This window comes from Beta vulgaris, chromosome 9 (genome assembly GCF_026745355.1).
Source record: "Beta vulgaris subsp. vulgaris cultivar EL10 chromosome 9, EL10.2, whole genome shotgun sequence".
Lineage (NCBI taxonomy): Eukaryota > Viridiplantae > Streptophyta > Magnoliopsida > Caryophyllales > Amaranthaceae > Beta > Beta vulgaris.
This window is the reverse complement of record NC_079210.1, coordinates 4,462,058-4,534,146: the sequence shown is the minus strand read 5'-3', so window position 1 is coordinate 4,534,146 and position 72,089 is coordinate 4,462,058. Positions and strand designations below refer to the sequence as shown.

Here is a 72,089-nt window from a genome sequence, read left to right as displayed (position 1 = left end):
TAACCGGTGATGGGTGATTTCAACTTGGGTTATGCATACTACTTGATCCTGGAAGGGGAAGAGTGACATTTAACGGACCTGACGTGGAACGAAGTGAAACCCATAATTATGAATCCATACCCAGCCTAGAAATTTTCAACAACATGATTCTCTATGTCAACTCCGACCTAGCACCAGTACACCTTCCTCAACTATAAGATGTGTGTCACCTTCCCAAAACACTGTTCACATTTTTGAAGTGGCTTTTAGAGAGAGAGAGAGAGAGAGGGGGGGGAGGAGTAGAGAAAGAAGAGAAAGGTATTTTTCAAAACATGGGCCAATAATGGGTCGATCCGGCACCGGTCCTACCTCCAACCCGCACCATGATCATGATGATGAACACCTCGGTGAGGCTCCAAGCCATGAGCAACACCGATGCGTGACTCTTAGCCCGAGCACACAGACCCGTAAGGAAGGTGGGAGCGATAGTGACATGGGTCGAGAGGGTTAAAATACCGTCGAGAAGTAGAGGCTTGTCTTCAACCCCACATGAGAAAGATAATCGACATCAAAAAGGGGGAAGAAGTTCTATCATGGACACCCGAAAACGAAGAGGTTCTAGCCAAGTTCCTCAACAACCCCTTGTCCCTCATAATATGACTAACCTATTTTGGAATGTGCGAGGGATGAGAATACTCTCCTTAAAACCCAACCTACGAATGCTAATCTCCCAACACCATCCGGAAATGATCATTCTTTTGGAAACAAGGGTGTGCCGCCAAACCACCATTAACATTATTAAAACCGTGGGCTTTGACTCTTGGCATTTAGTGGAACCGAGGGGATTCACGGGGGGCCTAGTCCTCCTTTGGAACACCACAATCCTCAAGTTACATACTATTGCAGGAAATGCTCAAGGGGTGCATGCAGTGGTTGAGGTTTGTTCTTTACACAAATCTTTCGTATTATCCGCAATTTATGCAAGTCCTAAATATGTTAATATATAGGAAAGTTTTGTGGCAAGATTTATGTGCTATGTCAGACTCTATTACTTGTTCATGGCTAGCTATTGGGACTTTAAGATTATTAGCCAAAATGATAAATATGGAGGTCAAAAAATAAACACTAACTAAGCCAACTTATATGCTTCTTCTATGAACTCTTGTAACTTGTTAGATATGGGTTATCAAGGTCAAAAGTTTATATGGTCTAACAAGTTGAAAAGAAACCTAATTTTGAACGATTAGATAGGGGTTGGGTAAACCGGAATGGATAACTATGTTCCCGAACTCAAACCTTTGGCATCTCCCACGTGCAACTTCCGGCCATTGCCCTCTTCTAATGCATTTAGATAATCCTTCACCGAGACTAGGAAGTAAGCCTTTTAGATTCGCACCCATGTGGTTTTTAGATGACTTTTTTAAGGAAAAAATTGAACAAGCATGGCCTTTTTGGGTGGGGGGGGGGGAATATTGTATCTACTTTAAAAAATTTACAAAATAACCTCAGAGATTGGAATGTGAACAATTTTGGTAATGTCTATAAACGGAAGCATTGGGCTTTAGCGAGACTTGAGGGCACCCAAAAAGCCTTACAATTGAAATCTTACTCAAAGTTCCTTCAACACCTTGAAATTGAGATACGCGAGGAAACTGTTAACATTCTAATGCAAGAGGAATCTCTCTGGGCCACGAAAAATAAAATGGATAGATTGAAAGAGGGGGAAAGAAACACTAGTTACTTTCATAGAAGTGTGATATGCTAATTCAACACCTTGAAATTGAGATACTCATGACCTCGGTTTGATATGCTAATTCACTAACCTACTACACTATAATGCTCATGTCGGTCTTTGGGGGGGGGGGAAATCATGATTTAACGAGATATATTTATATTTTTGAAGATTTCAAATGCACATCGGTAAATAATTTGGGGCGTATGCTTTGGGACAATAACTAGTTTTATTATAATTGATCCAACAAGTGTGTGCTCTTGTAGTGGGAGAAAACACGCATTGTAGCCTTGTGGGCCCTCGCATTGGTAGGATTCTTAACTTTTCAAACGTTTGATTTGCAACTTGGTCCCTTCCATAGCTGGATCGACATTTGTGCTTTTATATTGTGGCCACAATATTTTGTTATCCAGTGGTGGTTGTGTGGAAAATGCGTTGATTAATATTACAATACAAGGAAAGATGCCTAGAGAGTGGGGATACTCTTTTTCTCTCTAACCCACACCGCCCCCACGGCACAAAGTGAGAGCAACTAGCCCACCCCACTCGCAGAGAACTCCGTCTCCATTGAAGATACCAAGAGTCAACCCCAACCTCAACCCCCATCCCAACCACCACCCTCCCACCACCCGCAACCCCCACCCAAAGGACTCCCTTCTGACACCAACACATTACAAACCCATCCGCTCATCCTAAGCCCCCCTCACAATCCTTAGCCCATATAACACCTCAAACCCCCAGCCCAAACATCAACCTTAGGTAACTGAAAAATCCTTTAGAGAGGCAATAACACTAGCCTCTGCTAGTAAGGTAATATCCATGTTTGAAATTGCTTGCCTTCCCCCAATAAGGCTGCCCTTTGTAACAATGCATGAAAATCTTAAGGAGGGGGAAGAAATTTTCATTCCCATAACGGAGGAAGAATACAAAAGTATAGCTCAACCTTGGGAGGCTGCACTAATCGTGAAAATTCTGGAAAGATCTTTCTCTAAAGATTTCCTAAAGAAAGAGCTCCAAAGGTTGTGAGCCTAGAAGGAAAACCTAGATCTGGTAACCATGGGGAGGGGTTTCTACAACATTCAATGCCCTAGTCAGACCAGAATGTCGGAGATCCTGACGGAAGGACCATGAACCTTATTAGGGAGTAACATTTGGGTTCAAAGATGGAAGGCAGGTTTCCGACCATCAAAGGCGCAGATTTCTGAGTTCCTAAGGTGGGTGGCATTACCGGAACTCCCTGTCGAGTTTTTTAACAAACCACTACTGGAAAAGATAAGGAATTTATTAGGTCAAATCTTGAAGATTGACGCCCATTTTTTAAAAGGAGAGATCAAGAGGTACGCAATAATTTGTGTTTTAATGGAGAAAGACAAAACCTTACCAAAAGGAGCATGGATTGGAGGAAATTTCTAACCTCTTGTATTTTGCGAGGGGCCTTGGTTTTGTGCTTACTCTAAAAAATTCGGACGCCAAGCAAAAAATTATGGGCAGTCAAAAATTCGTTCGAATATTCCTAAATAAAAAATCGGGGATAAGACGAATGAAGAAGAAGGCAGCCATGGTAATATGGGAGAAAGTCAATCGAAAAGAAAAAGGAATAAGAACAAAGTTAATGGCGGATCAGCAGCGTGTCATTACGCATTGGACCCCCAAGGAAACTCTGGACCTAGTAGATCTGGAGGGGACCAATAAAAGGGCGGCTAGATAGTCCGAAAAAAGAAGAGAGAGAAAGATCAAAGGCCCTTGACCTGAGGAAAAGTGATTGCATTTTAAACAATTCTTTTGACACTCTACAGAAACTGGGAGATTTGGAAAGATTTCAACTTTCTGAAAACTCAGAGATACAAACCCCTCTGATAACGAAAAGTGAGAAGGCTTCCGCTGCGATCACCCGGTCCACTTCAACCAACGAGTCTGACCGGTGATGGCTGATTTCAACTTGGGTTATGTAGACTAATTGATCACGGAAGGGGAGGAGTGACATTTCACGGACCTGACGTGGAACGAAGTCAAAGCCATAATTATGAATCCATACCCAGTCTAGAAATTTTCAACAATATGATTCTCTATGTCAACTCCGACCTAGCACCAGTACACCTTCCTCAACTATAAGATGCGTGTCACCTCCCAAAAAAAAAAAAACATTGTTCACATTTTTGAAGTGGCTTCTAGAGAGAGAGGGGGAGGACTAGAGAAAGAAGAGAGAGATATTTTTCAAAACATGGGCCAATAATGGCACGATCCGGCACCGGTCTACCTCCAACCTGCACCATGATCATGATGATGAACACCTCGGTGAGGCTGCAAGCCATGCGCAACACCGATGCGTGACTCTTAGCCCGAGCACACAGACCCGTAAGGAAGGTGGGAGTGATAGTGACATGGGTCGAGAGGGTTAAGATACCGTCGAGAAGCCAAGGCTTGTCTTCAACCCTACATGAGAAAGATAATCGACGTCAAAAAGGGGGAAGAAGTTATGTCATGGACACTCGAAAACGAAGAGGTTCTAGCCAAGTTCCTCAACAACCCCTTGTCCCTCATAATATGACTAACCTATTTTGGAATGTGCGAGGGCTGGGAATACTCTCCTTAAAACCCAAACTACGAATGCTGATCTCTCAACACCATCCGGAAATGATCATTCTTGTGGAAACAAGGGTGTGCCGCCAAACCACCATTAACATTATTAAAACCGTGGGCTTTGACTCTTGGCATATAGTGGAACCGAGGGGATTCGCGGGGGGCCTAGTCCTCCTTTGGAACGCCACAATCCTCAAGTTACATACTATTAGAGGAAATGCTCAAGGGGTGCATGCAATGGTTGATGTATGTTCTTTACATAAATCTTTCGTATTATCCGCAATTTATGCAAGTCCTAAATATATTAATATATAGGAAAGTTTTGTGGCAAGATTTATGTGCAATGTCAGACTCTATTACTTGTTCATGGCTAGCTATTGGGGACTTTAAGATTATTAGCCAAAATGATAAATTTGGAGGTCACAAAATAAACACTAACTAAGCCAACTTATATGCATCTTCTATGAACTCTTGTAACTTGTTAGATATGGGTTATCAAGGTCGAAAGTCTGTATGGTCTAACAAGTTGAAAAGAAACCTAATTTTGAACGATTAGATAGGTGTTGGGTAAACCGGAATGGATAACTATGTTCCCGAACTCAAACCTTTGGCATCTCCCACGTGCAACTTTCGGCCATTGCCCTCTTCTAATGCTTTCGATAATCCTTCACCGAGACTAGGAAGTAAGTCTTTTAGATTCGCACCCATGTGGCTTTTAAATGACACTTTTAAGGAAAAAATTGAACAAACGTGGCCTTGGGGGGGGGGGGAATATTGTATCTACTTTAAAAAATTTACAAAATAACCTCACGGGTTGGAATGTGAACAATTTTGGTAATATCTATAAACGGAAGCGATGGGCTTTAGCGAGACTTGAGGGCACCCAAAAAGCCTTACAATTGAAATCTTACTCAAAGTTCCTTCAACACCTTGAAATTGAGATAAGCGAGGAAACTGTTAACATTCTAATGCAAGAGGAATCTCTCTGGGCCAGAAAAAATAAAATGGATAAATTAAAAGAGGGGGAAAGAAACACTAGTTACTTTCATAGAAGTGTGATGATCAAAAGAAATGCTAGCAGAATCTTATCCTTAAGAAATGAAGTAGGGCAAGACACTAGGGACTCGAATCAAGTTATGGAGCATATTTTAGAGTTTTTCCTCAACCTATATTTCATGGAAACATTCTTGAGCCTATCCACCTTCTAACGAGGAAATAAAAAAGGCCCTAACACAAATGAAACCCGTTAAAGCTCTAGGCTCTGATGGGTATCATCCTATATTTTTCCAGAGAATGTGGGAGATTGTTGGGGAGGATGCGTGTCAAAATGTTAGATCTTCGTTTGAACAAAGGAGGGTCCCTAAAGACATGTGTCAAGCTATCATTTGTCTCATACCTAAGCAACACCCCCCGAAAACGGCAATACACTAAAGACCTATCAGCTTGAGCAATACGGTCTATAAACTTGCAACTAAAGTCATCGTTAACCGCCTAAAGCCCTTGATTCCCTACTGGATCTCACCAAACCAAAACCACTTTATTAAAGGTAGGGGACCGAATGTGAATATTGTGGTGGCTTCGGAAGTCCTCTACTTAGTGAACAAAAAGAAAGGGAAAACGGAGTGGTTCGCTCTAAAAGTTTGATTTAAAAAAGCTTACGATCGAATTGAGTGGAGTTTTGCTATGTCTTGCCTCCAGAACTTGAACCTAATTGATTCCTCAGTAAATCTGATTATGAGTTGTGTCTCCCAATCTTCCTCCCCAGTCCTAATCAATGGTAGTAAAACTGAAGCTTTTAACGAGGCTTAAGACAAGGAGATCCCATGTCACCATACATTTTTATTGTTTGCCTTGAATATATATATCTATTTCATACGATCAATCAAGCAACTTTAGAGAAGAAATGGACCCCCTTTTGGGTTGGAAAAGACAAAGTTCCTATATTGCACCTAATGTTTGCAGATGATCTACTGTTATTTGGGAGGGTAGACAAAGCCACAACCTTTGAAGTGAGGGAAATTTTAAAGAATTTATTCCTGATGTCGGGACAAAAAATAAATGAAAGTAAGAGTCGCCTTATCTTCTCCGCTAACACATCATTAGATATTAGAAACCTATTCCAACAAATCTTTGAGTTAGAGGGAAATGATGACCTAGGTACCTACTTAGGACTTCCCTTATGCCACAAAAGACTCTCAAAGAATCAAGTTCAATTTGTGGTTGATAAGATGAAAAGTAAACTCGCAAACTCGAAAATAAAATATCTCTTGAGGGCATGGAGATTATGCTTGATATCATCTACTCTGGCCACTATCCCACCTTATTATATGCAAGCCACCTTTGTCCCAGTGAAAATCTTAAAAGATCTAGATCGAGTGTGTAACAATTTTTTGTGGAGAGAGTAGGATGGGAAGAACAAAATACACTTAGTTGGGAAACAAAGAACCTTCACACCCAAGGGTTATGGCGAGTTAGGCATCCAAAACCAAATTTTAATGAATGCAACATCCATGGCTAAACTAGGTTGGAAATTATCCAAAGGTCCTGAAAACTTAGCTAAAAAATGTATAGAGTCCAAGTATGTCCACCGAAATTATGTCACCTAATTTAGAAAAGGATCTCCAGTATGGCAAATTTTGGGAAAAGGTTGGCACTTTCTTGCCAATAATAGTCAATGGATTTTAGGAAAAGGGGATAATATCAAATTTTGGCATGATGATTGCCAATTATAGTCAATGGAAAGGGATAGGATCCCTTAGAAACTTTTGTGTAGGCCCCCTAAATGAGTATGAGAGTGAGCTTAAGGTGAGAGATGAAGTAAGAGGAGGGGAGTGGAACGTCGAGTGTCTATCCATAAACTTATCGGATGTTATCATAAGTAAAATATATGACTTGGACCCGGCTACCCCATGAGGAAGCTTAAGAGGACTCGCTTCTTCCCCTTTTTCTAACACAATAAGATTTTTCCTTACCTGCAGCTTATAAGATCCAACTATCTTGGGATGAAAGTCCGGCCATCGACTGGGTGTGGAAGATGAACACATATGGAAAGATCCAGTTCTTCCTTTGGTTAGTATGTCAAGATCGCCTTCCCTATAACAAGCTGTTACATGATCGAAAAACCTCCCTAACCGCACATTGTGCAAATGTACAAGAAGTGGAAAACACCCATCACATTATGAGAACATGCTCTTGGACGAAGGAAATTTGGGATATGGCTATACCTCTATACATACCTAGGAACAGTGACACCACCCAGTGGCTTTATTCAAACCTGAACCTTGATAAAGATATTCTCCACATACACTGGCCAACCTTCTTCCCTTTCATATGTTTCAAAATTTGAAAAAGTAGGAATCATGTTGTCTTCAATCCCACAAAAGACCCCATGAAAGTTTAGGTTGTGCTTGCTTAAGCATGGCGAAAGGCCCAAGACTTTATCCAAGCAAAATCTGGAAGTAACAGTCACAAAAACCTTACCCGACCCTAAATTTATTAGATTAACCCCCCCCCCTCTAAGGCCTTGCTCATTGTAGATGCGGCCTTCCAAAACCATTCACAAACAGCGGGGGTGGCGGGAGTTATTCGAAATAACGAGGGGAAATGGATCCTTGGATTCGCAAAAACCACCTTTGTAGAAGACGCTTTATTAGCAAAACTTAGGGGAATCCAGGAAGGGTTAGCCGTAGCCCTAGATCATGGTTTCAAGAAATTGGCACTTTTTTTGGATGGTAAAATGGTCACCCAACTCTTGACCAGGAGACAACCCATACTAACATATACTCTAATGTTGTATACAGTATATAAATGCAGAGAGTAAGGCATGAAATTTGAAAGTTTCAAGATTCTAGATTGCAGTAGGGAGTACAACAAGCTTGGGGACATGATGGCCAAGCAGTGGAGAAAGACCAACAACTCGCAATTTGTAATAGGATAAGCTAAAATTTTCAATTCCCCACCTAGCTATCGCATCGATTGCTCTCTGGAGATTTTTGGCACCACTAATTAATAGTTAATCTGCTTTACCCTTTTTCACCAAAAATAAAATAAATATTACAATACAATTTGTACAACATTACTCAGATTAAAGTCTTACAACATATATGTTGAGTTAGATTTTATCCTTTAATCAAGTATTATCGTACGTAGCGCATGAGACGTTTAGCTTTCTGAATAACCTTAGTGGCTAACTTTTGATATATCTATTTGTGACTTTTACAACTTTTCTTACCCTTGGGGGTAATTTGCCTTAAAATATAGCTAACTCCCTCTAATTTGCTTGTTTCATTAATTGCTACTTCCTTCGTTCTTTTTTATATGTAAGAGCAGCTCCAATGGCAAGCAATAAAGAAAGCTAAACGTTTCGTGCCACATCATCTTTTCAAGCTACAATAAATTTAAGCATCATACTACTCCAATGGCAAGCAACAACTAGTTCTAGCTTGAATGTGACTCACCTTGCCAACTAAGCTCTTATTATTGCATATCATTAGTAATTTAACAAATGGGTCCCACCACAAATCATTTTTTGTAGTCAAGCAACCTGCTTGGGCAAGCAACAATTGCTCTCTAGCAGACCTATATATTATACTCCACTCTAATGATTGAGCAATTTGCTCACTATTTTAAAATATTGCAAGCAAGTCCAAAAAGCCTACCATTGGAGTTGCTCTAATACGTTGAATTTGGGTATTTTTCATGCACCTCCCTTTGACCATCAATAGTTATTTATATATAAAGAAAATATAATCATGTGTGATGTTGTTGGATTATTTGTTTTGATATATATAGACTTTTCAAATATGTATTTCTTAAAAAAATTTATATCCATAAAAATAGAGATGTTGTGGTCAAAGTTGTGTCTCGATAAATGTAAAAAGTCAAATGTTACCTCTATTAAAAAACGAAGGAAGTACTATTTAACCCTAAGGGCAATTTTCATACCATCTTGGGGATTACATCCCGCTTACATATGTGTGAAGTCTGGTAAGTGTTAACCCTAGAGGATAGGGTTCGAGTCCATAGTCGAGCAACACCATACATAATGAAGAATTTCGGAATTAGAATAGTTGCTTGCCATTACAACTATTTTTGTCCAGTCATGCACATACATGACAATCGGCTCAAACATATATTTGATTATATCATATATTTTTGTTTGGTAAAATATTTTAGTTATCTTAAAAGATAAGTTGCTAACATATTTTAGGTATTAAAATAATCACTACTATTTGATGAGTATCTAAAATAAAATTTCAAGTGATTAAAAAAACTTAAGTGATAAGTTAAAATTTTTAGCTTTTTAAAATCATGGTGACTGAAATTTTGAAAAATATTTTTGAAATTTTATAATAACTAATTTTGCCAAAATAATTTATTAACTTAATCAATTAATTTTGTCAGATAGCTAATCTAATCAGCTACCTTATCAATTCAAGCACCTTATCAATTTCAGCTTTATCTTATCAGTTTCAATTAACTTATCAATTGCAATTTATTTTCAGCTAATATTGTCAAATAGCAGCTACTTTAGCTCAAAAAGAAGAACAAAGAATAGCCAGTTACAAGCATATGATAGTACGTGAATTACCAGAGATAAACGGGAAGGTGACCCATCCTCCTTTCTTCTTGTTGTTGAAGCATTTTTGCCCATTATAATTCGCTTCATCATCTTTTGATAATTCTTCTTGCAGCTCCGTATTACAGGCCTGCATCTTTTACATTTACTATTAAAAAAAGATGGTAGCAATAGCTTCATTTGGCTCATTCATATACTTCCCATTTATATAAAGGTATACAATTATTGATTTTTTTTAAAGAAATGATTGTGCATAGACCATAGTGGTGTATTTAAAAATTCATATCATTTATAATTTTCTAAATATTTACTTTGGCTTTTAGTAGCTAATTATATAATAGATTTTCGGCTAGGTAGAATCCTTCTGGTGTACATCTGATGGGACTGATCACCAAAACTAATTGATTACATTTTTATCTATTTTAAAAAATTTGCAAGCAAGTTTGTATATTAGTTAGTTATGCCAGCCAATTTTATAGTCCAACATGTACATGGTTAAGTAGTACTTACTACTTAGTAGAGTATAGAGGCATGTTATGGGTGTAGAGAGTGTCGGAGAAAATTTTTAAAATGAATTGGAAAGATTCTGTTTATCCACACGGGTTTCAAGTTTTTCCTTTTTGTCTTATTTTTGCTAGTCTTATTACGTTCAATGAGTTTTTTTGTGCAACACGCCACACGGAATCCAAACCGTGTGGCCACAAAATTGTAGCTCTTCTTCCTTCCCCGCCTAATTTCTCTTCTCCTCACATTTTTTATTTTATCTCTCCTCCCACCCCAATTCCTCTTCGATCCTCCCTCCTCATATCTTCCACTTTTTCATCATCGCAAACTCAACCTTCGACTTCATCTGCGTCAACAACCACGTCATCCACGTTTCTCTCTCACCATTTTCCATTTTCTCTCTCCAGTTTCTTCTGCCATTAAAGCTGCAATGTCGAACAGACGAAGATGGAGTTTGACGCAAAAATAACCCCATATTGCATTCTTTGTAGTCTGTACACAGAGATCGTGCTTTGCATATTGCATTCCCCGCCAGCCCCGACCAGTACTCAGTGCGCACTAATTTTTCTCTCTCCTCAAACTAAACCCTGATCCAATTCTCAGATTCTTCTCTTCAATCTCATCGTCTTGCTCTTGTTGTGCAATAGGAAGCAGCCACGCTTACCAACGCCGGTATTTTTTACGAGGTAAGTTTGAAGTCATGTTTGTGATAGTTTTGGTGTATTGTAATCGAAATTAGTCTATGAATAATGAGTTATTGTTGAGTTGTAGTGATTTTTGAATTGAAGCTAGTGAATTGTTGAACATTTGTGATTTTTATGATTGTTTAATGTATTGGAATCGATATCAGTCCATTAAGGAGGAGGATAAATGGTTTTAATTGTTGTGATTTGTTAATGGAACTACTGAATGTTGTGATTTATGCATATGAAAATCTATAACCAATTCACATATCACAATTGGAACTGCTAAATTTCGTGATTTGTGATTGGAACTACTGATTTTTGTGATTGTTTCGATCTTTTGGGTTGATTTTATGCATAATTGAATATTGAAACTAGAACATGGATTATTGGGTTGTTAATTTTCAATTCAATTTCAGTTCCGCCGACTGATGCTCATTCTCCGTACGATGAGAGAATTCCTGCGTCTTCGCCGACGTTGTACTTTCTCTCTCCTACTAAGTACTCGATTCCCCTAGATTCAATAAAAATAACTTCTAGTTGCAGAAAAAGTAACCCCTAGTATCAGTAAAAATAACCCCTTATAATTACAAAAGTAATCTCAATTACAAAAAGTAACCCTAGTTTCAATAAAAGTAACCATATAATAAAAAAACTACTTTCAGTAAAAGTAACCCCTAGTTATAGTAAAAGTAACCCCCTTACAGTTACAAAAAGTAACCTATACTTTCAGTAAAAGTAACCCCTAGTTATAGCAAAAGTAATCCCCTTAGAGTTACAAAAAGTAACCTATACGTTCAGTAAAAGTATCTCCTAGTTATTGTAAAAGTAACCCCTAGTTATAGCAAAAGTAACCTATACTTTCAGTAAAAGTAACCCCTATTTATGGTAAGAGTAACCCCTCTTTATAAAAAAAGTAACCCCCTTATAGTTACAAAAAGTAACCTATACTTTCAGTAAAAGTAACCCCTTAGCATTATAAAAAGTAATCACTAGTGTCAGTAAAATAACCTCTTAGCATTCGATAATGTAATCTCCAATTCACTAAAAGTAACACCTTAGCATTTAAAAGCAACACGTTTTACTTTTTATGAATAAATGAGATTACTTTAAATATATAATGGGGATACTTTTTATGAACTAATTAATGGGTTACTTATACCTTTCTTATGATTACTTTCTATAAACATTTCAAGTTATTGTATCATAATTAGAGTTACTTTTGCGAACATATGAGGTTACTCGAAAAAATAAATAAGGTTACTCAAACATGTAATTAGGGTTACTTTTGTTAACTAATGAGGTTACTTTTATAATATAATGGGTCATTTGAAAAATATATGAGGGTTACTTTTAGAATAAATAGGTTACTCGTATGATAAAATAAGGGTACAAATAATAATAGTTCCTTATTAGGAAGTAATGGGTTCCTCGTATCATAAAATAAGGTTACAAATAATAAGGGTTACACGTACATTCAGAGAGGGTTATCCGAAAACGGATTCACGCTTGGGCTTGTTTAAAAGGGAACACGAGCATCATTATAAGGCCTAGCTTGGACTTATTATTAGCTGGCCACGTCCTTATTTATCAATGTGTTAATGGTAAAATTCTAGAGGAAATGAGAGGAGAGAGAAAATAAGGCAAAAAAATAGGAAAAATGAGAGAGACATCAAAGAGAAAAAAAACAGAAGAAAAGAAAATAGAAAGAGTTAAAAAAAATGAGAGAAAGAGGGGGGGGGGGAGAAAGGGGGTGTGGCCACACCATTAGTTGAAGGTGTGGTCCGCCTCATATAAAAGTTTGTGTATTAGGTTAAGTTTCTTTAGAGATTATTTGCTTCCTACTAAATTGCAAATTGTACTAGGAAGATTAGGGCCCGTTCGGTATTACTGTGGTTTTCTATTTTTTGGTTTTTTGATTTTGAAAGTTATATGATATATGTCCTATAATGAATAAAAAATTAGCCAAATTTATTGGGAACATGATGATTTTAATAACTGACAACTGAAAAATGAAAACCACTTTTCTGGTTTTCAGTTTTTGGTTTTTAGTTTTCAAAAAAACTGAAAACTGAAAGAAAAAACGATACCGAACGATTAGTTTTGGATATCTAGTTGAATTAGGGCGGTATTAAAATAATTTATCTATTTGTAACAAGTGATGCTGAAAAAGAAAAATGTGCATTACACGCAGAAGATCAACGACTAGTTACAACTAAAGAAAAGAGAAACAATTTTATTAAAGGAAATGATATTTTCTTCATTTCAATAAGTTACAGCAAAAGGTCTTACATAAGCATAACAACAACTAACATTGGCTTAGAACTTAGAAACAGAACTAAGAAATGGAATATGAGACCGACTCTAATATTCCATATATTTTATATATAGGGAATCAACACATGTATAATATGCTAACTTAAGAAACCCATTAATTTACTGCGACTGTGATGAAATTATTTTTTTTTAGGAAAAGTTGACAATAACGGTCTGAATTTTGGGTGATAATTTTTAAAAGGTTTGAACTATTGATTAACCTGTGTAGGTCCCAATTTTAGGGGGTCTTAATTTTTAGCGGGCCTCGACGACTTAAAACTGGAGATTTTTTTTTTAAATCTCACCTAGTTCCTACACCCCTCCCTCAATTAACCCTTCTGATGTGACCCAAATTTTACAAGTGATGACCTATTCAGTCAGTTTTACGTCACTAAGGCCCGTTAAAAGTAAAGACCCCCTAAAGTTGGGACCTACACAAGTTAATCAATAGTTCAGACCTTTTAAAAATTATCACCCAAAGTTCATACCTCTATTGTCAATTTTTCCTTTTTTTTATTAATTTGAGCTACGAAGGCAATATAAAGTACAAAGAAGGGAAGGGGAATTCGAACTTGTAGCGTATCGTTCACAATAGCTCAATCTTAACCACTAGGCCAAGATATCCTTTGTTATGTTTATTAACTTAGTCAAGGACCCAGCCACAAGAAATTACCACTAAAGATGGGAAGCAATCAAACAAATTACTCTAAAATCTTAGTCTCAACAAGTTAATGATAATTGATGATTCTAAATTTGTGATGTTAATGATTCCATGTCGTTGATTAGATTCTTCATAGATTCGTAGGAAGATCCACCTTTCTGGACTGACGTCGATGCCAAATTAGCCATCTTAGTTGCATTTTCTAATAGCTCATCCTTTCTTAGATACATGATATCTCTGACCACCTTTTCAACTATGGCTCGATTGCAACTGTCTTTGATGTCAACTCCAAGTTTCCAGACTTCAGTCGCGAGCCTACTATTTACAAGTTGATCCACATAATGAGGCCAACAAACCATGGGCACCCCCGCGACTACACTTTCTATAACCGAGTTCCAACCACCATGAGTCAAAAATCCTCCTATAGCCGGATGGCTTAAAACCTCAACTTGTGGAACCCAACTAACTATACACCCATTTTTCTTGATGCCTTTAAGTAAGTCACCATGCATTAAAACTTGTTTTTCTAACATTTCATAATTTTCTTCCAAGCCAATAACAGATCCTGGTCTATTCATCCACAAGAACAAAGTTTCACTATCGACCAAACCATGCAAAAACTCCGTAAGTTGCTCTTTCGTAATGACTACTTGGCTTCCGAAACTACAGAAGATGACTGATCTTAGTGGTTGCTTGTCAAGCCATGCCATGCAATTTCTATCCTCTTGCCACAAACTATTTGAATGATCTGAATATACGAATGGTTGATTCGATGATAGAGCGTTTGCTTGCAATCTTTCCTTGAGACTTAAATGTAATGGTCCGATGGTGTAAATAGGATTCGGACAATGAGAGCGCATATAAGAGAGCAAATGTGAATCTAAGTCTTCAAATGTGTTGAGAATGATGCCTTGAGCGCGTTGCATCTGTTGGACCTGTTCCAGAACTCGCTGCAACATTATATCGTCGGTGGCATCACGAGCTCGACAAAAGTCTGGAAGGTCACGCCGACGCAGATAACCATCCATGCCAGGGACATTCACTAATAATGCATCTAAATCGCTGTTTTCTGTATATATGCAAATGCGCACTAAATTCATTAACTAAACTATTGAATTACTAAATTTAAGTTGAGAAAAGTTTTTAACAACTTACAAACAAATTTAATTAAGTTTTATTAAACAGGTCTGGATCGCGCCCGCCACGCACAAGTGCAAATCCACTCTAGAGACCACAGAGGTTTCACCTCAAAACTATATGGCAATAGGGGAACAACCCTCAACCGTATAAAGTGCACACAACTCATATATTTCCTCAAAGTGGACATCCCAACACTCCCCCTAATTCCAAATTGTGGGACAACACTTTGGGTTGTTCATGGGCTCAAGAAGTTTTAATAAGTTCAAATAATTAATTCTAATAAATTAGATGAGCACGTTACGTTCAAGAAAACTCGATCTTCAACTAATCGAAATTTTATAATAAGTCTACTTTAAGAAATCAACTTAAATCCAGATTCCTCCAAGTCCTTTTGTTTCTTCTTTTAAAATTCTTCCATATAGACATGTATATGGTCCGGTATTTGAGATCTGAAGTTGTGCTTTAGTATAATCACCAATTGCTGTAATAATGTTGAATAGTTTGGAGTGCTAAGTCCTCATCAGTGCAGCAAGTGGGAATTGATAAAGCTAACTTTCAAATCTTAAATCTCATGTGAGTTTGAATGATGGTTTACATACAACCAAAGATTTACACCAATATTTTTGTATTAGAAAATCAAAGATTAGCTAAAAAGCTACGCGTTAATATGGCTTAGTTCTCACAAGTGCTTCCCTCTTTCTGCTATCCTTGTTTACTATTGGCAAGCCGATTATAAACCAAAGATTAATCTAGATCTCACAAAGCATGACCTGATTTATACCATTAATAATAAAGTGGCATGATATCGGCCTGTATCAAATTCCCAAAAATGACACATTAACTTTACTGATACAATTAATACACCAATGTCGTTAAAATCTTACTAATGTTTATCGATAACCTCATTCGTAATTTGTGAGCTGTTTACTTCAGACCATTAACTAATTGTATGGCACATCGTGTAAAAGAATTTTTGATCAAATTATATAGAGAAATGTCTTCTAATAAATCACTCTTAAAACAAATGTTTTGAAAGGTATGAAAAATACAGCAAAAGGAATGACATCATGCAAAGCAATCATTCAAACTAATGAGATGTTGACGAGTTAGTGTTGTGTAGACCTGGTCCATAATAATATTATTGTGGACCAAAACCACTTATTATATTTAGTGATCCTTTTTCTCCATATAGTAACCTTTTCAAATTTTAAGTTTTTAGGCTTTGTATCAGAAATAAGAAAACATAAAGCATTATTAAGGCAGAGAGTACTAATTACAATTAGAAGATCAAAGGTAGACTCTGGTACCTGTAAATGGTACCTCTCCAGCTTCAACTAATTTTGGTAGACAAAGATAAACCCAAAGGCAGCTGGGGCTCATAGTCTCAAAATAAAAAACTGGTATTCCAACTTCATTACCAACATCCAAGGCAAAGTTGTATAATCCATCTGACACAATACATGTCACAAGGGGACTTAAAACAACCTCCAAAGTTTGATTAGTTTCACTGCTACTTGTGTGTGTATCACCTGATGATACAATTTCCCTGACTATTGGATGGCTAACAGTTTTTACGGCATCTAACATCTCTAAGAACTTATCACCACCTCGAGGGTGGTCATTGGGGAGGCCGTCTGAGAAGGTACGAAAAGAAAATCGTGGGTTCTGATCAAAGCGTTCCTTTGCACGAGCCGAGACAATGAGTTGGCGGTAGACCACATCGGTTGTGAGGAAGGTGGCATGAATGTTATCTGCGGAGAGGATGAGCAACTCCGCTAGCTTGAGCATTGAGTTCACTGGGCCTTGCATTGGTAATGGAAATATGAGGATGTGTGGTGGATTTGATGATCCAAGTAATTGAGGTTCAATCTCCATGCCTACTGATTGTTATTCAGCCTCTATCTTATTTTGGTTTTCTGGTTAGTGTTTGCCAAAAGATTGGATTGATGTCTGACTTTCAAGTAGCAGTTGTAGAACAAGCATTTGTTGCATCGGCATACCTATATATATTAGGCTACTTTAAAATATACAAAGTTAATATGATCGGTTAAATATTTTATTTGGAGTTTTTTTTAGGGTAAGATGAATATTCCTTGTATAAGTGTCGGGAAAATTGAACATCGATCTTACTTTGCAAGGAGTAAGAATTGGACGCTTGTTAAAGGGAGTAGAATGAAGACTTCCAACTAAATAGGCCAACCTTAATTCATGTAGTATATTGTGGCTCTATTTGGGAAAGTATTTTAGTTACCTTTAAGGTGCTAACATATTTTAGGTGCTAAAATGAATAGAAGTGTTTGGAGAGTACCTAAAAGAATATTTCAGGTCGTTAAAATGACTTAAATGATCAATTAGAATCTTGCAAAATCAAGTGACTGGAATTTTGGAAAATCTTTCTAAAATTTTGATAACAACTAATTTTGCCAAAATAATTTAGTAACTTAAGCAACTAATTTTGTCAAATAATTAAACTAATTAGCTACCTTATCAATTTCAACACTTTATTAGTTTCAACTTTATCGTATCAGATTCAGTTTATTTTCAAATAATATAGCTAAACATAGCATTTTGGAGTTATTTGGGGAAGGCTAAAACAACAAAAATCTATTGGTACAACCATATAAGAGTTAAAAGAATAGCTCACATATGAAAGCTCTAAACGCACAAGATTTTTTTATTGTAGAACAGATGAGTTTTATGAAACCAAGGGCCTGTTCTCTTCGGCATAAAACAGCTGAACTGAACTGAACTGAATTGAACTTATTGGAGCTGAACTGAACTGAACAGAACTGAACTGAACTGAACTGAATTGAATTGAATTGAATTAAATTAAATTATTTTAAATTGAATGTAATAAATATATAAATAATATTTTAAACAATAATAATTTGAATATTAAATAATAATTACAATGATAAGTAATAATAATGAATAATAATAATAATAATAGTATTTTGGATATTTTTAAATGATAGTTATTAATATATAATATTAATAATCATAAATTAATAATAATAATTAATGATAATTATGATAATTAATAATAATTATTTTATATTATTTATATTCATATATTAATACTTGATGATGATATATAATAGTAATAATATCTAAGAAGTAAATTAATATTACTATTTTAATAACTAGATTTAATAATATAAAAATATTTAGTAATAAAAATAATGATTGGGTTGGACCGCGAAAATTACATCATAAACCGTCTTGACGCGATTTGATTGGTTTATGGGCTAAAAAAAGTGGGTTTATTGTGCTTTGACCTAAACCATGTTCCTCCTAATTATAATAATAATAATAATAATAATAATAATAATAATAATAATAATAATAATAATAATAATAATAATAATAATGAGTAAAGCTATAATAAACAAAATAACATATAGAAACAACAATAATAATAAATAATAATAATGATAATAATAATAATAATAATAATAATAATAATAATAATAATAATAATAATAATAATAATATATAATAATAATAATATAATATAATAATAATAATAATAATAATAATAATAATAATAATAATAATAATAATAATAATAATAATAATAATAATAATAATAATAATAATAATAATAATAAGAGTAATTAGTAAAATAAATTATACCAACATAATAATAATATTTAACAAAATGGTTATAGAAGAATGGAGCTGAACTGAACTGAACTGAACTGATTGGAGCTGAACTGGACTGAACTGAACTGATTGGAGTTGAACTGAACTGAACTGAAAATAAGCTTGGGAGAACAGGCCCCATCTCCCTAAAAAGCCTCTATTCCACTCAAGTTTTTATTTTCTTAATACTACAATCTAGAAAAACAACACTCCATATTTTGGATGATTGGCACAACGCTCACGGCTAGCGGGGGATCTATGTTTCCGGACTCGGGTACCTTGTCCGACAAAGGTAAGTGTTCGAGTGTTCGACTTGGCTACTTTTAAAACTTTTCAATTTTTTAGCCCGAAATAAAATGTCTAAGTGTCCCATCCATGTTCGAGTATCGAGAATCCGATATAGGTATTTGGGTAAAATAGAGAGTCCGAACAACGTAGCGGGGGACACTCCAAACAATTTTCGCACAAGCATAACTATTTATAGTAAATCCTTCGTTTTCTTTTCATGTCACTAGTTCTGCTCTCGTGCGTGATGATTTCCAACCAGCTGAAACATTGAAAAAGAATGGAGGGACTAGTAAAGTTGATGTTCAAGTTACAACTTTCACATATGAGACATGACAATTGTTAAATCTTTCCCAGGCTCGGCTAAGGCTCTATGTAAAGTGAGCAATCACACAGGTCGTCCGAAATATAAGGGTTCAATTTTCTATGTCTGCCCAAAGTAGAAAAAAATAAAAAAAATCCAACTCCACGCATTTCTCTTTCTTGCCTGCTATTTTCACGCACTTCCTTTCCCATTTTTAAAACTCCATTAATGATACCTCTGTCACCTCCTATTCCCAAAAAAATCAATCCTTTCTCATTACAACTCTGAAAAACATAATTACAAAGATCAATTATTTTCTTGTTTGACCCGTTTAGCAAAGAAAAACAAGTATATCAAAAAAGGAGGTTAACAATTCTTACAAATCTCTTCCTTTGTTGCTCAAAGTGTAAGAGTATAGAGAACAAATTACAGCAAGAAGAAGAATGGAAGAAGAATGTCGCACCACCTGAACACCTAAGAAGTATAAGATCCCGCAGAGACAATGTTACTCTAGAGACAACATGAATGGTAACTGGTTTAACACTATGAAGATGAAATTTACGAAGTAAATCAGATACATACTTATGTTGAGACAAAAATAAACCAGAGGGAGTACGCACCACCTGAACACCTAAGAAGTAATGAATAAGATCCCTTAAATCCTTCATAGCTACTGAGAAGAAAGAACAGAGATGAATTTCGTAACAAGGGAAGAGCTACTACCAGTAAGGACAATGTCATCAACATATAATTGGAGAATTATAAGATGACCACGAATTTTGAGGGTGAACATGGAAGTGTCACAATTGCTGCATTTGAAACCAATAAATAAGAGGAAATTGCTGAACCGAGAGAACCAAGCTCTAGGAGCTTGTTTCAAACCATAAATATGATGAGGTTTAGAGGGATGAAAAAAACCCGGAGGTTGACGCATATAAACCTCTTCATGAAGAAACCCATGAAGAAAAGCATTTTTGACATCTAATGGACGAATAAACCATTTAAGATAAACAGCAATAGTAAGAACTAAGAGAACAGTATTAGGCTTAACAACAGGACTAAAGGTTTCAAAGTAATCAATACCTGCCTGCTGGTGATTTCAAAAAACGACAAACCCGGCTTTGAAACGCTCCATAGTACCATCATTATTGTATTTAATCCGATAAACCCACTTATAACCAAGTAAATTCTTATCATAGTTGCGAGGTACCAACTCCCAAGTGGCATTATTAATTAAAGCCTAATATTCATCTAACATAGCTTGACGCCAACGTGAGTCTTTAGAAGCTTGTTTAAAATTAGTGGGTTCAAACTCGACAACATCAGTTTTTAAATTCATAAAGACCTTTGGCTTAGAGACTCCGTCTTTTAAGCGAGTAACCATGGGATGATGGTTGAAAACTACAGTAGTCGATGTAAGAACGAGTGGGTTGGGTGAAACAAGACGAGACGGCGATGGAGATGAACTAGGCGTGTCATAGGAGGGGGGAAAGGACCTGCAGCACGGGGAGGCAGGCTACCCTCGTAGGCAGCAGGCAAAGCTGGACTAGCAGTCGCTGGAGAGCCAGCGGGCCAGCCAGTAGACGGGAGGGGTGTGCCACGCACTGCAGTAGGCGAGGGACGACCAGCACTCGCTGGTGCGACAGCGTGCTGGGCAGGAGACGGAAGAGGCCCTGCCATCCCATCAAGCGTTGGCTGGACAGTGGGCGACGCAGACGAGGGAGTGGGGCTGGGCGCAATATAGGGCGCGGGCTGGGCTGTGTGCGACGAGGCAGCGAAGCTGTGTGTGCGAGTGGGGTCCAACAAGGACCAAGACACAGAAACCGAGGAAGTCTCACTAGCAACGTTAGTGAGATGCCAGTCATAAGACGGGACCAGAGGAGAGGTGTGGGGCACGGGAGACGTAGGACCAACAAGAGCACGATACGAAAACTTATGTTCATGAAAAAGAACATGACGACATACTAGTAAAGACTTTGTTAGTGGAGGTGTCAAAACAACGATAACCTTTATAATTCAGGGTATATCCAATAAAAACATATGTTTTAGGCTTAGGTTGTAGTTTGTGATTTTTAGAATTCAGGAACAAAGGGAAGCATTCACAACCAAACATTTTCAAAAAATGATAGGAAGGGGGACGATGAAATAATTTTTCAAAAGGTGAAACACCCCCTAAAACCTAGCTGGACAATCTATTTATGATGTAGGTGGCAGTATATGATGCATCAACCCAAAATTCAGTAGGAAAGTCAGAATGAATTATCATAGTACGAGCCATTTTAATTATATGACGATGTTTTCGTTTTGCAACACCGTTTTGAGTTGGAGTATGGGGATAGGATTTTTGAAAAATTATACCATGATCACGAAATTGTTGCAGAAGAGGAGAATTATCGAATTCCCTACCTCCATCGCTTTGAAAAAATTTAATCTTGCAATTAAAAAGATTTTCAACCATCTTTTGAAAAACAATAAATTGAGAATAAGCATCCGATTTTCGACGTAAAGGATAAATCCATGAATAATGTGAGAAATCATCAACAAATACAACATAATAACGAAATAATTGATTTGACAAAACAGGAGATTGCCAAAGATCACTATGAATTTTATATAATGGATATGGAGAGACATGTTCAACTGAATCAAAAGGTAAACGATGTATCTTTCCTAACTTACATCCAACACAATCATAATGAAACTTAGAAGTACATGTGATAAAGTTATTGGAAAATAAAGAGCCTAAAATTCTAGAAGAGGTATGACCCAGACGAGCATGCCAAACGTCACCCGACTCCTTATAAATTAGTGGCTAGAAAAGCAGGAACTGGAGACTCAGGAGGGACAACAGTAGGCTGAAGACGATAAACACCTTGCTTACTGGATCCCTGAAGCAGAACCTCCCCCGTTGTCTGGTCCTTAACAGAAACAAAAATTTTATCAAAAATCACAACACAATCATTTTCTTGACACAATTTGTTAACTGATAATAAACTATGTTTTAAGTTAGGAACGTGACAGACAGATGACAACTGGAGGGGACGACTTGCAGTTTTTAAGGTTAAAATTCCAGTACTTTTAATTGGGAGTAAGGCACCATGCATTACCAACAACCACAGAGCTAGACCCAGTATAAGTAGTTTTAGCAGAAAACTTACCATCCTAAGGAGTCATGTGAGATGCAGCTCCCGAATCCAGGTACCAGATTGGAATTGAATTGTTGAGGGCAATAGGCATCTTGATGACCTGAAAACCAACATAAACCACAAGTATCGGAAGTAGGGGTAGAGTTTACGTTGCTACTTGATGAATTACTCCCTACGGACGACAAATCATTAGTAATATAATCTAGGCAAGGCATACTATAGGATGACAAGTTAGAATATGTACTCATACCATTGTTGCGTCCCCAATTAGCATTGTTGTTGTTGTTTCCAGAGCCACGAGCTGAGAATTATTATTACCCCCATTACCACCACCATTTCCACGATTAGTTTTATTTCGATTATTATTACCCCCACGATTTTTGTTGTTGCGTCCCCTATTCCTCCCTCCGGAATTAGACTTTAAGGAGGAACTTGATCCAGAACCAGTAGATTGAACGTCAAGTAAGGCATGATGAGAGGAGGAATCAGATCCATCCTTTGAATTTTTCAAACGTTGTTCATGACGGAACAACTTAGGCCGTAGATCATCAAAACTAAGAAGGAACAGATAATGCAGCAAAGTAGTAACAATGTGATCATATTCAGAATCACGATCCAGACCAAAAAGAGTATACTGCACTAAATCCTGGTTCGACACAAGACACTGAATGGCAGCAAGAGAATCAACAATCACCTTGATCTCACGTAAGTAACCATCCATAGACTCGGAATCTGTCTTTTTAATACGAGACAAACGTCCCTTTAATTCCATAGAACGAGCCATACTTGCATGCATAAAATGAGATTGTAATATATTTTAAATATCCAGAGAGGTGTGCAAATCATGAACATCAACAAAAACATCACGAGACAAAATAGCGAAAATCCATGATTTTACTTGTTGATCAATAAGAAGGTATTCATAAAAGTGCACATTGTGAACAGTATTACTAGAGTCATCAATTACAGTACCAGGAGGAATAATAACAGTACCACCAACAAGACCAAGTAATTGATGAGATAGCAGAAGGCAAGTAATTTGAGTTTTTCATAGAAGATAATCCTCAGGGGAAGAAAGAGTGATGGTTACCAAATTCGTAAGATTAGGGGTAGACAACTGCGAGAGGGAGAACACCGGCGCCAGGACCGTCAGGGCAACCATAGGTGAAGAAGAAGCGGTGTACTGCAGCGCCGGTTGGGCAAAAGCGGGTGGAAACCAAGGAGAACCCCTCGGTTGGGGGCTGTGTGCCGCGAGAAAGTCGACGCGGAGAAGAAGGAGCCCGAACTCGACGGAAGAGGGATGGAGAAACCAGCGCTAGCAGCCACTCCCTACAGTGTGGTAGCGGAGGACAACGTTCGAATAGGCCCGGTAAAACGGGCTGCAGCGGCGGGTCCTAGCGCCGCGTGAGTCGAGTTGGCGGTGACGTGTGGAAACAACGACGTCGAGGAGGAGGCAGCGGAAGATGATATGGCGGCAGCATTAGGGGCGTCCATGATGGGGGACTGCGGGTGGTAGGTTAGAGGAAGGAGAGAAAAAAAATTAATTTTTCTTAGGCTGTGATACCATGTACAAGTGTAGAGAATAATTGTGTTAACCTGAGTAGGTTAATCCTGACATTCAATATATATAATGTTTGTAATACAAGCCTACAACTAGTAAACGATCATTCTATCCTTTACATAGAATGTTACTCTAATAGAAGTGACTAGGGCTTTTTTGGGACATCACACAAATGAGCAGATGCGAGGGATGAAAAATGAGATGGTTGGTGGCAGTAGCACTACAACTTGGTAGAGTATGGATTAATATTATTCCTTCTCTTACTAGTTGAAGGTAATTTCTAAATTATGAAAATTTTGTTATGTAGTTTTTTTTTATGACAGTCTGGAATTTTGTTTAGTTTTACTACTATTTTATGAGATTTTGGCTATGTGAATTGTTTAATTATCAAATTTTGATTTCTATTTATTAATTGGATAATTTGATGATGATTCATGCTTAAAATTTTGTTCCTCAAATTTTTTTTATTGTGATTCATGGTTATTTAAATTTTTTTATGGGGTCTCATAATATAGTTTAGCATAGGGTTCCTAAGTTGTACAAGATGGCCCTCAACTTTCCTACTATAGCTGATAGAGAAGACGTGACAAGTGCCTTGAATAAATTTTATAGCCATAACTACTGAGCTGTTGAGCAATAAGACATTATCAATGTGACTCATGTAGGGGAGAGATGGTAGGCAGTGCTCATCTTTAAAATCACAAAAACATAGAAGATTGCGACAAATTCATCTAATCAGATTTGCAAATAATATTTGTTTTAATATATACTTTAAAAACTATATTAGAGGTTAAACTAAAAAAATCTAGATGTTTAATGAAAATTATAGTGTGTGTAGTCTAGAAAAATTAAGTATCCATAAACATCTTGTAAAAATCAAAGATATTAGACAAGTATAGATAAATTTAGAAACTAGGATGCAACAATTTTAAATATGTTGTATATATATATACATGAGTTGAAAGGTCAGCTAATTAAAAGAGCTCCCACAAAATATTTAGAAGGACAGAAACAAGAGTTCTACCAAAGAGATAAGTGAGAGATATGGGCTCTCACAAATATAGTTGTACAATTATTATGAATGTAATCAATAAATTGCAATTTATTATACTATGAAGGGTCCGTCAAAACTTTCGCGTGCAAAGAGTTGTTAGTGCTACTGGTTCTCTTTTGGTGTTCCTCTGGGATAGCGTTGAGGCTATTAAGATTTGGAATTGGAGATTATCAGAATTGTATAAACATGTTTAGATTATTTCCTACTTTAGGATTGTCCTATTTTCAAAGGAAACTATGCCGGAATTTCTATAGAACGAAACTTATAAGGATAAAGGTTGATAATCAAGGCGTTGTTGTAATAGTTAATTTAAATTGAATAGAATTGGGAATTAAGTTCCACACTCTCCGATGTAATTCAGTGAGTGTGAGGGTAATAGTCCGGAATAGCTCGACCAAGGCCTCTTCCGTTGTGCTTAATCTTCTGAAAGCTGGTCGGGGAAATCCGGGTTGTTACAGGGATGACACTATCCAATATTTGGACATATCCACCACATGAAATACCATTGACCAAATAATTAAGGTTCACAAACGAACCACGAGACATATTTTTCAAAGCAAAATACATATATAATAGGAGTTAAGCATTTGGCAATGCCAGGATAACAAGACGGTCATAACCATTAAAATTATCACTATCCAATTAGCGGCTATGACCAAAACAAATTATGGGATTGTCATTATCCAATATGTGGACATCTCCACCACGAGCAATGAATGTGAGCAAACAAGTAAGGTTCACAATTGAACAAAGAGACATACTTTTTGAAACTGAGTACAAACATATATAATAGGAGTTAAGCGTTTGACAATGGCAGAATAACACTATTTATTTGATAAGGTCATAGAAAAGACAACACTATGGGCATAGCCATAAAAAAATATCACTATCCAATTAGCGGCTATGAACAAAACAAGTTACAGGACTGTCCAATGCACCAAAACAAAAGGCAATTTGTCTTCCACCATTCATATTTGGAAAATACCAGCAATGACGGGCAACTGAACGAAAAACTCGACCATGGCACCGAAAATTTCACAATAATTCGTCTGAATGGCATGGTGCAGAAATCTTCGCAAGTCAACTTTATGAACAATAAATGTCTTTAAATTAAGTTGACACCCTAATCGTCTTAAAATTAGGTTGCTCGTCGTAATAACGGAGGTTCTGGGATTGAAGAAGACATTAATGGAATTTAAATAATATGTGCCAATGTTTTATAAAGTAATATTTTGTATGTGATGATTTTCATATATTATAATTTGTAAAGCATAATTTCGTATATAATAAGATTTAAATCTATTATTTTATACCGTGAAAAAATAAATATAATTGTCTTCCAAATTAGGTTGCTCGCGGTTAATAATGGAGGTTTTTGACTATAATGGATTTTAAATAAGGGAAAAGCTATATGAAACCCTAAGGGCAGTATATAAGAAGCTAAAAATGGAAATAAGTTGCATTAATTGATCATTTATTACATCGGTTGATGCAAAAAATTTCCATAAATTCACAACTTATTTTCATTTTAAGTAGCGTATTTATGTTTTATATGCAACCTTAAGGGCTGCATATAGCATAACCCTTTAAATAATATGTGCTAATATTTTATAAAGTAATATTTCAATTCGTATGTCATGATTTTCATATATTATAATTTTAAAGCATAATTTTATATAATATAAGATTTCATTTTGTTATTTTATACCTTGGAAAAAAACTTATAGTGAAAAGTATAATGTCATGTATTTTTTTATTGTAGTATAAGTAACAATATAAGTTAGTGGATCATATACTGAATACAGTATATAGAGAAAAGATTTTAATACATTTAAGTTTGGAATTATTTCATAACTTGCCTAAAATAAAAAGTCAAAATATCTTCAACTTCCTTAAACCACGCGGTGTAGTCAGCATAATGTGTGGATGATGTGATGAAATGTGCCGCTCACATTAATTTTTTACGGTGGCTTTTTTTTATGAGAAATCCATCATAAGAACATCCGTACATGAGTTTTAAGGTAAGCCAATTAAGAAAGCTCCGACAAAATATTTAGAAGGGTAGGAATAAGAGTTCTACTAAAGAGATAATGTTGGAACACAAGGCGACACTCAAGAAAGGGGGGGGGGATTGAATTGAGTGACGAAATCTAATCGATTTTCGCAAAACTTAGGTTATGGCACAGTGCCAGACACTGTGTGAAACGCTCGTGAATTTCTGTTTTGAGTTTTTGGCGAAAATTAAAACTAAAACTATATTAAATCAATACTCAAACTCAAGATATAACGTGGTTCAATCTCACCTCTGAGATCTACGTCCACAAGAAACAAAAACTCTTTTATTTCTTTGAATCCTAAAATATCAACCTCTTGATACAATAAGAATTTCCCTCACTACTACCCCTAGTAGTGACCCCCAATACTTAAATCTAAGTGTTGACACTCTCTATGATTGTACGATTACAGAAAGAAAAATGATCCTCAACAATGTGCTTCTTATTCAAGCAATTTCGAGGACAATTACAATCATTGAATAGTTACTTAAACCGACTCGAACAGTGCTATACTTTGTGTCTTAGGAAACTGTTTTCAGCTCTTAATATTTCCAATTTTTTCTCTCTGAAAACTTGAGTTATGAGAATGAGTTATAATCCCTTTTATAGCTTATGGAGTGTACGAAAATCCTTCTCTAAGTGATGCTTATCTTTCACTCCTAAGATTAAGGGATAAAACCTTTTCTTTTTAGAAAACAAAATTTATCCTTTTCATCGTTATCCTTATCTCCTAAGATTAAGGGATAAAACCTTTTCTTTTTAGAAAGCAAACTTTATCCTTATTTCTAAAAAGATAAGTTTTCTTTAAATCATCAATGTTTATCCATAATCTTGATAACCAATTTGATTTCCTTTTTATCTCATATTCCTCGTTTGTTTTGAAATCCTTTTTATCAAAATAGTTTATGAAAATCTTATTTTTATAAAACTATTTTATCTCAATTTTTATTAAATTCGTTTTTTTCAAAAACACTTTAAATTCGGTTTTTTATAAAATCTTTTCATAAATCAGTTTTTCCAAAACTTTATCAAACTACTTTCTAAATTCTGAATTACAATTTTCTTTTAAGATAGACATATAAAATTAACATGATTATTTATACCCTTCTCTAAGAAAATAATAATCATCCTAATTTCATATTTCTATACTTGGCACACAATATACCATATAATTCTAACATATTACATTTTGCATATAGTAACTAAACTTGAAACACCATCTTGATTATTCATTTCTTCAAAGTCTTCAATCTTTCATGAACTTCAAATCTTGATAGCTTTCTTAGATCACTCTTACATACATACATGTTATAGCACAAAGTGTTTATCATCATCAAAATAACATTGACTTAGAGTCACAACAGATAAGTGAGAGATATAGACTTTCACAAATGTAGTTGTACAATTCTTCTCGATGTAATCAATAAAATGCAATTTATTATATTATGAAGGGTCCATCAAAACTTCCGCATGTACCCCAATTCATTTCTGTCAAACTAGAGTCAATAATTTGGTTTAGAATTTTCATCAAGAAATATATTGATGTATTATTCCAACAAATTAGACATCTAAGAACATGACAAAATTCTCAATCATTAAATCTTGCTGTGAACTTGAGTTGCTTTCGACGTAAGCTCAATGAACCTTGCATCATTCTCGAGTTTAGCCATGTCGTCGCTACTCAAGTTAATATAAGCAACTATATCGTTACTTGACGGACCAGCAGGGATTAAAATGATCAAATCTTTGAAAACTAAAGTTGCACTGGTCACCCATATCGGCTTCCCCCACCCGAAATCAGCCTCATATACTGGCAAACTTCGTAGATTGCTCAAACCAAGTGAGATTATCTCGCCCTTGCTTTCTCTTTCGAAGTGTTCCATCATGAACCTCAAGTCCTCCTTACCTTCTAGAATCTCTTTAATAAACCCATCACTCATAATTTTCTCGATGGACTCTTTTGTTAGTGCTAAGAAGTTGTACAACCATCGAGACTCGTTCATGGAGTTGTTATTATCATCATTTAGCACCAGAGACGAGTTTACTATGGCATTTACGACCAAGTTACCAAAGTAGTAAGAATTCTCATCTGGTGTATTCACTCGAGGACGTAAATTAACAGCATGGTACACTTCATTAGGGATGATGTTAACACTATTATGACAAGCTACCTTGATTCTGCTCCAAATGAAAGCCGATAAAACCATGGGCCGGGAAGGAAGACTATTACTGTTGGTGTAAGAAAATAGTTTTGTTCTAATTGCATCTAACTTGGTTTCACTAAACAAAAACCATTTGCTCACTGGTCTCGTCTGTATAAGATCAGGATTTTGGTTAGAGTCTTCCTCCACGTTATTTACTATTTGAGGCGATGGGGGTGGAAATAACTTCGAAATCTCGAAGTAAGGGCGATTCAAACGCACTGTATCGTGGTTGCCGTTTGCAATAGATGCCCATGTCTTCATGAACATAAAAAATGAGAACGCATCAGAAATAGCATGGCTCATCTTCACCCCAATTGCAAGTGCACCACAAGCAAAAACATTTACTTGGATGGCTAACAACAAGCTCGTATACCCTTCTTTGCCATAGATGGGTACAAGTTTGTCGAGTTGAGACATTTCTGCCTTGTAGACAATATCCATTAATGGGCAGTCCACCACTGCTTGTACATAGGGCACGCCCTCATCGTTGCAATCGATTTGCTTAGCATTATGAACGCGCCCTGCAAGTGGATAGAATATCGATAACGTCGTCGGAAGGGATCCTTTGAGTCGATCCAAGACTTGATTAGTACCGATGTTGGTAGTATAAGTTCGGGAGTAAAAGAAGATAAGGGGCATAAGGACGGGAGTGTTTACATGATCAAACAAAGAGGCTCGTAGAAGACGAAGATGATTAGGAGTTGGGTTGTTGGGTTTGATAAAATCTTGAGTGATGTGTTTGATGTTCATCTTGCTCAAGGACATGATACCAATTCAAGAACTGTAAAAGCTTTATGTTAGGAAACTAACTTTGAGATCTACTCAAGAGTCAAGGATACAATCATGGCAATAATAATCGTAAACTACAAGTCATTGTTGAGTGCATTAGTAAACTACAAGATGTCTATTGATTCTATATATATATAAAAGGACATTATAAACGTTATCTAGCTGACAAGGAAACTTAATATTCGAATAGTACAATCAAAGTCGTCGTTTAATGCTAAAGAAAAATAAAGTCTCTTCTAAAAAAACAAGTAACATGATCTAACGCGGATATATAACTGCAATTAACTGAATAAGACAATTAATTCATTCATACAATTAATGAGTCAACTGTTAAGATGGTATCATTAAAAATTAAAAATTATATCTAAAATCTTAAGTAATTAGCGTTGACCACGATCCACATGACTACACGCAATGAGCAAATCATTATGATGTTTGAAATCTAAATCTTTTTATTAATGCGAATTTATAATCTTGACTTTTTTTGTCTTTTGATTAATTTTTTCCCTTCCTCAAATTGTTGTATATGTATCTTCTCAAAAAAAAATTGTCTATATAAATATATTGACGACTTTATGAGAAGAGAAACAATATGATTGTATTAAGGTGTGTTCAATAATGAACGATAACTACAATATATATAGGAGTACATAGAAACTCCTACCCGAACACCACCTCCAGAAGATAATAATTTCCCTAATATAATTAATATCCTAACTACTAATATATCCTAAAGATATTTATCATATCTTTAGTATCCTAATATATTTTTAACACCCTCCCGCGATCGCAACGACAGTCATACGAACGTTGCGATTGGACAAACAAAAAAATTAAGGCAAATCAAATTAAATAGATATATTGTTGGGAACGCCATTCTTTTCGAACCCACCAAATTTTTTTTCTTCTTGATGAGAACGCCAATTCTTTTCGAACTCACCAAATAATTCAATAAATCAGGAACGCCATTCTTCTCGAACCCGTAATTTTCTTTGTCTTGATGATGAAAACGTCAATCTTTTCAAATACATCACTCGCCAGTCAAACAGGGACGTATTTCTTTTCGAACCTACGATTTTTTTTTTCTTGATGAGAACGTCATTTCTTTTCGATCTCACCAAATATTTCAGCAAAACGGGAACGCCATTCTTTTCGAACCCGTTAAGTATACGAGGGACGCCATTCTTTTCGAACCTCTTATCACATATATATCAATCCACGGAATCATCGTTCTCTTTCTATCACTTTTCTTCTGTTTCCCGCCCGCGATTCAAGACCTCTCTTTGAATCGTCTGTTTTTCAATTTTATGTTTGATCGCAACGGTGGTGGGATAAAATAAAACCTCATGAAACCCTATCCATCAGTAGGAAAAAAATCTCAACTTTATGAGAATATATCCGGCCGGTGGGCTTAAAATTCTAACCCACCGCCAGGAGAGAACAATATTTAGAGTTTTGACCCAAGATCTATCTCAATTGGCTCTTGATACCATGACAAGTTTATGAGAAGAGAAACAATATGATTGTATTAAGGTGTGCTCAATAATGAACGATGACTACAATATATATATAGGAGTACATAGAAACTCCTGCCCGAAAAAAACCCACCTCCAGAAGATATATTATTCTTAATACTTATTTGAAATAAATCATAAGATAATATTCCCCTAATATAATTAATATCCTAACTACTAATATATCCTAAAGATATTTATCATATCTTTAGTATCCTAATATATCTCTAACATATAATTCTAAAAAATTGATAAACATTGTTTTCCTAAAGGGGCCCAATTTGTCGCATGGATCATCCCTGTGTTGTGGCCAGTAATAATTGTCCTCTGGATTGAGATCATCATCCAAGTCAATGGTTAGTGTTGAATGCTATCATTGCCCACTTCTTTTCGAAGAGTGAAGAATAACATAAAATTGCTCATATCATTTAACAATTTGTTACATAATATTCATAATTTTTATACACCATTTATCATTTACTCTTATTATGTAACATTTAGAGTTTTGTATATGACAATTGACATGTATTATACAACATAACTGTTCAAGAAACACAATAGAAATATGATTTATTCTTTTTTTTAAAAAAAAAAATTATTTTCCCTTTATTTGCAAACGTGCCATCATTTGTTTACAAAAAATCACATATAGGAGGAATTTAGCTAAGCATTCCTCAAGCATTAGTAAACTACAACATATAGTTTATTTACCACCCTAGTGCGAATTTATATACTTTTTCCGTTTCAATTTATTTCTGACACTTTTTATTTTAGAAACTTTCAATTTATTTGTGACACTTTCTATTTTATCAAGTTTCAATTCAATTGTGATACTTTCTATTTTATCAAGTTTCAATTTAGTTGTAACACTTTTATTTTGGGTACTAACTTCTCTCTATTTCTCTTCTATCAAATGAGACCCTTTTATTTTCTTTCTCTATCTCTCCCCTCTCAAAAAATGTCTAGGGATTCGTGATTTTCAAAGCCTTAAAACTGAATTGAAATGAAAGAAGTAAATAAGATGATAAACAAATTCAACTTGTGATTTCTTAATTTATTTAATTATTTCTATAAAAAAAAGCACCCCTTTCATATGGAGCTCCAATGGTGATCCATGTATTGAAAGTTGAGAAGCCACCAACAAATAGTCGTTGTTTCCCTAACATTAGAAGAAAAAATTACAAGCCACAGTCCCAAAACTTTTTTCCAAATAACATGGATGAGTTAAAACCCACAAGGGCAAACTCCACCCCTCTCACCCCTTTAAGCTTCTTGGAGAGAACAGCTCTTGTCTACGGTGACTGCCCCTCTATCATCTACAACACCACCACCTACACCTGGTCCGAAACTCGCCATCGATGCCTCCAAGCCGCCTCCGCCATCACTACCATCGGAATTAAAAGAAAACAAGTGGTTTCGGTGGTGGCTCCCAATGTACCCGCGGCTTATGAGCTTCACTTCGCGGTCCCTATGGCCGGAGCCATACTCAATAACATCAACACTCGTCTCAATTCAATAACAATCTCGACACTTCTACATCACAGTGAATCAAAACTTGTGTTTGTCTATCACGAACTTTGCTCCCTAGTTCTTGAAGCCGTCTCTCTTCTCCCCTCAGAACATCCCCATCCTCTTCTTATCCTCATTTCGGACAACGATGATAACTCACCAACACCTGGTGAATTCTGGGGTAGCTATGAAGACCTTCTTAAGGGAGGAGATCCTATGTTCAAGTGGATCGCACCTGAAAGCGAGTGGGACCCAATTGTCCTCAACTATACATCAGGAACAACATCTTCACCCAAAGGTGTGGTCCATTGCCATCGAGGGACCTATATCTCTGCCCTCGACGCTGTAATGGACTGGTCGGTACCGAAGCAGGCAGTTTACTTGTGGGTACTATCAATGTTCCATGTTAATGGATGGGCCTTCACCTGGGGTATGGCAGCTGTGGGTGCAACAAATATTTGCCTACGACAATTCGACGGTGCTAAAATTCATGATCTCATACGTCGCTACCAAGTGACTCACTTGTGCGCTGCACCTGTGGTCCTTAACATGCTCACTGATAAATCTAATACTGCGGCTACTCAAATCCTGGACCATCCGGTGCACGTCCTAACAGCTGGGTCACCCCCGCCAGCATCTGTAATCCTTCGAGCTGAAGCACTTGGATTTGTTGTTAGTCATGGTTATGGACTAACCGAGACTGGTGGGGTGACTGTTTCATGCGCATGGAAGCCCAAATGGAACGGTCTGCCTGCGAATGAGAGAGCGCAACTGAGAGCTCGTCAAGGGGTTCGCACCCTTGCGATGACCGCTGTTGATGTAGTAGATCCAACAACCAATAAACCTGTGAGTCGAGATGGAAAAACTAATGGGGAGATTGTGCAGCGAGGGAGTTGTATAATGCTTGGCTACTTCAAGAACCCTCAAGCGACGTTGAATTGTATGGGAGATGATGGGTGGTTTAGGACTGGAGATCTTGGAGTGATGCACGCAGATGGATATATAATGATCAAAGATAGATCGAAAGATATAATTATAAGTGGGGGTGAGAATATTAGTAGTGTAGAGGTGGAGTCAGTGCTGTATACTTTTCCGGGGGTTAATGAGGCCGCGGTGGTGGCACAGCCACATGAGTTTTGGGGCGAAACCCCATGCGCATTCGTGTGCTTCAATACAGAAGTTAAGGTACGGCCGACTGAGAAAGAGATAATTGACTTCTGTAGGGACAGATTGCCTCATTACATGGTTCCCAAGAAGGTCATTTTTAAGGATGACCTCCCCAAGACAGCAACAGGAAAGATTAAGAAATTGGTGCTAAGAGAAATAGCGAGAGCAATGATCATGGGTCCAGCAAAATCAAGTCGTCTGTAGATTTATTTTCCTGTGATTAAAGTCATTTAGCATATGCTCAAATGGAAAGATATAAAGGTTTGAATAATAGAGGTACCGCATCCTTATTTTTTTCAGTCAAATTTCCTACTGCTCAAGGCATATATATGTATGAAATTAAATGTTCAACATCGTCCAATTTCTCTGTTTGGAATTATATCGTTGAACTCGAAGGTACAACGCATATCATAATTCATAACGATGAATTTTTTTAATTTTTCTCCCGTGTCATCATAACTAGAAGCGTATATTATGCCCTGTAATGTACTTAAACTTTCTTAGCCACTACAGACTCCTAGATAGAGTAGAATACTTCCTTCGTCGCTTTGCACATTGTTTAACAAAGTAGAGAGAAGTGGGAGGTTATGTGGTACTTATACTCCGTTCTTTTTAAAGAGATGTTTCAGTTTGACTTGTATATTCACCAATGTACACAACGTTGACCATTAATAATATTTCTAATTATCAAATGCTAAAAATTTAATTGAAAAACTGATATATTACGTCGAAACACAACAACAAATTTTATGCCAACATGACAAGTAAGTTTGAGGATATCTTTTTTCCTTGCTTGTATTCAATATCAACAGACTACATATATAAGCCTAACATAGCACTGAGCCGACAACACATAACACACTTACAAATATCCCAATATATCTAAATGCGTATTCACAAAATAATCCTAATATCCCTTCCCCTCAAATTGGAGCATACATGTTACAAATTTCCCAAATTGCAAAGTAGATACAAAAATTCCGTTTGCCTAATGTTTTATTGTGATATGATTTTAAGATGGAACCTTCGTAGTTTGTGAACTGTACTCTCTCTTCTTATGATAAGTGCGGAACAAACCCATATTTCACATGGTACCAGAGGCAGGCCCATAGTTAGGACCGCAAATTTATTGTGAGCCAATTGGAAAGGGGACCTCACATGTGAGCCGGATTGTTGAAGCTATGATGTATATGAGTGTCCCATATTGATAAAATAAGAGAGATGAGTTCCCTTTATAAGACAAATGGGCTACTCCCTTTAATTCCATATGCTTTTAGGGTTGAACATCTTTAGTCTTGTGAAGGAAACTCTCTCTCACATAACATTAGGTTTTAACTTATATAGAATAAATGATCAACATTGAGTATGTGAATAGTGCAAAAATGAAAATGGATCGGAGCATTTAAACCCGAATATATATTGTAAATTCATGACCTGTGTTAATGATTATTGAAATTTCCACTTTCCTAATTTTTCGGGTGTTCATATATCCCATTTTATTGAGAGAAAGATTTCCAAATTTACTCCGTGTACCATTCAAAAAATAAAAAATTTGTTCATATACTCCATATCATTTTTAATTGTTTACACATATCGCTTTCAATGAATAAATTTCATTGTTGTTTTTTATTCTAGTTTGAAGCTAATTAATTCAATTACTCAAACTACTAAATGTGGAAATATTAACTTAAATCCATCTTTTTGCTACTTATCAAACAATCTCATTATACTAAAGATAACAATAGTAGCATAATTCAGACATTATTAAAACCACTAAGGCACAACATAAATACTTGAACTACTACAACATGAAAAATAATTTGTAAAGCTAAACAAGCAAAAAGGTTTCCTTATTTCAGGGGACTAAGAGTTAAAAACCTTACAAAAATTAAAACATGAATGATACCTATTGGAACCTTACAACTTGCTATTGATACGGGGTATCATCTTTGACACAAATGAAGTGAATTCTGTATCACTTTCGAGTTTGGCCATATCTTTGGCGCTTAAATTGATATAAGCTACAATGTCCTTGCTTGATGGACCAGCAGGAATCAAAATGACCAAATTCTTGTACATTAAGGTAGCTGAGGTTACCCAAACTGGCTTCCCCCAACCAAAATCAGCTTCATATACTGGCAAACTTCGTAGACTGCTAAACCCTAGTGATATTATTTCTCCTCTACTTTCCCTTTCAAAGTGTTCCATCACAAATCTCAGGTCCTTTGAACCCTCTTTTATCTCCCTTATAAATCCATCATTACTTAATATTTTTGCAATGGATTCATTCATCTGCTCCAAGAAGTTACGCATCAAAGACTCGTCCCGAGTCCTGTTAGCATCATTCTTTGACACCACACCTAGCTTGGCTATGGCGTTGACAAAAGTGTTACCAAAATAGTACAATCTTCCACTAGATGGACTTATTCTAGAGCGTAAATTAACTGCATGGAAGGTTTGATGGGGTACATCATTAACAAAATTATGACAAGCTACTTTGACTCTACACCAAAGGAAAGCTGATAAAACCATGCTTAAGGAACACAAGGGGAGTTTAGAATGAGGATCAATATCATTCATGTTCGTGTTGGAGAGAAGTTTTGACCTAAGATCTTCTAGCTTGGCTTCGCCAAATAAAAACCACTTGGTTATTGGTTTATCCTTTATGAGATCAGTATTTTGGTTGGCATACATATTCAACGACAATGATGGTGGAAATAGCTTCCACATCTCAAAAGAAGGGAGCACGGAACCCAAATTTGTGTGAAGGCTGTCACCATTGGCCATCGAAGCCCAAGTTTTGACAAACATCACTAATGAAAAGGCATCAGAAATGGCATGGCTCATCCTAACCCCAATGGCAAGTCCACCACACGTAAAAACATTGATTTTGATGGCTAACAACAACTTTGTAAACCCTTCCTGACCATAGAAGGGTAACAATTTGTCGAGCTGAGATACATCAATGTCACGAATGACAATGTCTAATGGCTTATCAACCTCGACATGAACATAAGGAACGCCCTCATCATTGCAATTGAAGTAGTTAGCATCATCATGAACGCGTCCTGCAAGTGGATAGAACACCGATAATGTGTTGGAAAGTGATCTTTTGAGACGATTCAAGATTTCATTTGTATCAATATTTGTAGTGATGTTTTTGGGGTAAAAGAAGACAAGAGGCATAAGGGTGGGGGAGTTTACATGATCGAATAATGATGTTTGAAGTAAACGAAGGTTCTTTGGAGTTGGGTTGGATGGTTTGATAATTTCTTCGGACATCACCTTGATGTTGATCGTTGTAACGGCCATTTTGAGATCTATGAAAACTTTTTTGTTGAACTAAAAGTATAAGCCAGGATTTGAGCGAAATATGTAGGAAAACCATGGGTGGGATGCATGATCGGTTATATTTTTATATGATAACAGCCTTTAAGCTCAATTATGATCTTCCAAATAAACTATTTACTGCATTAATTAGTATGTACTTCAACTTCATTTAAACAAGTCTTCTAAGCAAAAGAAATCTACTTAAAACATTTACAAGAAAAAAAATATTCAAATGCTCTCCTACTTGATCTGTCACAGAATATTATATATTTAGTTATTGACTCACTATTACAAAGCCATATACATTTATGTTCCTTAACTTTTGATCATATATATTTTCATTAATATATTAGAAAGTTTTGTCATATAGCTAAAAAGTTTTTTATTTTATGGGATTATATAGATTCAAGTTATGATGTCTTTTTAAAATTTGTTGAAATATTATAGTAAAGATAATAATAGACAAAGATGTTCAGCTTAAGTCCAATAGAAACAATGTAACTAGTCTGGGAGATTTGAGTTTAGTTGATACGAGTATTATATATACTTCGGAATATTGCGGTGATTCAGTTCATATAGCAGTACTTAGAGTTCGTCCCAAAAAGGAAAAAAAAAGATACACGGATTTGTTTGGTATGGTGAAGAACTGGGTTTTCATGAAAAATGTTTTCGTATGAAAAACGCAAATTATTAACGATTTTTCTTTGTTTGGTTTTTATTAAGGGCTCTACAATAATTTATCCTTATGTACTAAGCTGATGACTCACCTTCTGTAAAAGGCTACCTGGCACTGATTATTCTCTGATTGTACCGTTGCCTTGATTCCTTTTTCAGTACTTTTGTCCTATATAGTATGTAATAAGGTGACAGCTTCTTTTTGAGCTTTTCATGAATGAAATAGAAACTTCTCTCTATATTTCTGTGCACCTAAAACTTTCTCTGCAATGCTGAAATTCTTGCTGTGACTATACAAGTCATCATGGTATCAGAGCTCCCATTGCAGTGAGAAAGCTTCAAATCATCTTATCTTTTTCTTCCCTACAAAAGTCTAAAAACCTCTTTTTTCCTTCCTTCTCCTTCATCTTTCTCCCTGCTCTCCTTCTATCTGTTCTTCCTTCAAAACCTCTGTTGTTTCTCCAAAAATGGCAGCAACTGGGGGAAGAATCACCTTTCAAGATATGTTGAACCCTTTATTTCTTCATCCTTCTGATGGTGCAAACACAGTCCAGGTGGACAAGTTGCAAGGATCTGCTGATTACAGAGCTTGGAGCAGACAAATGGAAATTAGTCTTTCTTCAAAACGTAAACTTGGATTTGTGAAAGGCACAGTCACAAGATCCACTGATGATGAGACCAAAGCAGAACTATGGGATGCCTGCAGTAATATGGTAATTGCTTGGATCACTCAAAATGTTTCTCCTTCTATCAAAAAATCTGTTATGTACATGACTTCTTCTAGGGAAATATGGGTAAACCTAGAAAAACGTTTCTCTTTAACCAATGGTTCAAGAAAATATAGGTTAAATAGAGAGTTGTATGAGATTAAACAAAACTCCATGCCTATTAATGAACATTATACAGCCATGAGAGCTATTTGGGAAGAATTGGATGTTATGAATGCTTTGCCTGTCATTCAGAATCCTAGTGAAGAGGTTCAAATGATGTTGTCTGTGATTGAACAGCAAAGGGAACGAAGAAGCTAAACGTTTCCAGTTTTTAAATGGCATTGATGATGTGTATAACCCTCAAAGGAGTCAATTGCTTTTATTAGACCCATTGCCCTCAGTTGAAACTGCAACAGCTGCTTTGCAGCAAGAGGAAGCTCAGAGAGAGGTTTTGCACCTCAGTAAAACTGATAATGATGCCACAGCTATGTATAGCAAGACAATGGATAGGTCCCAAACCTGTCATGTGTGTGGAAAAAGAGGTCATAGAGGAGATAGGTGTTGGTCTGTGATTGGCTATCCAAAAACTCACCCTAAACACAACCCTTACCAAAACACACTCTCTACCTCCACATTCTCTAAGCCAAAACCATTTCAACCATCTTCCAGCTCAAAATGGACACCTAATCCCAGATATAATAACCCTAAACTGGCTGCTGTGGCTAACACTAGCAGCCCACAAACCTCACAAGACACCTTAGGAGCATTGTTCACTCCCCAACAGCTTGCACAAATAATGCCTAAACTTCTTTCACCTGGTAAAGAATCTGAGACTGATGATGAGCTTGACAACCATTTCTCAGGAATGATAACATGTTACAATGCTGTAGGGAGCAATGAAAGCTGGATCATAGACACTGGTGCCTCAGATCACATGACACCTCACCTGTGCAATCTGAGTCATCCTACCATTGATCTCAGCTCTTCTAAAATTAACTTACCTACTGGTGCAACTGCTGTTGTGTCTCATACTGGTGTTGTGTATCTAGAGACTGGTCTCATATTAAATGATGTGTTCTGTGTTCCTCACTTTAAACACAACTTGCTGTCAGTTCAAAGACTTCTCACTGACAACAATTGTCAAGTGAACTTCTATCCCACCTACTGTGTCATTATTGATAACAACACCAAAGAAGTTAGAGGAGTAGGAGAGGCCAAACAAGGGTTGTACTACCTTGTTAATCATCTTTCTGTTAATAATGCACCTTCTGTAAGCATGAATGTCATCAACAGCAACCCAGACCAACCTGAGTCTTCTACCTTAACCAGTGATCTTGACCTTTGGCATCATAGGTTAGGACATTCTTCTCTTTCTAAACTGCAACATATTCCCTGTGTCCAACCTTACTTGAAACAACATACCAAAGTGTGCATAACCTGCCCCATGTCTAAATTCACAAAACTTCCTTTCTCTCTCAGCAAATCTCATGCATCTGCACCTTTTGATCTTATCCATATGGATATTTGGGGACCTTATAGGGTCTGCTCTAAGGGCAAATACAGATACTTCATGACCATTGTGGATGATAACACCAGACACACCTGGGTGTATTTGCTTCAATATAAGTCTGACTCTCTCCAAACTTTGGAAACTTTTTTAAACTATGTCAAAACACATTTTCAGACACAGATCAAACACTTGAGATCTGACAATGCCCTAGAATTTAATGATGCTCCTTGCAAACAATTTTTTGCCACTCATGGCATCATTCATCAAACCTCTTGTGTCAAGAGACCTCAACAAAATGCTAGAGTTGCGCGCAAACATAGACATGTGTTAGAAATTGCTAAGGCATTTAGGTTTCTATCTGGCCTACCCTTGCAATATTGGGGTGACTATGTTCTGGCAGCTGTACATGTAATCAACAGACTCCCTGTTCCCACTCTTACCAACAAGACTCCATTTGAACTCCTCTTTCAAAAACCTCCTACTTATGCTCATCTGAAAGTGCTTGGTTGTCTTGCTTTTGCATCAAATCCTACTTTCCCTACTGACAAATTTTCTATTAGAGGTGTGCCTTGTGTTTTCCTAGGCTACCCTTCACTCCAAAAAGGTTACAGATTGTTGAATCTTCTCACTATGCAGACTTTTGTCTCTAGAGATGTCAGATTTCATGAGAGCATTTTCCCATTTCACAAAAAATCTCACACCTCCTATATGCAACCTATTCCATCTACTGATGTGCATCAGCAACCTCCCTCCACCTTTGATGACTATCTCATGATGTACCCTGATGCAAACCCTACCCCTACACACACCCCACCTCCTTCTCCCAGGACAACTCAACCACACTTCACAAATAACCCAAATTCCCCTCTCACCCCTCCTACAAACACTACTTCCTCTCCCACACAAACACCTGCTGCTCCTCTCAGAAAGTCCACCAGAACCCAAGCCCCACCTCTCTGGCATCAAGATTATGACATAACTACAAATTAAATACCACCACTCACATCTCCAACTTGGCTGACACCTATACTGCACCCTCATTTCATTGCTTTCAAGCCTCATTAACCACCACTGCTGATCCGACATCCTTTAAAGAAGCTGTGCAACATACTCACTGGATTCAGGCAATGAACAATGAACTGGATGCCTTAGAACACAATGACACATGGGAAGTTACTTCTCTTCCTGCCCACAAAACAGCCATAGGCTCTAAATGGTTGTACAGGACTAAATTCTACCCTGATGGTACCATTGAGAGGTACAAAGCTAGATTGGTAATTCTTGGTTGCAAACAACAATATGGTGTTGATTATTTAGAGACCTTTGCCCCTGTTGCCAAAATGACAACAGTGAGAACCTTACTAGCAGTAGCAGCAATGCAACACTGGCACACAGTACAAATGGATGTGAGTAATGCCTTTTTACATGGGGAATTATCTGAAACAGTCTATATGACTCTTCCTAAAGGCTATACCACCTTTGGCAGCAGGATAAACCCTGATACACTTCCCTTCAACAAGCCTACTTCCCAAAACACACAAGTGTGCAAGCTAAAAAAGGCTCTTTATGGCCTCAAGCAAGCTCCAAGGCAATGGTTCTCTAAACTCTCTCACACTCTCTTACAACTTGGGTTCCACCAGTCCAAAGCTGATTACAGCCTCTTTCTTAACCATTCTCACACTCACATCACATTGATTCTCATCTATGTTGATGACTTGCTCCTCTGTGGGTCATCTCTCCCTCATCTCACTGAAATTCAAAACCTCCTCTCACAAACCTTCAAAATGAAAGACCTTGGCCCTGTTAGCTACTTTCTTGGCTTGGAAATACATAGGTCTGCTGCTGGATTTTTCCTCTCTCAGCATAAATACTGCACTGACATCCTTAAGGAACATGGCCTACTTCATTGTAAACCTCTCCAACTTCCCCTGGATTCTCATCTCAAACTTACAGCAGACAAGGGGAATGCTCTTCCTAATCCTACACCTTATCAGAGGCTGCTAGGGAAATTGATTTACCTAACAATCACTAGGCCTGACATCTGCTTCACAGTGCAACTTTTAGCTCAATTCATGCAACACCCTACTACAGTTCACATGCAGGCAGCCAAGAGATTGTTAAGATACATAGATGGCAACCCCAGGCAAGGTATTCTCTTAGCCACATCTACTGCTGCAGAGCTAAAGGCTTATTGTGACAGTGATTGGGCTAGTTGTCCAATCACTAGGAGGTCAACCACTGGCTACTACATCTTCTTTGGGATCTCTCCAGTCTCTTGGAAGACCAAGAAACAGACTGTGGTAGCAAGATCTTCTGCTGAGGCTGAATATAGGGCTATGCCCTCACAACATGTGAAGTCACTTGGCTTTCAGCTCTTCTCAAGGATCTAGGTATCAGGACTCTGCCACCTACTATGCTTCACTATGACAACAAGGCTGCTCTATCAGTTGCAGCTAATCCTGTGCTACATGAAAAGACTAAGCATGTTGAATTAGACTGCCACTATGTCAGGGATCAGATTAAATATGGAAAAATCAACACTGTCCATGTCCCATCAACTGACCAAATAGCTGACATCATGACAAAAGCTCTTCCTGTCAAACATCATCTCCATCATCTTGCCAAGTTGGGAGCTTCACCAAGCTACACTCACCAACTTGAGGGGGAGTATTAAGGGCTCTACAGTAATTTATCCTTATGTACTAAGCTGATGACTCACCTTCTGTAAAAGGCTACCTGGCACTGATTATTCTCTGATTGTACCGTTGCCTTGATTCCTTTTTCAGTACTTTTGTCTTATATAGTATGTAATAAGGTGACAGCTTCTTTTTGAGCTTTTCATGAATGAAATAGAAAATTCTATCTATATTTCTGTGCACCTAAAACTTTCTCTGCAATGCTGAAATTCTTGTTGTGACTATACAAGTCATCAGTTTTATAGAAAACTATTAGGCTAAGAAAGAGAAAATTGAGATAATGGAAATGAGAGAGTGGAGAAAAATAGTTTTTCTTAAAATTTTGATTGAAAAGGGATGGTTATAATATTTTTTTTTTTGACTCGATGAATTAAAAAAAAATTAGAAAGTAGTACTAAAGGAGACTCAGGTGGAAAGATATTTCTTTGTAATCATGTGTGCACCAGCAGTCTAAGTACGAGGAACCTTGTATAACCAAACACCACTCATGGTGTTTTATAGTTTCTTTGATTTTGTTGATTGTCGAGATATTATCAACAGCTGGATGAAACAGTGCCCTCCAAAATACTAACCAAGTTAGAAGAATCTGATAATAGGATAAGGTGTGTGAAAAAGGAAAAATTAGGTCGTTACTAATCTCCAAAAGTCAAACAAAACCTCACTAAATCCCAAACCTAGGTAAAGTGATAAGTAAGGTTCGAAATCCGCAGGGAATAGCAAGAAGAACACTAATGTTGCTAATTGTTGCAAGCTTAGTGCCTAAGTCAATAATTTAGCAAGATGTTTGGTTTGCTAAACTAAGAACTAAATTAACTAAGATCTTAAGAAGAGGCTAAGTGATTAGAAAAAAAATTGATTGATAAAAACATTAGGAGAAGGGGACAAACACAATCCAATCATGATTTAGGAAATAAGAAGCGCGAAGTATAGAGGAAATAATAAAGCAACAAATTGAGATTATTGACTCTTAACTAGTTCTAATCCCTCTCTCAAGGGTGCATAAAACTACATAAGTCGCATAACTAAGCCACTCTCATGGTCTCAAATATACAACCAAGGAGATAAGCACAATGCCAATTTACCAAACCCTCACTCAAATCTAACTTTCATGAGAAATTAAGCAAGAAAATAACATAAACGTTAACCTTAATCTCCTCTCTCAATTTGACTAAGGCATCCATCAACAAACATTATCCAAGTAACCAATTAGAATGCAAGTAGATAATAATCATGCTATTTATTAATTAACAAAGCCCAATCAAACCCCTAACTTCTTATTCAAACAAACAAATCAACCATGGTTGGGTTTTCACCCCAACCCCCAACTAATTAACTAATCACTAATCATCATAGTCATCATAGTAATACAAATAGAAGAAACAAAAAATCAAAAATGAAAAACTAAACAATCAGCACAAGATCTAACACAAGATTAAGTTTTAAAAACTAAAATCTAAACATGTATTAAACTAATTAAACAAAATTTTAAAAAATAAAATGATAAAAGTATTAAAAGTACAGAGCAGAGGAGATATTACTTAAACCATGAAGACGAAATGAAGATCTTGCATAAAAACCACAATTCTTGTCATAATCCAAGCTACAAAACCATGAAAATTTACTTTCTCTCTCTAGAACTTCACTTTCTCTCACTAGATTAAGTTAAAAACTCTTAAAAATGATTTGAATAAAAGTTAATACGTCATTAAGTGAAAAAAGTATTTATATTATTACAAAAACGGGACTAACAATAGCGTTTAAAGAAGAAATGTCGAGAAATTAACAAGGAGCTCCCTCACCTAACACAGTAAGGCAATGGAGCGAGTGCTCATGGAAAGCTCCTGGGTCGCTCCATCCCTACTGCCAACAGGGTGGCTTCCCAGCAAATACGGAATGCCCGCTCTATGTTACCGGGGAGCGCCGGCTCCTTGTCAAATGCGCCTAAGGAGCGCTTGCTCAATGGGGACTCCTTGGTAGCTCCAACTTTCTGAACCCTTCTGCCATCTTCAGCACGTAAAGGAGCTCCCGCTCCGTCCTTTTTCTTGAGAGCGCCCGCTCCCTTGTTCCACATACTAGGAGCTCCAGCTCCTCGGTAGCTCCCTCTTCGCTCCAAGTCCCTGCATCATTCTGCCATTTAAAAGAGCCTGGAGGAGCGCCCACTCCTATTTTACAAGGAGCGTCTGTTCCTATCTCGTTTGCTCTTTTCTCATCAAATAAAACCACACTAAACAATAGTGTTAGTGATCAAAGGGGAGGGGGAAGGAACCATGAAATCCCATCTACGTAGTATGCATCGCTAGAGAATGAAAATAAGGAATTTAAAGGGAAAAAGCGCATTTGAATTCAAAATTGTCATGCAAAACTTGCCAAAATATGCATATGATCAGTGAGACTAAATTCTCACTCATCAAATTTCCACCAAGCTTGACGATTGCTTGTCGTCAAGCAATTAAGTAAAGAAGGGAAACATGCAAGAGAAAGTAAGAGATACACGATAATAAGATATCAAAAACTAAAGCACTTTTCACGATTTCGTCCAAGTTCAATAATGAAGAAATGGTTCACAATCAAAGAATAAAGAGCAATTTTTCAAGATCAATTCTTTTCAAATGTGTTCAAAGGTTAAGGTTGACGAAAAGACTAAACAAGATTGCAATTTAGGACACTTTATTAGGTTTATTACTAGCTCTTTAGAGACACTTCTAGCTATTCTAAAGACAAATAAGGCTCTTCAAAAGGTATAAATATTCCAAATGCTAGCATTAGTGAAAAAATAATGAAAGGCTGCGCTAAAAAAGGCCCTTAGGGCTGCACATTTTGACAGCAGCCCTTTCCATAGCAGCCCTTCACTTTTTAAGTAGGGTTGCGCTTTTCAAACACAGCCCTTCACAAGGAAGGGCTGCGTTTTTAACAATAAACGCAACCCTTCATTGTACAAAGGGCTGCGTTTTTGCCACAAAAACGTAGCCCTTTCGACCCATGAAAAAATTAAAAAAAAAAAACTTTAGAAGGCGAGATGGTTGAGATGCGCTTGAAGTTTTGATAGGATTCCATTCGACAATCAAATTAACATCCATTAATGGTACATTTATCCAGGGCTTGCATTAAGGAATAACTCAAGCTCGGTAAATATTTAAAAGATCATGATTTTTGTATGCTTTTGCTCATGCTCCAATAATATTGCTTGTAAGTTATATAAACCATTGTAAAAGCATTAGACTTGTAGACCTGTATGATTATGTATACAGCTATGATTTTTATTAAGAAACCCAATGATTATTCCAAAAATCTTAGTGCTGAAATTAAAAAAAAAATTGAACGGAAATAGAAAAAAAAAAGGGAACGAAAATAAAAACAGAAATTAACAAAAATGAACAAAAAATGAAAAAAAATAACCCAAAAATTATAGATCTAAAAATAATCAAATCTGAACATTGACGAAAATGAAAAAAAATAACCCTAAAAAATAAACTAATTTGAAACTGAACAAAAAATGAAAAAAAACGAAAATGAAAAAAAAACCTAAAATTATTAATCTGAAGTTGTTGTTGTCGTGCTTGTTGTTGTTGTTGTGTTGCTTAAGCGGAGTTCGACCAACAGACGGACGAGGAACGACGGACAAGGAACGAAGAGCCAGATGAGGAACGACGAGGAACAACAGAGAATGACGAACGGAGAAGGAATGCCGACGAGGAACGAAGAGTCGGACGAGGAACGACGAGGAACAACAGAGAACGACGAACGGAGAAGGAAGGTCGACGAACGGAGAAGGAACAAATTGAAGTCGATGATGTGAGGAACGAGGAGGAGAGAGAAACGAGATGGGGGTGAGAGAGAAACGAGATGGGGGTGAGAGAGAAGCCCTTCCAGCGCTTTCTGTGAGTTAAGGAGATGAAATGGGAGGAGAGAGAGGGAGCGACATAATGAAAGAATTGGAGGGAGTTTAGGGGGCTACGACAAATAGAATAATAAAGAATTTAAGGCCCAATAGCACTAGTAGAATAAATGCTACTTGCTACGGTTAAAAAGTGCCCTATTGCTGCGGTTTTGGGCGCGCAGCAATATGTATTAATAATATTGCTGCGGTTTAAAACCGCAGCAATATTTGAACGTATTGCTGCGGTTTCTGGGTAAAAACCGCAGAAATATGCGGTATTTAATAATAAAAAATAAGCATATTGCTGCGGTTTCTAGCCAAAACCGCAGCAATATATACAGGTGTAAGCAAATAAATTTTTTTTTTTTCCATTTTACCTTTAAATTCTATACATAAAAAAAATTCAGAAAAATAGCAAAAAATCAGAAACTAGCAACAACAAAACGATACAGAAAAATGAAACGAAACTAATGAAGAAAGAAAATCAATAAGAAAACTGAACAAAGAGAAAAAACGAGATATAGAAAATAAAATGAAACTAACAAAGAAAAAAAACAGCAATAAGAAAGAAAAAAACTGAACAAAGAAAAGAACAAAAATGAACAAAAATTTACATTTGAAATAAGAAAATTACATTAAAGAGAACAAAAATGAACAAAGAAAATAATGAAAAAAAAAATTCTGAAGTACGTTACAGAGAAACAAAAACTCTACAATAATAATAATAATAAAACCAGAAATTAAAGCCCTAAAAAAATTGGAGTTCTCAGCCGCGGTCAACAAAAGCCGGCGAGTTCACGAGCCACCATCGACCTCCATGCGAGTCACGACTTCACGAGCCAACCTCGACGAGGGTCGAGCCTTACGCGTCACGAGCCACCATCGACGAAGGTCGAGGCCTTGCGCGTCACGAGCCACGAGCGACGAGCGACATGGTGGTTGTGTTATTCATGAGCAACGAAGGCCGACGAGTCACAACCCACGTACAAGCGATGAAGAGCAGCGAGCCATGAAGGACGACGAAGACGAGCCGAAGAAGAGAGAGGAGAGGACTGTTAATGAGAGAGAAATGGAAGAACGCCGAAGAGGAGAGAGAGGAGAGAGAGGAGAGAGAGAGAGTAGAGTGAAAGTGTGAAACGGCTAATGAGATTTTGAGAGAGAGGAACAAAACCCTAGTTGGGCCACTATTTTTTTTTATACTTAAAACGGCATATTGCTGCGGTTCTATAAAAAAAAACCGAAGAATAGTTAATATTTTAATATTATGTGTTTTTTCACATGGTTTAATATTTTTTATATTATTTTAATATATTATTGCGGTTTTTTGGAGAAACCACAGCAATATATTTGGTCAAATAGTCAAAAAAATTTCAAAAAATTTCCGTTGAAACCATATTGTTGCGGTTTTCTATAGAAACCGCAGCAATATGGTTATTTTATATTTTTTCTTTTCTTTTTACGTGATATATTGCTGCGTATGGGTAAAACCGCAGCAATATCACCGCAGCAAATAGCATTTATTCTACTAGTGTAGGACTGCGCTTGACTAAAAACGCAGCCCTTCTTACAGTTAGAAGGGCTGCATTTTTTAGTCAAGCGTAGCCCTTTATCTAAAGGGTTGCGATTTTCTTTAAAAACGCAGCCCTTCTATAAAAATAAACCGCAGCCCTACAATAAAGAAGGGCTGCGTTTTGAAAAATATACAGCCCTTTCAGCGCAACCCTTCCTTTTTTTCCCCCCTAGTGTAGTCCACTTTCCTTAAACACACAATTAGGCATGAGACTCCATTCTACTCGAAATAGCAGCAAAAGTAACACTAAGTGTGGTAGGCATCCACAAAATTACCTCTTTTATTGAACTTTACTATTTTTTTTCTGCATTTCATTTTTCACTTTTTTTTTTCACGGCTTTTTTGGCTGTTCTTGGTTTTTTCTTTTTCCCTTATTACGGAAATCTTTGATATATAAGGAAGAGGTAACTAGTCACTAAAGAGAAACAGAAGAACTTGTGGCTTTTTGTGCCACTTATTTCAAACGAAAAGAACTAAAAACTAAGCTTCTTGCATAGCTTTGCTTTGGAACATGATGAGCATATCGAGGGACACAAGGGACCGCAAGTGTGAAGCTATTATGCAAGAATGAGGAATATAGTCAAGATTCAAGACTAGACATCCAATTGGGCATTCATTAGTTTCATTTTGGTAGACTCTAATGCAATCAAGATTAATCACCTCCTAAAACATCGCAACCCAAGCTCACACTCTCTCAAAAGGAGCTTTAAACATGTACTCAAAATCAAAGCAAGGAATCCACATAAATCCCCGGCAACGATACCATTTTGACAAATGAAAAATTAATTAGATCGTTACTAATCTCCTAAAGTCATAAAAAAAACCTAACTAAATCACTAAACTAGGTAAAATGATAAGTACGGGCCGAAATCCAGAGGGAATAGCAAGAAGAACACTAATGTTGCTAATTGTTGCAAGCTAAGTCGAAGATTTAGCAAGATGTTTGGTTTGCTAAAATAAGAACTAAATTAACTAATTAATTAAGATCTAAAGAAGACGCTAAGTGATTAGACAAGAAACTGATTGATAAAAGCATTGGGAGAAGGGGATAAACACAATCCAATCATGATTTAGGAAATAAGAAGCGCAAAGTATAGAGGAAAGAATCAAGCAACTAATTGAGGTTATTGGCTCTTAACTACCTCCTAAGTCACATAACTAAGCCACTCTTATGGTCTCAAATATGCAACCAAGGGGATAAACACAATGCCAATTTACAAAACCCTCAGTCAAATCTCACTTTCATGAGCAATTAAGCAAGAAAATAGCATAAACGTTAACCTTAATCTCCTTTCTCATTTTAACTAAGGCATCAATCAACAAACATCCAAATAACCAACTAGAATGGAATGCAAATAGATTATAATCATGCTATTGATTAATTAAGAAGCCCAATTAAACCCCTAACTTATTTTTCAAACACCCAAATTAATCATGATTGGGTTTTCACCCCAACCCCCAACTAATTAACTACTCACTAATCATCATAGTCATCACAGTATTACAAATAGAAGAAAAAAAATCAAACATGAACAACTAAACAATCAACACAAAATCTAACACAAGATTAAGTTTAAAAAACTAAAATCTAAACATGGGTTAAACTAATTAAATAAAATTTAAATAAATAAAAAGATAAAAGCATAAAAAGTAGAGAGGAGAGAATATATTACTTAAACCATGAAGACGAAAAGAAGATCTTGCATAAAAACCACAATGTTTTTTTTTTTTTGATCCATATGAGCCACAAAGGCGGTACAAATTATAAAGAAGGGGAGGGGGGATTCGAACCTGTGACCTATCGTTCACAACACCTCAATCTTAACCACTAGGCCAAGACATCCTTGGTTAAAAAAAAAAAAAAAAAAAAAAAAAAAAAAAAAAAAACCACAATGTTTGTGATAATCCAAGCTAGAAAACCATGAAAAATCTACTTTCTCTCTCTAGAACTACACTTTCTCTCACTAGATTAAGCTAAAAACTCTCTAAAAGTTAACTTGTCATTAAGTGAAATTTTTTTTTATATTATAACAAAAACAAACGGGGCTAACAATAGTGTTTAAAGAAGAAATGTCGAGAAATTAACAAGGAGCGCTCGCTCTTTGTTAATTAGGAGCGCCCGCGCCTAAAAAAGTAAGGCGATTGGGTGGGGTTGATTGGGGTGATGGGTTGGGTTTTAAAGGGGTGTGAGGGTGTGGGGATTTATGCTTGATTAGGATTTGCTTTTTTTTTTAGGGGAAAAAAAGGATTTACTTTATTTGTATTAATTAGGTTCATTGGGGATTATATTAATTACTTCCTCCGTTTCGTTTTAAATGCAGCAAAGGAATATTTTATATCTTACAAAAAAAATACCACTCTGTTGCTTTTAAAACGTAACAGAGGAAGTAATTAATTAGGATGATTTGTCTTAATAGTTAACGGAGTTGATGGTCGTTAGTCACTAAGGTTATTATTCTGATGAATTTTAAAATCCTCATGGACACCTTGTGGAATTATAATGATACCCTACACATTTTTGTAAAACTGGAAAGTATTTGATAAAAATCCGTAAAAAATTGCTTATATTTAGTAATATTTATTCTTATGAATCTGCCACTAAATTCTCTCCTATCAAGAAACTGGTTTGCAATTCTCTTAAAGATTCAAGAACGTTTTATAGTCTTAGCAGTTGCCTGCTTGTCTTTCATCTTGTCGTCTTACAAGTCAAGTTTTTAGTGCATTGGTAAACTAAAGTGGATTTAGTACCAACGACCTACGTTTCTACAAAATAAATAATTCGACCCAACTCGATATTAAAATATTACCATATGTGCAATTGAATGAGTAGTTGTGATTAGTGGTGTCAAAACAGGTTCATAAACAGGTTCTGGGTATACCCACGGCGAACCAGGTCAGACCCGGACAGGTCAGGATTCTGATTGTCAGTGCCCCGGGTCATGACTGGTCAGGTTTTGTTCAACTGGGTCGAACACATTTGAATCATTGGATTCCCGGGTGCCGGAGAGGTCTGAACGTTCCGTTTACAAGTCGATCAATTCCCGGGTATAATCGCCCTTTGATATTTTTTTAGCCGGGTTTGCGAAGGTCGTATTTAGGTTCCATGTGCGGTTGAGTTAAGTGAAATGTACTCGGGTTGAATTAGTAATGATCTTACTCATCTTAGTTCGATCATTGTGAAACATCGGGTCCATTCGCTATTGAACGCCAATTCAACTTCGGGTAACTCCTGGTCGGGTCATCTTGATTTTGTTATCTATTTTATAAACGAATCATATTAATAAAAGTATTAAGATCGATATATATATATATATATATATATATATTATATATATATATATATTATATATATATATATATATATACACATATGTGTGTGTTCGATAAATATAAGGATGACAACGAAAAATCAATAAAAACACTATATTGATTACCGTGATGTTTAATGTATTCTTTTAGTCAACTCTTATTTCTAATAATCAACTGCGTAAAACGACTCTAATGAGTAAAGGAGTAGAACGACTCTTCATATGTTTTAATATTATATATTATAACCAACGACAATAATAACGAGTATACGATCAATTCCAAACTTTATATAAATGATTTATTATTATAAGCATTATGATTGATTTATTATTATAAGCATTTTTTTTTCCTTAAATTATGTATTAGGGTTTTGTTTTATGTATTTAAACATTATTAGGTTAATGTTTGGAGGTAGTTCTTGTATTTTCAGATCTATAATGTTCTTGTATACTTCTCTTTGTTTATATATATTTTGACTAATGTTCTTGTATACTTCTCTTTGTTTTGATTAATGTTCTTGTATACTTCTCTTTGTTTTGATTAATGTTCTTGTATACTTCTCTTTGTTTTGATTAATGTTCTTGTATTTTCATCTTTGTTTTGATTAATGTTCCTTTTTTTCATTTTCGTTTCATTCTTTTGTTTTTGTTTTGGGTTTAGTATTTTTATTTTCGTTTCTCTTCTCTTCTGTTTTATTTCAGAAAATGTGAGATTATGAGTAAAAAAATGTCAAAAAAAAAATTTTTTTTTTAATTTTTTTTTTTTTTTTGGTAGGAAGCGCTGCGCTAGTTAGGAAAAAGCGCAGCCCTTCTAGCTCAGAAGGGCTGCGCTTTTTCCTAACTAGCGCAGCCCTTCTAAGCTAGAAGGGTTGCGCTTTTTCCTAACTAGCGCAGCCCTTCTAGCTTAAGGGCTGCGCTTTTCTAGCGCAACCCTACTTAAAAAGTGAAGGGCTGCTACTGAAAGGGCTGCTGTCAAAAAGCACAGTCCTACATGCCTTTTTCAGCGCAGCCCTTCTTCATTTTTCCACTAGTGGATGGTAAGGAGAACAATACTACAAATAAACATCAAATGAAAATGATAATAGTTAATCATAAGAACATGTAACAAGTAACAACCATAAGTTAAGTAAAATAGTTAATCATAACTTATTAATATAAGTTAATTGTTAACAATAACAACCATAAGTTAAGTAAAATAGTTAACAAGTAGTAACTTGTTAACATTTAACAACCATATAGTTTAATACTAGTATAAGATTAACAACAATAACACTCATTTGTCTTCATAAGCTATAATATTATTTAAGTTAATTGTTTTTATGTTATAATTTAGTTTAATACTAGTATAGTATTTGTAGTCTTCTCTTAACTTTGTATATATATGTAAATGAATCGTATTAATAAAAGTATTAAAATCAACATATAAATACATATGTGTGTGTCTGCCATAAATACGTGGGTAATAACGAAAAACCAATAAAAACACTATATTGATTACCGTGATGTTAGTGTATTCTCTTAGTCAACTCTTATTTCGACTAATCAACTGCGTAAAACCACCCTAATGAGTAAAGGAGTAGAGCGACTCTTCATATGTTTTAATATTATATATCATAATTCATAACAACTACACTAATAACGAGCAGAAGATCAATTCCAAACTTCATATAAAGGATTTATTATTATAGTAATACAAATACGAAGAGGAATAATAACAAGAAATAGTATAACAAATGATAATCATACATTCATAGATTTACAACGACGGTTCATATGACTATATGAGGCCTACCGGGTACGTGATTATAACGCGGGTTCATATGTTGCACAATAATAATAATAGTAGCACGCAAGTATCAACAATAAGACATAATTTAAATTGTAAATGCAATAATTAAGACATTAAGTCTTAAATCATAAGACTAATTGTTATTGTGTTACGTCTTACATGTTAACATTAAATTAATCCCTAATTACCGCATGTAACATGTTCACATATTTTTAAATTATAAATTTAGATAAATAATTTCTTAAAAATCAATAATACTAATTTAGTTTCGAATGTTTCTAATTTCTAGTAATACTAGTAATTTCTAAAGTTAGTAAACTAATAATATTAGAACTAGAAATTAGAATACTCAAATCATAATAATATCAAAATACAATACTAATTTATTAGTAGTTTAGGCTACTTATTTTTGTTTGAGGGAAAGACCATTAATTTTAGAAAGATGAAAATCCAACCATTGATTAAGTTAGCAATCCATGTGATTGACCACTCTCAATTCTCATTGGTTAAAAAATAATATCAAAGATTATGAATTAAGACCATTGATTTGAGAAAGATCAAAATCCAACCATTGAATTAAATCCCTTTCTAACCCTAAACCCTTCCCCTTTCCCTCCTATCCTCATTCATCAGTAATGGCCTCCCTCTTCATCATCCTCAATCCTCTTCCATCTCTCTTGTCTTCTCCTCTTTCACCCCATCTCTATCATCGATGTTGCTATTCTACCATCGATCTTTTACCTTGTTAGTGGTCTCAATGGGAATATCTTGATTGGCGTGGTGATTGCCGCGGTCTATGTTGCTGGTTCGTGTATTTTTCTCCGGTCTGATGACTTGTTTTTCAATGAGGAAGAGGTTGCTGCTATCGGTTTACTCCTTCATCCGATCGATGCTCAAGTTTAATCATCGTAATATTGCTACCACTCCTCCCTCCCTCTCATGGTAGATCTCCTTCAACTTTCTCTCTCACGCACCTCTATTCACGACTGACGTTCAAGCTTCAGATCTGGAAACGAAAATCAATGGCTTCAGATTTACTTTCCAGATCTTGCCGGTCGGTCTTCATCCCCTCATCATCTCGCCGGTCTTCATTCTCTCCCTCTCTTTAAATTTAAATTTCGAGTTTTGATTCATGCGAAAATATTTGTTTTTTTTTGTTTTATGTAAGATTTCTGATTTTTTTGTTTGAGTTTCGAATGTGATGATGAACTTTGGTTTTTTTTTTTTTTTTTATAATTTCGAGTTGTTTGAGTTTCGAATCTGATTTTTTAAAAATATGTTTGATATGTTTTACTCTCACTCACTCATTTCTCTCTCTTTTGTAGATCTATTCCTCAAATTCTTGTGGTCTTCATCTGTTTAAGGTAATAATGTTTTCACTTTCATAATTCGTATTTCTCATATTACTACTTCATGGTCTTCATCTCTTTTTATAATTTTTTTTCTCATTCACTCTCGAATTGAATTCTCTCATAGCAGTAATTTGTTTTTGTACTGTTATTTTTTGTTTTTGTTAAAGCTACAATGGAATAGCGGATCCTACATCAATTGAAACAATGGAATCTACTTGAGTTGGTGCAGACTGGATGAATTCGGAGCTTTTGGAACATGGAAATCAATTGAAAGTTGTTGTAATGTTTTGAATTTTAGATTCGGAGTCTTTAATATTTTGGGCAAAAATTAAGGTGGTTAAACATTGAATATTTTGGTATCAATGTACGTAATCCTTTAGATCTAGTTTACATAAGATCTTGTTTTTTATTTTAGAATTTTATATTTTAAGTTTTAGGTATAGCTCTAAATATTTAGATTTAGTTTTCATAATGTTCAACTGAATGCAATTGATTTTTATTTTTAATGAGAAACTGGAACCAAATAGGCAAATATCATTCTTTATTTTAGTTTCTTCAAAAAAAAATCTGAAAATATAACTCCTAATTTCGTATCATTAAGAAAAATTCAGCATTATTGTTGTAAAAGAGTGCTAACAAGCTTACTAATTCTTAATGAAGTCTTGAGCCATCAATAGATGATATTCAAAATTACATCAAAAATTAAGATATTTTAGAAAATTGTTAAAATACTACGTATATACATATAGGTTGTGACTTGTGAGTTGTAGCATGTATATATAACATATACATCAATATATATCAAATCAAAACAAGAGAGCAATGTACCTAAATAATTCAAAAATAAATGAAAATAAAAATATAAACAAGTACATGATATTCAAAATTGAACCCTTAAATTAAATATAATTTACTTTTTTATTTAATTAATTATTAAATGTAAGCAATTTTATTAATTAACATATTTAAATGATTTTGTAGATATAAAAAAATAGTTGAATTTTATTAATATCTTGTTGATTACGGTCGGGTTCGGGTTTGAGAGCAGGTCTGTCTGAACAGGTCAGGATATAATCTTGCCGGGTGCCGGTCAGGTCTGGGTAATCCAGGTCAGGTTTCGGTCAGGTCTGGGTAATCCCAGGTCAGGTTTCGGTCAGGTCTAGGGACTGACCCTCACAGGTCGAACCAGGTTCAAGTCAGGTCAGAATCAGGTTGACCCAGCGGTCAGATCTGTTTCTGACACCACTAGTTGTGATAACTGATAAACCAAAGTCATTTTTTTCACATTAAAGAAATAAAGTTTCTTTTGAAAGACACCAAAAATTAACATGATCTAGCGTTATGGTTGTCAGATTTTTAATGCTCATGTTCATCAGCTATGGGAAATCAATTGTATCCAGAAAAAAAAAACTTTGTTCGTTGGATAAACCAGTAAATTACCCACGAGACCTAAACATGAAGAAATAAAGCTAACAATCAAACGAACAGTAATACGTGAGGAAGGATTTCTAGAGAGAGGGGCTCTGCCTTCTCTTTAGAAAACCCACCTAGCTCCCCTAATAGCAAATTCTAAAAACCCTAGCCCCCAAATCAATTTCTTTAGAAATTGAAACCTTAGCCTCCTCCCTCTTCTCTTTCTCCTAGATTGAGCCATTGTTATGGCTTAGTTGTGTCTCCTAGTCTAATTTTCTCTTGTTCACAGTCGGACTCTTTTTTTCTAGCCTATAAATCTGCTTTTGTCATTTCTAAAATCAGTCATTTTGGAATGGTGCTCGCGGTGTGGGTTTGCTCGCGGTGGCATTCTTGCTCGCAGTGTGGGGTTGTTCGCGAAGTGGGGTCGCTCGCGGTGACAGAATTTCGTTCGCGATGGGTTGAATCTTTTTCGCCCATTTTGGCTGAGCTCTAGTTCTGTCAGTTTTTGTTGCCAGAGTCTCATTCGTGGTGGTCGTGTTTGTGGTGGATCCGACGAGTGATTATGAGCTTATTCATTTTCGTTGGTGCTTGTCTTGCCCCCTGTGAAGGGTTCGACGTCGATTTGGGCCTGGGGAGATGGCGTGATGCCGCGGCGGAGCATTTGCTCGAGTTCCTTAGTGCTCGTTTTTTTTTCGTTATTTCTGTCCTTCAAGCTTGTTGTAAACACCCTTAGAGGTGCTTTAGGGGGTGTCTCTTGTGTAGACACCTCCTAGTTTTCTCTCCTTATTAAAAAAAAAAATTGAAGTTTCTTCCAAAAGACACCAAAAATTAACATTGATCTAACGTGAAGAGTGTCAGATTTTTAATGCTCATGTTCATCAATTACGAGAAATCAATAGTTATCCAAAAAAAAAAAAAAAACTTTACTTCTTGGATAAACTAGTAAACTACCCACAAGACATAAACAGGAATACAAGCTGTGTATGCCGCTTGTATTATATATTGTCTATAACTAAGAGTAATCTACCACTAGACAAGTGTATTAATAAGATAACCCTTCCAGAGATCGGCATGATGTTGTCGAAAAATAAAATATCTAATGTTCCTACTTATCAAGTTACCCCTTTTTATTTATTTGCTTACATTTTTCAAAAAAGGTTGTTTTTTTGTTTGCTACTTTTTCTTATTAGGAGACTTGGTCCACCAAAAATTAATAATGTTATATTTATTTTCGCTCTTCTTTCACTAAAAAGTACATTTTTTCCCCTTTTCCCACCTTATTTAATGCGAAAAGGGTCAAAAAATACACCAAAAAAGAATAAAAGGGACATCTCCTGAATTCTCATGTAAATAAGAATGTAGCAAATAAATAAAAGCGGAGGGAGTATCGTACGAATAATGCTATCTATATTTATCCATTCGATATTACATCAGGTATATATAAAAAGAAACCCTATTCGTCTTAAAATATTAAAATATAGTTCTTATTTTTGTCTTGGGTGTTCTAAAATATAGTTTTCATTTTCATATTTAGTTCTACATTTTTGGGTAATATGTCTAAAAAACCATCTCCTATCATTTATTTGTTTCTTGAAATTTGTTTTTTTCTTTATTTATTCAATCAAAATCATCCTTCTTGTTCCTACTTATCAAGTATTCAAGTTATCATACGAAGAATGCTCTTTCACCAATTATTCTTCATTCTGTCTTCTAAAATTATCTTTTTTCATATAACGTTTATTTAAATAAATAAAATTTTTATTATCTCTCTTAGATCCTATTTCCATAAATTATCGTAGAAAAAGGAAGATAGGAACTATATTTTGAGACGGAGTAAGAAAAATGCTATAGGTATCTTAGCTGAACAAAAATATTAAATATCTATCACTAATACATACAACTCCACCATGGATTGATGTTCTCCGATATCGAATGTTGCCGAGGTGATTTTCAGTTTTCACCTGAAAGCACGTTTATTATATAATAGGCCTCAATCTTTCCCTCATTGCCTCATTTCTCATATAATCTCTTCTATATATTAGATAGGAAGGACAAAGAAACCTTGCAGGAAATAAGAAAATGGAGCATCTTAAACCAATTGCTCACATACTGATATTCCCCTTGCCTATACAAGGTGCAGTCAACTCTATGCTAAAACTAGCCGAGCTCATTCTCTTGGCTTCTGATGCCCAAATCCACATCACCTTTCTCACCACTGAGCACGTCCACAGCCGCCTCATGCTCCACGCGAATGCGGCCTCTCGCTTCGAATCGTACCCTGGATTCTCTCTCCGGACCTTCTCCGATGGACTGCCAGAAGATCATCCTCGCGGAAGCGATAAGTTCGGGGAGATGGTTGATGCTGTGGAATCTGTAAGCTGCCCACTTCTTCGGGAGATGCTAGTGACTGATCGTGCTAATCCTCCACAAGAAAAACCTATAACATGTATAATACCAGATGGATCTTACAACTTTGCTTTGGATGTGGGTAAAGAGGTTGGAATTCCAGTTATATACTTTGATACAATTAGTCCTTCATGTCTTTGGGTCTATCTTTGTCTTCCCAAGTTAATAGAAGATGGGGAAGTTCCATTTCAAGGTAATATCTGTCCTCATTCTCATTGATTATTTTCATTATATATTGTTATAGATTGGTAGAGAGAAGGCCTACTAGACTAGAATCTCTCGCACGTTAATTTAATCGAGCCATATAGGCAAGACCCTTAAGAGTGAAGTTAAAGATAAAGGAATTACATCCCTAAAGTACGTCTAGTAGTGTTTGATTCTATAGACTGAAGGTTGTGAGATACAAACCTTACCACTAAACCAAGTGCTACTTGAAATTTTTTTTTTTTTTGTTTTTGTTTTTGTTTATACTCCCTTATATAATGTTTAATATACACATTTTGTACTTTGACACTTTCTTTATATATCTCTTTGAACAAGGTTTATGATTATACATAAGAAAAAGATAGTCATGTGGGATGTTGTTTGCTTCTTCTCAACATATATTTTTCAAATAGCAACATTAATTAGTTTTTAGTTGTCGTAATTAAAGATATTAATGGTCGAAATTCTATGTTAACAAACGTGAAAATCAAACTGTGTATATATATTGAAAAGAAATAGAGGTACTAGTTTTTTTTCCTCTTCGATCATCTTACTAGGAAAATTAAAACAGTATTGGAGCTTGAAAAATTAACTAATTCGTATAATCTGTCAAATGATATTGTGAGTTGGAATTCTTTTTGAAACTCAAAAATAAATAACAATAGTTTTGAGTTAGTCTTACCACAGTTTTAAGTGAAACAATTACTTACCACCATTTATTGGGTAGACGTCATATCTAGATTCTCCTTGTATACATAGGAAGCTTTTTCTCTCATGAATTAGAAACGAGAATATCATGAGCAATCCATCATACCTGAAAGTAATTAAACGCCATAAATTACAATAGCAAAGAGTGTATGTAGCACATAATAATAAATTAGAATGTAATTGAATGCTTAGTTTCTTTCAGAAAATTGGGAAATGGAAGCGATAGTTGGTGTTCCCGGCATAGGTAGTCTATTGAGGCGACGTGATTTTCCAGATTTTTGTCGAGCAAACAATCCAGCTAGTGATGTTATGATCCAACGCATTTCGGAGCAGGCAAAGCAATTCAGAAAGGCTTCGGGTTTCATACTTAACACATTTGAAGACTTGGAAGCACCATTGCTTTCTTATATGCGGTCTCATTTTCCAAACATGTATGTTGTTGGTCCACTTCATCTACACTTGAAGGAAAGGATGTTGCGAAAAGAGACTACGACATCAACAACACTACTTTCGTATTGCTCGAATAGTCTTTGGCATGAAGATAAAAGTTGCATAGAGTGGCTCGATGGGCAACCCCTACGAAGTGTCATCTTTTGTAGCTTTGGAAGCCATGTGTGCTTGACAAAGGAACAATTGATGGAATTTTGGCAAGGCTTGGTTAATAGTGGGACTCGATTTCTATGGATTAGACGACAACGATCTGTGACTGGGATGGACGATGATGTGCATAAGTGGCAAGAACAAATTCCTAGTGGTTTATTAAAGGGTATGAAGGAAAATGGGTATGTGACGAGTTGGGCTCCGCAAGAAGACGTTCTAAGCCATCCCTCCATTGGAGGATTCTTAACTCACAGTGGTTGGAATTCAACACTGGAAAGTATTGTGGAAGGAAAGCCTATGTTATGTTGGCCTTATTATGTGGACCAACTCGTAATTAGCAGATATGTAAGCCATGTTTGGAAGGTTGGATTAGACATGAAGGACATATGTGATAGAGATATAATTGAGAATATGGTAAGAGATCTCATGGATAGAAGAAGGGGTGAATACTCACAAAATGTGAATGCATTAGCTTACTTGGCTAGACAATCGGTGCACGAAGATGGATCTTCATATTGTTCTTTGAATAAGTTAGTTGATGATATAATGTCATTAAAATTACCCGCATGATTGAAAGCCCTATTGAAAAGGGTGAAACGTTTCAAGTTGGTTTTTTGATGTAATTTATTTCTGATCAAAAGTGGATGTGATAGGAGTTGGATGAAATACATTTCAATTAAATATTTTTCTCCTACTAGATCCGTCTCAAAATACTATATATACTATATACTCAATCCACTATTCATAGGCATATCATGCTCATCAACTTTGATCATATGTGCATTAATAACATCATGACCAAATTTCTTCTAGTTGAAGAATCTCTTTTTGGTTGCATTGGAACAATTAGGAGATTTCCTAAACGAAATATGGGGTCTACTCCAGTTACCAAGAAGTGCGTATGCTGGTGCTACTCTTAGATAAATATATAAAAAGAATAAGGGGGTTGGAGTTTGAGTTTTCAGCGTTGTCCACTTTTTTAACCCCCTTTCATATATTATAAAATAGAAGCTTATTTGTGGGATTGTCTTAGAGCTTGCTAGATTCATTTTATTAATGTTTAATTTTATTAAAGATAATAATAGCTAATGATGTTATTCGCTCAAGTCTAAAAGAAACAATGTAATAAATCTAGGAGATTTGAGGTTATAGTGTTACATGATACGAGTATTATACTTTGTGATGTTCTAGTATTTCAGTTGATACTAATACTCACATTTTACCCCCAAATGAAAATAAATAAATATTTGGTGTAAGTTTTGTAGGTAAAATAGTATTAGACAGAGAAAGTACTTTATTTTTAATATAGATGAAATGACTAGAATCAGAATTAGTAGCCGTGGAGATACATTGTCAAGTATAATAAGCTCATTTGATCATCACATGAACGTAGATGTTTTAAATAATATTCTAAAACCAAAAGATTTGGTAATATAAAACTTCACATTGCCTTTGGATCTTCGAACATAAAATTTAGTTACATGTAGTATATGTATTGTTATGAATCTGCCACTAAAATATCTCTTGTTTGAAAACTGGTTTGGAGTTCTATTAAAGATCCAAGATAACAGAAATTGGTGCTGAGAGGAATGATTGTGGGTCCAGCAAAACCAAATCGTTTGTAGAATTCTTTCAATTGGTGGGCGGTGCAACAGAATTGTAGATTAATAACCTTCTTTCTCTTGTTTTAATCTATGTAAAAAAAAAAGAGACAAAAAACTAGGTAAAATATAAAGATTACGCATGCTCACACCCTTTACTGAACTCCTACATTATTTGAGTCATTTCTGCATGAATAAGAAAAAAGAAAGTAGCAATATTTGTGTATAAAACGCATGAAACTGTTCACTGATCAAATATGAATTGCACATTTTCACTTGCCGTTTTTACTTAATAGAATATCTTCTATTGTTTTCCCTCTTGCTTAGTTCAGTGATGGCAGGGCTTCTCTCCTAATTGATGCTTTCCTTAATTTGGATTAGTATCAGACTAGAAAAAATACATGCAGAAAACCCAGTACTTCAACTAAACCTTGAGTCAGTGACCAAGTCATCATACTCAAGATTTATCCAACAGCTTCGTACCCTTGCCATAGTAGATGGCAAGATGTATGAAGGTGTGTGGATGCTACCAAAACCCAACAACATTGAAAACTACATCATTGTTAATATTTCAACATTAAGAGGTCATTCATTGATCCATATTGATGTTGGGATCAACAAAAATAACTTGTACGTTGTGGGCTATAGGGAAGACTCTGGTCGGGCACATTTCTTTTCTGGTGCTCCGGAGAATGCACAATATCTTTTTCAAGGCCAAGTCAGTAAGCGATATCAAATAAGATTTGGAAGTGACTACGTAAGTCTTGAAGCAACAGCGCATGTTAGTAGGAGTATATTGTCACCGAGTTTTGATAAACTAAGAGATCAACTATTGCGTGTTTATGCATTGGATGTCAAAAACAGAAATTTTCACTATTACCAAGCTAATCTTGTTCTTCTACTAACACAAATAATCTCAGAGGCCGCCCGATTCAAATATGTGCAAAGCATGGTGATCAATGATGGTCCTATTCCTAATTATAAACTTCCGGTGTTGGAGAACAATTGGAGGACTATTTCTCGACGTTTTAAAAACTCCGTTAAAAAGACTATTCGACCCCCTCTTGAATTGTCATATCCTAATAATTCTAGATGGGAAGTCACCCAAGTTGGTCAATTGAAAAATGATTTGGGTGTCCTTACTTATGTTGAGTGAGACTAAAGAAAATGAAGTCTAGATACATAAATCAAACCTTCCATTAACATTAGCTTATAATATATAAACCATGTTGTCCTGTATAAGTTTAGTTTACTTCTTCTACTCTCTTTTTTTCTTAATAAATGTTACAATATTTAGTACATTATAATTTTTAAGGTTTTTTTTTACTCTAAGATAGTTTTTTTTTTTTTTCAATCTCACCTCATGATATGAGTTGATACTTTATACGCTAAAATTTGAACCATCCATGAAAAATTTGTTGTTTGTTAATACTAGTTGTTGGACCGCGTTTTATCGTGCACGGCCTCCCAAGATAGCAAAAATTAATTAGTCAAATTAATGGTGTAATTATTCTAGCACAATTATTTCAATTATAAAATAATTAATGTAATTTTATTTTAGTTTATATTTGTTTACAGAAGAAACATATAGCTCATGAATTGATGCTATTAGTAACTAAAATATCTCAAGTGCATCATTGTTTAATTATGGTAGAGACTCGTGGAAACAAACCTATAATTATTTCAAATTACTTGTGAATTTGTGATGCATATTGTAACTTATATCCTTCTTGTCTTGTTCTCTTTTTGGGGCTTTGCCCCTCTTTTTGCACCAAAAAAAAGAAAAAACATTGTAGTTTATTAAACAATAAATATGTTATTTCTTTACTAAATGTTTCACCTTATTTCATTTCTCATCGCATACTTTCTTAATTAATCTACAATAACTATATTTTCCTCTAATAAGAATCTACTTTTAATTGTATGCGTATGGTTGCCCTTTTTTTCATATATGTTGCAATTATATGGAGATGGAGAAGATGATAAATGACACAATATACTTCCAGCTTTTTAACGATATCACTTGTAATTTTTAGGTGCTTAGACAAGGAAAACACCGTGTATGATTTCGTACTATTAAAGTAAATGATAATGCATTCAGTATGTAAATTATTGGTGATGACAATTCAAACGATCACTTTGAGAAGTATGCAATATGCTTTAGGGTGTTGTATCACAAGAGAAAGTAGCTCATGATACAATTTAAGAATATGAAGATCTCAACAAAAATGAAAGCCATTTTAAAAGTTGCACAGACACGGGACACTAACACGGACATGGGGACATGTACGGGAAATGCAAATTCTAAAAGTGAAAAAACGCTGCGGAAACGTTAGAGAACACGATATTTTACAGGTTTGATAGTAGATTAGGCTATATTTTGAGAGACTTAGAGATATTAAAAGGAAAAAGTAAGGTTGAGAGATAAAACATTTCTTCTAGTAACAAAAAACTATGTTGATCTCGTTTCAATTCACTATTTATCTTCAAAAGAAAATTCAGAGTGTCTAAAAGTGTCCTGAAGCGTCGGAAATGTTTAAAGTGTTAGAAATGTGACAAGTTGACACAAAGAGAGGGTGCGTGCATCATACTCATTTACCATATATTTTATTTTTTTACTCAATGGCTTTGGTGTTTACGTGCTAAATAGAAGTACACACGCTCCTAAGTAGAAGCTAACTGCTCAAGAAGCACAAACTGAGCCTGTACATACTCATTCACTTTTCCTATTTTCTAGAAACAATATTTACCTGCTAAATAAAGTACACATGCACGCTCCTAAGAAGGAGCTAACTGCTCAAGAAGCACAAACTGAGCTTGTACATACTCATCCACTTTACCTATTTTCTAGAAACAATTCGAAGTAAAAAAAAATAGAGGGTTTTAATAACCTCCTTAACTCACTTTGAAGACGTAGAAGCAGGGATCATAATTCATATGTCATAGTTTTGGTGTAGCAGGGAAGAAAAATAATCTTATTTCTCAGGGGTTATGCAACCTACTCAATGATATCAGAAGGCCCGGGCTTCTTAAGTATCAAATCCTTCGCTTCATTAGTTTCGGAGGCAAGGTAATGGTTATTTGCCACCGGCATCAGGATGAGCTTCCTTGACCTTCTCTATAGTTGCGCCTCTCTCTGCCATTGCACGGAGGGACCATTAAAATTCTCTAAAGCCAGCTTAGTGGCAAAAGCTAGAAAGTAAAAGAAATGACACCATTGCCATTTAAGATGCTTGCTGCAATATGAACCAAGTCTAGTTATCTAAAAACTCATAACAGTCATAAATTTCAAAGTAGGAGATTATAAAACTTGGAAAACACTGACAGAAGTATATGAAACAACAAAACATTTGCGTTGTACGAAGGTTAAGAAGGGACTTCGAAATAGGTGAGCTACTCCCTGAGTCAAAGGCTCTAAGCAACAATGAGTTTGCAGATAAAGCTTCAGTAAGCTAAAAAAGGTTCACCTAAAAAATTTACTCGGGCCAAAACATAGTGTAAGTTCTATTGACTATCAATCTAGAAATAATCAAAGCAGTGTGTTGCCATTACGACCCCTCCAATCCATTCACCATGATGATTCCTGCAAACAGCCGCTAAATATGCTTCTTTCGAAGCTAGTATGAAAGAACAGTCCACATTGAATTTCAGAAGATTCAAGGGAGGGGCCTGCCAATGGACTACAGGTATCCGGTCGCATCCACATGAGTTTGGAATGGGCTAAAACACAAAAATGGAACCCAGTAACAATAGCATCAGATTGCAAGAATGCAGTTGAAGAATTAGGAAATTGTTTTTATGTTAAAAAAAGTAATAGTAATATGATACTGCAATGTAGGGAGTTGCTCCAAGAAGCTGAAGGAACAAAGCTGGAGTATGAAGCTAGAGAAACAAACAGAGCTGCTGATGCACTAGCGAAACACGCAAGAGGGAGGACAGCAGCGGCTAACGTCCAAAAATTTTTCCCCTTACCTCCCCCGGAATGTATTAACATTATATTAGAAGAACTTTGGGACTGTAGCAGGGTATCATCCACCATGGCAATAGATGATCATGGATGAACAATATTTGTAATCGGTGACTGTTGCTAATTTATATATTATGCTCGTTTTCTACCAAAAAAAAAATCTAGAAATAATAGCAAACAATACTAGAACAACAAATAACAAAGCAAGAAAGAACACACAAGAACTTTTACGTGGAAACCCAAGAACTGGGACAAAAAACCACGAATATGCACTAGGAATCGATGAATATTGAAGGAAGATTACAAAAGCGCTCAAGAACTCTCTCTATAGCTTTTTCTCTCTATAATCTGTGAATAATGATGAATAATAAATCATGAAAGGCGTATTAGGGCACCTATATATACCCCCCTCGAGAAAACCGCGTTTTCGGAACGAAAACGACCTAAAACGCATCCCGCCCGACCGGGTCAGGCGACCCACGCCTGATCGGGCACTTAATGCCTTCGTCAAACTGCTCTCAGGCCCGACCGGACGAAGACACGCCCGAGTCGTAATACGGTGTCTCGCCCAATCGGGGGAAGTTGCCCGATGACATCGGGCGATGCTCACAACAGTCTGCGGTTGATTTCGTTGCGGGCCCGATCGGGCGAAACCTCAACCTTCGTAAAACAGTCATAACTCTCTCGTATCTCAGCATAATTGGGTATATGACCTATAGTTGGAAAGCTCTAAGAACAAGCTATCACCTCCAATTCGAATACATCAAAACCATTTATAGATTGAGATATATTTGCATTCAAAGTTAGCCTTATGTCCTAAATGTCGTTTTTCCTCTACACAACCTCATCTCCACACCCATAGACCTCCATGAGCTCCATATGAACCATATACCCAACACATGGTAGTAGAAAAAAGAAGTCAAGGGTGAATATTGGATGAGGAAAATAACAATTTTGAAAAATGAGTGGTATGTTAGAGCACTTGGCTAATCTTATACTTATGCGGTAATACATAATAAAAGCAATAATCATTTACATTTTAGCCCTTATTACTGAGTTGAGGTCAATGCGTTTAAGCCGAGCTTTGTCTCTCTGATATGGATTTAGATTTTCTCTGAAATGGTTCAAACTATGATTTGGTGTAAATTCTGATCAAAGTCTATTGGAGTTAAGAAGCAGCCAAGCGCTCAAGCAATCGAACTCAATATCATCAAACACGATAACAGAATTTACCCCTCCAAGTTCTAATGTGATAGGTTGCGGTTCATGTTAAAAGTAATGTTGTCAAACGAACTACAACGAAGATTGCAAAAAAATTACTATGGACAAAGCATGCCATCACACACCTTGACCATTAGGGAATCCGAAGACGTGTATGAAAAGTATTCACAATTGCATCATCTCAAAACATAAAAGTTTTATAATTTGACTACTCCCTCGAAAGATAGGGTGTTTCCTCGAAACACAGGCTGACGCTAACCATAGGGGTTTGGATTCTTCCACTATGGACGAAGCTTTTGCCAATCAATGCAAATAATTATCTATTAACAACGCTGAATCCAATACCATGGATATTGGCGACCTAAATTCCGGAGTTTCGACAGAACAGATTTCGCTAGTTTTTATCGGTCGCGTGATCATGGAAGGCACAGTTTCAATATTGAAGCTTTTAAGAAAACCTGGACGCAAGTTTGGGGAAAGCAGTTACTCATCAGACTTATTTGCCCTAATCTCTTCTCTTTTCATTTCCAACACTGGCGAGATAAGGAGAAAGTCATGGAGGGTCGGCCATGGTGCTTCGATAACCAGTTACTTGTGTTGAACGAGATCATAGGACATGAATAACAATCTGAGGTAACTCTTACACATTGCCTTTTTTGGATTCGTATAAAAGATTTGCCATTTAACTGTCGATCACCATCGATTTGTTTGGCTATTGCGGTCAATCTTGCGACTATATTGGTGGATGAACATGATGTTTTCAGTATGAATTTGTTTCGTTTACAAAATGGTGGCAAACTTCAGGGATGTCCGTCAGTGATTGAGGGTTGTCCGTTAATGACGAATTGTACAAGAACAAACGTGAGCTACCCTTATAATACGCTACTAAATAAAACTTTTGCCTTGAATGTTTAAATTATGAAATGCTTACTTTGCTTGAAAAGTTTTCTTTGAAAACTCAAAACTCGTGCACAAATGCAACAATTCTTACTAATTTCTAGCAAAATGTGCGCACGCACTCTACCCCCCTTAAAGGAGTTACGTCCCGGAACTCAACTCACCTAGTCGAAGAGCTCATGATACTTCTTTTTCATCTCATCTTCAGCCTCCCAAGTAGCCTCTTCGGTACGCTGGTTAGACCACAAAACCTTGAGTATCTTTATATCTTTATTTCTTGTACTCCTCACCTTAGAGTCCAAGATCTTTACTGGTCTCTCTTCAAAAGAAAGCGTCTCATCCACTTCTATAATCTCGGGATCTAATACGTGAGACTTATCGGGCACATATCTCTTTAGTTGGGATACATGGAACACATTATGCACCTTTCCCAAGTTATTGGCAAATCAAACGATAAGCCAATCTTCCAATTCTTTCAATAATGTCATAGGACCTATAAACTTCGGGCTAAGCTTTCCTTTTTGCCCAAAACGCATCACCCCTTTCATAGGTGACACCTTCAATAAGACTTTCTCGCCTACTTGATACTATTGTCTCTTCTTTTCTGATCTGCATAATCCTTTTGACGATCCTGGGCCACCCTCATCTTCTCACGAATATATCTCACTTGATTTACGGTATCTTCAATCATTTGCGGTCCCAAAGTAACCGTCTCGCTAATATCATTCCAGCACAATGGACTGCGACATTTCCGACCGTATAGGACTTCGAAAGGAGCCATCTTAATGCTAGAATGGTAGTTATGTATGAGAATTCTATTAAAGCCAACATCTCATCCCAAGTCTTAGGCTAATCTAAGGCACAAGCCCTCAACATGTCCTCGAGAGTCTGAATGGTTCTTCCGATTGACCATCAGTTGCTGGATGAAAAGCTGTACTCTTAAGCACATCGGTCCCAAAAGCTTTCTGTAATGCTCCCAAAAATGAGATAAGAATCTTGAATCTCTATCAGACACAATAGTGGAAGGAACTCCATGATGCCTCACCACTTGGTCCACATATACTTTACCACACTGTTCCATCGACCAATTGTCCTTCATTGGAACAAATTTTGCTACCTTAGTTAGTCTATCTACGATCACCCACACTTTGGTGAATCCTTTCGCTGTCTTAGGGAGACCTACAACGAAATCCATTGCTATGTCATCCCATTTCCACTCAGGCACTGGTAACGGTTGAATCGTCCCTTGAGGTCTCTTGTGTTCGCTCTTCACCTTCTGCAAGTCAAACACCTAGCAACAAATTCAGCTACTTCTCTTCATTTGTTCCACCAGAACATTAGCTTCAAGTCCTTATAAATTTATCCCTCCAGGGTGGATAGAATAAGTCGTGTTTCCCTTCTTTCATCATTTTCTCTTTCAACTCGGTGCAACTCGACGGTATGCACCTCTTCCATTGAATCGGACACTTCCATTCATGGATACTAAACTCCTTTGTCTTTTTCTCCTCGATAGCTTCTTTATCTTCTCCATTTCCTCATTCCCTTCTTGAGCCTTTAAAATTTCTTCATTCAATTCTGACTGGATTGAAATGGCATTTAAGCATGCTTCCACTCCACTCTCCCAACAACTTCAAGTTGAGCTTCCTAAACTCGTCACACAACTTTCTGGAAGTACAAAGTACTTAAACTATGGCTGACTTCGACTTAACGCATCAGCAACGACGTTTGCCTTTCCTTCATGGTATAAGATCTCAATATCATAGTCATTCACCAACTCCAACCAACTTCTCTGTCTCATATTCAAATCCTTCTGAGTATACAAATACTTCAGACTCTTGTGATCTGTATACTTCTTCACCTTCACTCCATACAAGTAGTGTCGCCAAATCTTCAAAGCAAACACTATTGCGGCTAACTCTAAATCATGGGTTGGGTAATTCACTTTGTACAATTTTAATTGTCTAGAAGCGTAGGCTATAACCCTTCGGTTTTGCATCAACACACACCCTAAACCATTTTTCGAAGCGTCACTATATACCTCCAACTCAGCATTATCCTCTGGCAACGTCAAAATCTGAGTTGTAGCCAACAACTCCTTAAGCTTCTTAAAGGCTTTTCACACTCCTCGGTCCATATGAACTTCGTATCCTTCTTCATAAGACTAGTCATTGGTTTATCTACCCACGAAAAATCCTTCACAAAACGTCTGTAGTAGCCAGCTAGACCCAAGAAACTCCTTATATCAGTGATATTCCTAGGTGTAGGCCATTTGCTCACTGCGTTTATCTTCGACGGATCTACGGAAATTCCCTTCTTTGACACAATGTGGCCAAGAAACGCCACTTCTTCCATCCAAAATTCACACTTCGAGAACTTTGCGTAAAGCTGATTCTCCCTAAGTGTAGATAATACCAATCTCAAGTGCTCTTCATGGTCCTCCTTGTTCTTCGAGTAGATAAGGATATCATCGATGAATACGACTACAAATTTGTCCAAATACTCTCGAAACACTCTATTCATGAGGTCCATAAAGATTGCTAGTGCATTGGATAAACAAAATGGCATCAAGGTGAACTCATAGTGACCATACCTCGTCCTAAAGGCAGTCTTTAGTATGTCCTCCCCAATCTCCAATTGGTGATACCCTGACCTCAAATCTATCTTTGAAAATATTCCAGCTCCTCTTAATTGATTGAATAGGTCGTCAATCCTTGGTAATGGATACTTATTCTTAATAGTCACCTTGTTGAGATCTCTATAATCGATACATAGCCTCACGCTCCCATCCTTCTTCTTCACGAACAAAACATGCGCCCCCATGGGGAATAACTAGGTCTAATGTACCCTTTCTTGAGTAATTCCTCTAGTTACTTGTTGAGCTCCTTCATCTCTGCTGGAGCCATTTTATAGGGTGCTTTTGATATAGTGGCCGTTCCAGGTTCTAAGTCTATGGTCAATTCTAACTCCCTTTGAGGTGGCATTCCCGATATATCTTCCGAAAATACGTCTGGAAACTCATTCACCACCTTCACATATTCTATCTTAAGCTTATCTTCTTCCAACATTTGCACACTACACAAGAATAATAACGAAGCTCCCTTGCTTACTTGCTTTACCAAACTTAAGGCTGAAATGATCTTAATTCTATCTTCTTGTGGTTTAGTCTTGAAAGTCACCCTTTTTCCATTCTTATTCCTCAATCTCACTTTTTGTTCGCCACAAAGAATCTCGACTTTATACTCTTTAAGCCAATCCATTCCTAGAATGATATCCAAGTCTTCCAATGGAAACTCTATGAGGTTTGTTTCAAAGTCTACATCCCCAATTCTCACAAGAGCGTTCTCATATACTCTTGAGCAAGTTACTACTTCCCCAGATGGTAACATAATAGGAATTTCAACATCCCTAGGGTTTTCTAAGCAATATTTTGAAACAACTAACTTTGAAACAAATGAACGTTCGGCTCCTGAATCAAATAAAGCTTTAACAAAAGCGAAATTAATAGAAACATTGCCCGTAACTACGTCCTTGGACGTTTCAGCTTCCCTAGCACTTATGACATTCAATCTTGCCAGCAGGCACACTAGGGCCAGCTCCACTCGAAAAAGTGTTGTTGTTCCCATTTTGGTTGTTCACACCTTGATAATTGTTGCCTCCTGAGTGGTTTCGATTACCCTGACCAAATTGGTTTCCGCTCTTGCCCTTGTCAGTCTTCAACTCAGGGTTCTTGGAGAAGCACTCATATTCTCGGTGATCCAATTTGTGGCAGTAGTTACATTCCACTAGATTTCCTTCACAATCCTTTCGAGGACGATTATAGGGGCACTTCTTGCAGAATTACACGCGTTCG

The 72,089-nt window shown here is 36.2% G+C and overlaps 9 protein-coding genes across 10 annotated transcripts in view; 4 read left to right on the top strand and 5 right to left on the bottom strand.

The window, feature by feature from the left end:
• LOC104883268 (protein NRT1/ PTR FAMILY 2.3-like) overlaps positions 1–10,087 on the bottom strand; it is a 15,491-nt gene extending 5,404 nt beyond the window's left edge. The window contains exon 1 of the mRNA XM_048636392.2: positions 9,882–10,087. Coding sequence (XP_048492349.1) covers positions 9,882–10,005 — 124 coding nt within the window. The 5' untranslated portion in view covers positions 10,006–10,087. The remainder of the gene's footprint in view (positions 1–9,881) is intronic.
• A 3,828-nt stretch (positions 10,088–13,915) lies between these two features.
• On the bottom strand, positions 13,916–17,146 carry LOC104883256 (7-deoxyloganetic acid glucosyl transferase). The gene is made up of 2 exons (XM_010667747.4): positions 16,481–17,146; positions 13,916–15,102 (listed from the first exon to the last, which is right to left on the bottom strand). Exons 1-2 carry the CDS (start codon positions 17,046–17,048, stop codon positions 14,120–14,122), a joined length of 1,551 nt encoding a protein of 516 aa, XP_010666049.2. The 5' UTR covers positions 17,049–17,146; the 3' UTR covers positions 13,916–14,119.
• Positions 17,147–28,551: 11,405 nt separating this feature from the next.
• On the bottom strand, positions 28,552–30,267 carry LOC104883267 (stemmadenine O-acetyltransferase). Its single transcript, XM_010667756.4, has one exon. The coding sequence runs from the start codon at positions 30,189–30,191 to the stop codon at positions 28,818–28,820; it is 1,374 nt and encodes a 457-aa protein (XP_010666058.3). The 5' UTR covers positions 30,192–30,267; the 3' UTR covers positions 28,552–28,817.
• Positions 30,268–32,767: 2,500 nt separating this feature from the next.
• LOC104883255 (2-methylpropanoate--CoA ligase CCL4) lies at positions 32,768–34,842 on the top strand. Its single transcript, XM_010667746.2, has one exon. The coding sequence runs from the start codon at positions 32,834–32,836 to the stop codon at positions 34,607–34,609; it is 1,776 nt and encodes a 591-aa protein (XP_010666048.2). The 5' UTR covers positions 32,768–32,833; the 3' UTR covers positions 34,610–34,842.
• A 1,480-nt stretch (positions 34,843–36,322) lies between these two features.
• On the bottom strand, positions 36,323–37,717 carry LOC104883265 (stemmadenine O-acetyltransferase). Its single transcript, XM_010667753.2, has one exon. The coding sequence runs from the start codon at positions 37,715–37,717 to the stop codon at positions 36,323–36,325; it is 1,395 nt and encodes a 464-aa protein (XP_010666055.2).
• A 4,040-nt stretch (positions 37,718–41,757) lies between these two features.
• LOC125493824 (uncharacterized mitochondrial protein AtMg00810-like) lies at positions 41,758–43,020 on the top strand. Its single transcript, XM_048637350.1, has one exon. The coding sequence runs from the start codon at positions 41,758–41,760 to the stop codon at positions 43,018–43,020; it is 1,263 nt and encodes a 420-aa protein (XP_048493307.1).
• Positions 43,021–58,488: 15,468 nt separating this feature from the next.
• Positions 58,489–61,250, top strand: LOC104883264 (7-deoxyloganetic acid glucosyltransferase). 2 transcript variants are annotated; one of them, XM_048636767.2, is made up of 3 exons: positions 58,489–58,578; positions 58,678–59,234; positions 60,156–61,250. In XM_048636767.2, the coding sequence occupies exons 2-3, from the start codon at positions 58,715–58,717 to the stop codon at positions 61,121–61,123; spliced, it is 1,488 nt and encodes a 495-aa protein (XP_048492724.1). In that variant the 5' UTR covers positions 58,489–58,578; positions 58,678–58,714; the 3' UTR covers positions 61,124–61,250. The 2 variants fall into 2 exon arrangements, with proteins under 2 accessions (XP_048492724.1, XP_010666054.2); XM_010667752.3 differs by having other exon boundaries at positions 58,493–59,234.
• A 1,262-nt stretch (positions 61,251–62,512) lies between these two features.
• On the top strand, positions 62,513–63,935 carry LOC104883254 (antiviral protein alpha). Its single transcript, XM_010667745.3, has one exon. The coding sequence runs from the start codon at positions 62,513–62,515 to the stop codon at positions 63,308–63,310; it is 798 nt and encodes a 265-aa protein (XP_010666047.2). The 3' UTR covers positions 63,311–63,935.
• A 7,171-nt stretch (positions 63,936–71,106) lies between these two features.
• Positions 71,107–71,862, bottom strand: LOC125493825 (uncharacterized). The gene has a single exon (XM_048637351.2). It carries the CDS (start codon positions 71,860–71,862, stop codon positions 71,107–71,109), a length of 756 nt encoding a protein of 251 aa, XP_048493308.2.
• Positions 71,863–72,089: the final 227 nt, after the last annotated feature.

Bases quoted from the DNA above. Each gene is read 5' to 3' on its own strand.
- LOC104883264 (XM_048636767.2), top strand. From the start codon at position 58,715: ATGGAGCATCTTAAACCAATTGCTCACATACTGATATTCCCCTTGCCT. The intron at 59,235-60,155 runs GTAATATCTGTC...AGTTTCTTTCAG, and splicing joins TGGGGAAGTTCCATTTCAAG to AAAATTGGGAAATGGAAGCG.
- LOC104883265 (XM_010667753.2), bottom strand. From the start codon at position 37,717: ATGGCCGTTACAACGATCAACATCAAGGTGATGTCCGAAGAAATTATC.
- LOC125493824 (XM_048637350.1), top strand. From the start codon at position 41,758: ATGAACAATGAACTGGATGCCTTAGAACACAATGACACATGGGAAGTT.
- LOC104883267 (XM_010667756.4), bottom strand. From the start codon at position 30,191: ATGTCCTTGAGCAAGATGAACATCAAACACATCACTCAAGATTTTATC.
- LOC104883256 (XM_010667747.4), bottom strand. From the start codon at position 17,048: ATGGAGATTGAACCTCAATTACTTGGATCATCAAATCCACCACACATC. The intron at 15,103-16,480 runs GTACCAGAGTCT...GCATATATACAG, and splicing joins TGGAGAGGTACCATTTACAG to AAAACAGCGATTTAGATGCA.
- LOC104883255 (XM_010667746.2), top strand. From the start codon at position 32,834: ATGGTGATCCATGTATTGAAAGTTGAGAAGCCACCAACAAATAGTCGT.
- LOC125493825 (XM_048637351.2), bottom strand. From the start codon at position 71,862: ATGGGAACAACAACACTTTTTCGAGTGGAGCTGGCCCTAGTGTGCCTG.
- LOC104883254 (XM_010667745.3), top strand. From the start codon at position 62,513: ATGCTTTCCTTAATTTGGATTAGTATCAGACTAGAAAAAATACATGCA.